This window comes from Mus musculus, chromosome 3 (genome assembly GCF_000001635.26).
Source record: "Mus musculus strain C57BL/6J chromosome 3, GRCm38.p6 C57BL/6J".
NCBI classification, from domain to species: Eukaryota; Metazoa; Chordata; class Mammalia; order Rodentia; family Muridae; genus Mus; species Mus musculus.
The window spans coordinates 66,567,769-66,639,857 of NC_000069.6; positions in this window are offsets into that span (position 1 = coordinate 66,567,769).

Sequence of the window (72,089 nt, forward strand, 5' to 3'; positions counted from 1 at the left end):
TAATGTTGGTGCCACTTCTTCATGACTCCCAATCTATGATGAATGATATTTAGTAGTAATTGCCAGTACCAGGTATCAAGGTGGCATGCATGAGATGCAGGCATTTGTTGTATTTGGAGACACCAAGGACAGCCCAAGACAATTCATCCATAGGCTGAGTCAAGTCTAGACTAAAAACACTAGTTTCCAGATTATTTATACTCCTTGTTCTATATCACAGTACTTCCTTTATGTCAGTATACAATAGAAATTGAAATTCAAAGACATACATGGATTGAGCAACAATACAATTGAGTAAAGCAGGAGAACTACCATATAATGGGGAATTGTGGGTCTGTGGAAAATGAAAAGCAAACTGTTGATCTGATATAAGTAGTCCTATGCAGTTGTCATACAGACCCAGCTCAGAGTAAGTCCTCCAGTTATTTGAGACTCAGAAAGTCTATCATCCTTGAGAAATAGCCCCACTTATAAACATCAGAAACCAATGCACTTATTTCTATTTTCATTCTGACTAAACAAAAGTGTCTTTGGACAAACTGTGTCCTTGGGCCAACAGTTTCTAAAATGTGAGTCATAGTATTTAAGAAACAGAAAGCTGACTAGTATTCACTAGAGGGTATATTAATGCCTCAGAGTACTATAAATTAGCCATCACCTTCTGCAGGCTCTTGTTGCCTATGTAGTTGCTGCTGTTAATCCCTAGTTCCTGCCCAGGAAGATTTATGAATCTGAAATTAATTTCAAAAAATTGGAATCTAGTTTTATCAGTTTTTGTTTAAAGATTCATTTATTTATTGGTCATGTGACTATTTCTCTGCATATATCATTGCATTGATCATCACTTGTGTGCTTAGTGCCTACAGAGGCCAAAGCACATGTCTGATTCTACAGAAATGAGGTTATTAATGGTTACTAGCTGTCATTTGGTGCTGGGAATCAAACCTTGATCCTTTATGAGAGGGAAAGAACTCTCCATAAGAGCCATCTGGCTCTATTTGACAGAACGCATAATGGAGGACACTAGAGTTAACATTTATTGAATATTGCTTAAAATATGTTATGTGTGATTGACAGAATCATAACAATAGTCATGGTCAAAACTTTCATGTGATGCCAGACCCTGACTACAGGCTTTATACATACCACTTACATGATCCTCAGAACAAAGATGTCCATCCTCTCCACACTGAAGTGAGGAAATCAAGGCACAAAATAGTGAAGAGTCTCACCAGGACTCGGCACTTGGAAGGCCAATGTGGCCTGGATTCAAACCTGGTCAGATTGACTCTGGGGAACAGTTCTCACCATTGTGCCATGCTGTTATTCACCAAGGAAACCTGATTACCAACCCCCAACCCCCACTCCACAAAATACTGACAGCTAAGACCCTGGTGCCTACATTCTGGTCCTCAATTTTCTAATAGGTATATAAATGGATTAAAACCTAAATGTGCATTATGAAGAGAGAAAACCAACTCACTATCAGCTGATGGCATGAGGAGGAGGCTTTCTGTGTAAGTGGCTCACTATATTATATATCACTATACCATGACCAAAGCATGACACCGTGGACTATCTTCCCATTCTCTGCCTGGGGGAACAAAGGCCACCCTGTGGAGATATGTCTGATCAAGAAATTCCATTAAACAAACCACAAAAGAAACCCTGAATTATTTGACTGGGAGCATAGCACTTGTATTTGGAAGGCGCAACCTTTTCTGACCTTGTCAGTCTATGGCATTAAACACACTGATGCTCCTCGGGGAAGGATTGGGATGAAAGCTCAGAAAAGTTTATCAGAATCACCAGGGGCATAGCCAAAATATACTTGACCCCACTTGTCTTGGGAGGCAGATCATCACAGAAGGAAGAATAATATGATTCTTCTCTCCTCTCCCCAGACAGACAACATTCAAAGACAGCACAAATCGAGTAAAGATACTTCCTGTTCCTGTTATGCTGAGTTTTGAAAGTTCAAATCCAAGAACGTCTCCATTTTATTAGTTATAAGAATGCAGACTAAAGCAGCAATTTGGACTCCTGGGACTTGTCATCTATCTCAGTGACATTCTAACTCTAACCCCAATGTAGCCTCCCCCCACACACAAACTTAAAATACTCATCCTCCCAAGATATTTACACATTTCAAATATTTGTAGTCCATTAAAAAGATATCAAGCACATGGAGGAATACATGTCCACATTTGGAAAGCATAAATTTGAGGCACTGGGGATTACAGGCTCTCTTTATACATTTCTTTTTTAAAGATGAGAAATGTTTCCTTTGATACTGAACAGAACTCTAACCCTAGCAAGCTGCACATTCTTTTTAGGGTATCCCTCCCTTAGAGATTTCCCAGTTCTCAGGGAAGTTTTGGATCGAGTCCTGTGTCTTCTCATCTCCCTACATTGACTTTCATAAAGCGGCACCGGTTCTCTCTGTTGCACTAAGTGGTCAGAGCATCTTCTAAGCCCAGGAGGAACACGTAGTCCTGAAGCTCTCCTGTGTTTTCTCATCTTTTCCTCTAAAGAGGCTCCTATAAACACCTACCTCAAGGTGTAAGTACATCAAAAATAAAAAAGAAATACCATCTAGTCTTCCATGACCCAGACCCAGACATTCTCTTTAGGAACCCTATGTGTGGGGGGGAGCTGAGAAACCATCCCCCCCCCCAGCCCCCGCCCCAAAGTTTCAGCAATACACTATTCTGTCCTCCAGATGGCGCTGCCTCCCGGCCATCTACTATGCCCCTCCTCTCCTCATTCCTGCCCTGCAATGCCGTGTTCCACCTGCAGGGAAAAAGCTACACTCTCTCCTTCCCAGGGAAGGTGGGGGTGGGGGTTGTCCCACTGTGGTACTACTCTTTCAGGGCTGATTGTCTTAAGACAATGGTCTTGACTTGATCTAGTTGTGATCTTGGAAGGAGACATTATTGAATGGAATGGGGAGGTTTTGTAGGGTGCACGTGCCTGTTAACTTGTGAAGTTAGTTTCTGATAAAATGAGATGGTCTTTTGTACCCTACGTGAACACTACCAATCCCCAAAGGGGCGGGGAGGGGGAAGTAAAGATCTCTCATTCCAATCCATCTCTTTTGTCATAGTTTCTGTGCACCACCTTGCCCAAAATATAGTCACATGGGAAAGGGGAACCACAACTGAAGAACGTCTCCATCATTTCTACCACCATCATGACCACCATCACCAGAATCCTTTCCCAGTGCCACCAGAAGCAATGGTACCTTTTGATCCTACTATGGAACGTTTCCCATTCATCTGTCAGAGCAGCATTCTCTCCTTCAACCAGTCGGCACCTATTTCCGACTATTCCAAAGTATGAAGTGCTCCACTCTAATTCTATTTCTCCACCGCTAAAACATTTGTTCCACAAGTGCTTTTATTTATTTATTTTTTATTTTTATGTATTTATTTTTGTTTTTGTTTTTGTTTTTTGTTTTTTTGAGACAGGGTTTCTCTGTCCTGGAACTCACTTTGTATACCAGGCTGGCCTCAAACTAAGAGATCTGCCTGCCTCTGCCTCCCAAGTGCTGGGATTAAAGGCGTGCGCCACCACACCCGGCACACCACGAGTGCTTTTAAAAGCAAGCAACAAGCCCACGTCATCTAGCTGAGAGAAGACTCCGACCTTCCACTGGTGCCTTTGCAATGATATCTCTGACTTCAGATCTTTCCCTTCAGTTTTGCTCCTCAGTCTGTAAGCTCTCCCTGACAGCACAGGAGGGGTCATGAAAACAGTCAATCTCATCGTCCCAAAAATCTCAAACAACCTTTGACTTACATCAGTTTACTATTGTTGATACAGATTTTTTGTGCCAGAAATCATACAAACTTATTACCTTACAGCTCCACGAATCTGCCATGAGTATCTCTCGGTTAAGGTCAAGATGCCAACAGGTAGGTGGTTTTAAGTCCTCTATCAGTTGAAATGCGTTGCTCTACCTTGAATAGGTGGTAGATTCCCAGGTGTCCTGAAAACTCTGACTGAGTCATCACCTCCTCTGTGGCCTTGGCTTGGAGTCTCCTGGTCAGAGCTAGAGCCCTGTCCTCTGGGCTCTTGTCCCAAAGCACAGAAGGTAGGGGCCTGACAGGAAGGTCCTTAAGGAGAAAGACTCGGTTTGTCACAATCACATCCCTACCACCTAGCAGGATATTCAACCCATAGAAGCTTTTGTTAACTGTCTTTTGCATAAATGAGTACAGGCTCCAAACCTTAAGGAATAAGGTACTTCTTAACAAATGCAGTTTAACAGTCTGACAGACCTTTGATGGAAAGGTACAATTAGCAGAGCTCCTGGCAACTCAAATTCTTCATGCCATCCTCAGTGAAGAACATAGACTCTGTGGCCACACAGGCTGACTATTTCTTATGTTTTAGTCCATTTTCTGTTGCTGAAACTAAATTACCCAGGCCGGATAATTTACAAAAAAATAGATTTGTTTGGCTTTTAAATCTGGAGGCTAAAAGCCCATGTGTTCATCCCAGCATCTGTCCAGACTCTGAGGAAGGCCTTGTGCTACATCTTGACATAGGAGGGCATCGCTTGAGTAGAGAGAGCAAGCCTGCCAACTCAGGTCTCTTTCTCTTTTTAGATTTTATAATTAACTTTCCTAGGAAGAACTTACAAAAAAAAAAAAAAAAAACCAGAAACAAAAACCAACAACAAAACCATCCCACAGCGAAATTAGTCAGACCAGAGTGTAGAGTGTATAAATCTCTATGAACTTTAGCATGGATTTTACACATTCATTGCCTCTTCCTATAAAGTCATTAATCCTGTGTTGGGGAGGGTCTACCCTCATGACTTTATCTAATCCTAAGTACTTCACAAAGCCCCCATCTCCAACTACCATTTCTGTATGAATTTGTAAATTTACATCCCAACATATAAATTTCTAGAAGACCACTCAAATCATCCTGACCTATTAGCTTGACTCTTGGCAAGACGCTATACGCCGTCAGCTTTAGTTTCATCAGGAGGGCAATAACATGAAGACCAACTTCATCAGATTCTTTCAAGAAGTAAATGCAAAGTGGACGGTCCAACAATAAGTACATGTAAGAGTTTGTAATTGAGAAGAAACCAAGAGAGGATCAACACGCTTACAAACCACAAATGGGACTCTGGAGACAGCCCAATCAGTAAAGTGCTTGTTCCATAGGCATCGGGACCTGAATCTGACCCCTAGCGCTCATGCAAAAAGCTAGGTATGAAGAGCATATGCAGTTCCAACACTGGGGAGATGAGACAGATGGATCTCTGGGGCTCTCTGGGTAGACGGCCTAGCCTACTGAGTGAGCTCCAAGCTCCTTTCCAATACCATCTAACTCTAATTAATAGGAACTCAGGCTATGAAACCAATTCTATCAGATTCCAGATTTTATTTGCAAAGCACTTGAAGTAACCGGGTTATAAAAGTTATATGGACGCATTTTTATGCTACTATTACTCTCTGGAATTAGTTTCCAACCATATAGAAAAATATGTGAGCATGAATGAGCTTTCCCCTGCCTGTTGATTGCTTTAGCTGAACCTGGAGCTGGGCAGCCCGCTTCCCGGGCTCCATAAGTCCCATTTTGTGGTTTCAGCTTGTCAAGAGGTCACTCACTGATGACTTAGACACGCTGGCCTGAAGGTATTTATGTGATCTTCCGAGTCGGCAGAAAACCTGCCCTTAGAATGAAGCAAATATATCCCCGCTCTTGATGGCTTCAAGCTCTGCAGTGGGGGGCTGACCTGACAGCCGCTCCTCCTGAGGGAAAAATAAAGGAAGCTGGAGAAACGCGTGCTATTTCCATGCGTTCCCAGTGATCTGCCGTTAGAAAATTCAGCGGAGACCCCGACAATAAAGGTTAGGCTTGTAGTGTCACAGCAGAAAGGCAAGCAACTTGAACTTGCCTTCAGCATACCAAACAGACTGCATTTCACAAGATCTGTAGCTCGCCGAGCCATCTGAAGACTCACAGCAGATGAGCTCTTAAGGGGTGACGGTCTGGACTCGTATTTGCAGAGTCTCTGTGAGTCTGTTTTCATTTAGATGGCAATTCAGATACCACTTTGCGTAACATTCTGTTTTTTTTTTTTCTTTTCTTTTCTTCATCTTTTTTTTTAAGCTGTCCTTATCAATTGTCTTTACCAAATATCGAATTTTCAGATGTTTACTGATGCTCTAGAATCGTTCAAATCATTTGAAAGAATAGAATCCAAGTGGGGGGAAAACCCCAATGGGATGCTTATGAAAATTCTTGTGTTTTATGAAGAGAAATGCTTTAAAATGGAAAAGAAATTGTTTTGCCCACATTTACTGTGAAGGGAGAAGTTATCTGTAGTTTGGAATGAATTATATCACTGCCCTTCTCCTCTTGTTCCTCATTTAGGCCAGAGGCCCATATCAAATGCATTAGATCAGAGCTTAATCATCTTTATAACTAGGTATAGTTATTTTTTTAAAGCTCTAAAGAATTTCCTAACGCAATGACACCAGCCCCTCCGTGAATCAACTGTCATTCCAGGGATTTATGGTAATTCCTCTTCTTGAGCAAAAAGGAAGCTAATTGAAACAAACTCGGCACTCTGTACTAATGCCATTTGAATACAGTGTGCGCTGCCAGTCACAAAGTGACGTGGAAAATGAGAACGTTCTCAACAACGCCACGGCCTCTCGGTTTTATGTATTTTTTAATTTCCTCTATGGAAAATCTGGTCTTCATAAAAGAACCGCTAGAGAAAAATGTGGAAAAAGTTGATTCATCCCATATTTACATTCTTTCTGGTACCTGGAAGTGAACCAAAGGCCAAAGTATGCCAAAAAAGAAGTTAGTTAAGTCATTTAGAAAACTCATCTTCCCCCAGGCAAAAGGACAAAGTGCCCTGGTAAAGGTCTGCCTTGAGACTTTAAAGCACCTACTCCCTAATGAGACCTGGCTCCCTAACCTCTTCCTCCAGCTTCAGGAAGGCAGGCCTTAAGAAATGGCTGATTCTCCTGCATGCCTAGTCTAACCCCTCAAACTTCCCCCAGCCTGGCAGTTAGTGTCATCCAAATCCCCAAATTCCTCTTCTGATATATGAACAGATCAAGGCACTTAGCCCAAATGAGTCCAACTGCAAGGAAACACCACGTTTCAGGACAGAGTCTCCGGAAGGCCTCGGGCCTGATCTGTTAATGCTATTGCCATTTTGCTTTGAAGAGCTGAGCAAAATGAAAGCAAGGTGTCTCACTCACGAGCAGAGGGCGGCCAGTACCTTGCAAAGCAGCCAGATGCCTTTCCCATCCCGCTTGTCATTAACTGCTTCATTTCATTTCATCTGGGATGAGAGAGAGAGAGAGAGAGAGAGAGAGAGAGAGAGAGAGCCTGGAAATGGCATTACTGGTTTTCAGTTATCCAGAAACGTTGCAGCAGTGAGAAAGCTATCACACAAATATATCTTGAAAACACCAGGGTTTCCCGAGGGTCCCAGTGCAGTACAGGTCATGGCTTGTGACTGGCACTGGTAACAAAGTTTCATCCAGAAGGAGACAGTCTTTACTAATGCTCACATGGAGACAAAATGACCTCTCATCTCAGAAAAGGGAAAGAAATATTGACTCCAAGTTGGTGGCTAGGACAGCTCTCAGAAATGTATGGGTGAAGACTGATAAGGTGGCTCAATGGGCAAAGCTGCTTACAGCAAAAAAACCCAGAGACCTGAGTTCTATCCTCGGAGCCTACATAAAGATGAAAACATAAAACAAACTTCACAAGTTCCCCTGACCTCCACGTGGGCACTGGCATTCCCTAGTTGCACTATACTTTCCTAGTTCTGAGAGTTCAAATCTAATGCTTTCTCTGTGGCAAGTGCCTCCCATTCTATCTCATCCATTCCCAGCCCTTCACCAAACTTCTTGGTGGAGTTCCAAACTCGTTGCAGAAACCATACACCATCAGATGAGTCCCCAGTTGTCAGTTCAGTGTGTGCTCCTTCAGCTCTGTGTAAGGTCCCATGTGCTCACCCATCCCATTAAAGAAATCTCTTTACTCTTCATTGCTGCACCATCCTGTAAGATCTCTAAGGATGGAGATTACATTTTATTCTTTTAAATACACCATTGGCAGTGTTGGGCATCTAGATGCTGCTCGATAAATTGATCTCATAGCTCAAGGGAATTCCATCCAAGAGTTTGCAATTTGTGCTTCATTCACATTGTGCATTTTCTAAAGGTTCTCTGTGATCTTCAAAGGCTTGGACAACCCATGTACAAATGTTTGGGTGAAACTATTAAAAGCTAATGATGCATTAAGCAACAGCATTATAATATTAGAAGACTATCATTGTAACTATTTTTTAAAAAATAGCAGTCATAATACTATAAGCTGTTTTTGGAAAGAAGTAGGATATGAATAGTTAAAATTAAAAAGTGTCTACCATCTTAACAAATCTGTTAAGCTCTAGGCTTCCCTTTTCCACTTTTATTTTTTCAGAAACATAATTTTTACCGTCGTAATCGTAAACTATGCTAGGCCAGCATTCTTGTCATCTTATCACGTTTCTACTCAGTCTTAGTAAGTGTAATGGTAAGGTCTCAAAAATCTACAGCTCTCTAGATGCCAACCTACATCTTCACTCATTCTCCTCATACGCTCCCTTCAGCCGCCTCTTGGACTGCATGCCCGAGAGCCTCGTGGGAATCACAAGTTCAAGGCATATTACAAATGACTAATAGGCGTTACTGAACCTGATCACCCTCCTAGCACCCCGATGGCAAGGAATCTCACCCCATCACCTTCAAACTCCCCTCAGCTCCCCATCTTTCCTGTTGCCCCACTTTGAAATCCAAGTCACTACTGCATTTGAAATGTTCTTGAGTCTCTTTCCTTTCCCTACCCTCTCTGCTGTTATGTCTGTCCCCAGTCCTTAGCTGAGGATTGGCACAGTGTCCTGACTGTCCCCTCTACCTCATTCATTTCCCATCAGACCTCCAAGGTCATCTTTCAAAAATGGATATTGATTTTTGCCACGCCACTACTTAATGTTATCCAGTTGCCCTCCACTGCTGTGGACAGACTCTAATGCCTACACTGAACAAGCAGAGGTTTCAGCAATCTGGTCCTTTGCTCCCAGTCCAAAGGATAAGGTCTGGGTCAGGAGAATGTGGCTTGCCTACAAACTATTGCAAAAGAAAGCCCAGTTGGTGGCAGGCTGATTTTTGAAACACATGGGATAAAATCCTACAAACATCCCTCTATCTGTGGTCTTCAAGACAAGAAAGAGGGAAGGAGCTTATCTGAAGGAAAAGGAACAAAATTCAGGGACTGCACAGAGAAAAGAAGGCAAGATAAAATTAAAGCAGAAGCTAAAAGGGAAAAAAAAATATCTCTGGACTGAAAAGCAACTGTCTGTCACTCTGATATATGTGGAACTAAAGATTCAAAGTGAGATTTTTCCATCTTGGGGCTCTGATGAGCCCTAAGGCAACACTTAGGGTGCCCCACCTCTGTATAAATAGTGTACCGTCCCTTCTGCCAGAGTGTCCTCTGACCACTTATCTGTCTGACTAAGCCGCTCTTCAAGTATCACCTCTTCTATGAAATCATCTCTGAATCCTAAGCAACACTGAGTCTAAGTGGCATTCTAGGGCCAGCAGAATGTAAAGTACTTGATGCATTGGCAGACAGCACTCAGCTCGTCAAGACCCACAGGAAAAACACCAGAAACACATGTGAAAGGAGGAAGCCCTTTCTCATCGTACCCACAGATGGAATTCGCATTTTTTTCTGTGATTTAAATATGGTATGTTCACAAATGTTATAGAGAAACTTGAAAGGGCCAGAGCAAGGTGAGATGCCCCACCACCACCATTGACAGTTTTCTCATATGAATCAAAGGCCACCAATAGGCCAGTGAATTCTACAGAATGACTACAGTTGTCCTAAGTTTTTTAATTTCTTTAAAATAAATAGAGTCCTTAGTAATAGAATTAGTAAACCTGTACTTTATCTGATCATCTTATGAAAGGAAAGACTGAAAGACTCAGATCTGTAGTTTATCCAAAAGGAAGTCTATTTAGAGTTTGGGGGTGGTGGTGGTGGTGCAGAGCTCAGGGTGAGGAGGCAGATGGACACTCAGGAAAGCAGCTCAGTTGCCATAAACTATTGCTTTTGTAAATTAAATAGAGATTTTAGTGTCCACTTTCTTAACTATTTCTAAGTAATTCAGTTAGTTAAGTGGCTCCTCACTAATACCCTTACAGCTAAGGGTCTCCCTGACAAGGGCTTTCTTCCATCTATAGGAAATTTGAAGGGGTGCCAGTGAGCCGACTACACACACTGTCAGCATTAGTAAACCACTTTAGGAAAGGAATCGTGCTTATGTGATTCCTCTCTCCTAAGGCAAGCTAAGCCAGTCCTGGGACCTGCACAGGTGTCCATGTTTATATTATCAAAGTAAAGAGACTTGATCAATTTTGTAGTATCCAAATTTTTCTTCTCATAGAGACAAGTGGGGAGGTATGCATTGATGAATACTAGACAGTTGAATACCACTATTGAAGTCCCCCTTAGAATCTCCCATGGGTTACTATGAAACAATTCTAAGATGTAGTTACAGACTAATTTGATGCATTGCGCTCGTCTCTACATCCAGAGACTAGTTCAGACATTCTACATATGAATCTTCAATGAATTCTGCTAATCAATGTTTCAAATAGTTATGGCCCCCAGAGTAGGGTCTAAATTTTAGAACTGGATACAACCAGCCAGGGTATCCACTCCTCCCAGCCAAGAAGTGTCATTTTTGACTACATAAAAGTTACAGTGAATGGGCAAATAATATTAGGGGCAAAGGGCTTGGTCATGAAGGACCTGTTATTGGGATATCCAGCATTCTAATAAACGAGTCATTTCAAAAGTCTACAAGATGATTCTTAGGTTAGAGTGCTATACTTCAGTCATGTTTTGGGAGAGAGCACTGAGCTTGTCTCTGAGTATCATAACATCAGAAGAAAGGGCAATATTGGCTTCATAAGTGCTACTCTTGTGTACTTCCTGCGCCTGCTAATTCTGCTAACCCTCTTGGAGATGCATTGGCTCAACATGCTAAGCAAGATAGGATGCTGCCAACTGCAAAAGCCCTCTGGTCCCTTTACTCTGGAAAGGAAAAATGTGAGCAGAAGCCAGCCATAATGCTGACAGTCTGCACCACAGGAAAATGGATTGCAGGCACATCAGCAACCCTGGGAATGTCCACCACCACCACCAGCACCACCACCACCACCACCACCAAACCACCATCCATTCACCAACACCAAAAATATCAATACCACTCCATGTAGGTAAAGTACAAGAGAAGAGGAAGAAGAGGGAGAGAGTGAAGGGGATGGAAAAGGTCTATGTTTATTGTTCTTTTTATGTTTATGTTTATTGTAAAAATAAGTTTAATAGAACCACTATCTAGTTCAAGTCAACTACTTACCTAAAATGTGAACATCAGGGTCAACAGGTCACTCAGATACAATGGAAATTTTATTTCTCACAGTAATAACTCTCACAAAAATAACTGCTAAACTGTTTCAAATGAGTTGAGCAGATGTCTTGGCTATAGAACACCTGGCCACCATGCACAAAGTTCAATGCTCAGCATTTCCTAAACCAGGTGTATGTAGTAGCACACTCCTTTTAGTCCTAGCACTGGAGAGGTGAAGCAGGAACATAAGAAATCCAATGTCATCCTCTGCTACATTGAGAGTTCAAAGCCAGTCTGGGCTACATGAGAGATAGTCTCAAACAAAAACAAACCGAATAGTTAGGACTAAGTCTATGACCACATCTTTGTCAGTCAACTCTAAGAGTCTACCTGGGACTTATAAGTGATTTCGGAAAAAAAGTCACACTCCAAGTATTAGGGAACCACTTAGTGCTTAGCTGTTTGAATACAGCATGTGCTCCTCACTGAGTATTAATTTCCTGTGGTTGATGGAACAAAATACCACAAAGTTATTGGCTTAATGCAACATAAATGGGTTTTCTCTCAATTCTGGAGGCCTAAGTCCAAAATGAAGGCATCAGCAGGGTTGTAGGCGCTGGGGAGAATTGATTCCTTCCCTCTTTCAGCTTCTGAAGGCTTCAGGGTTCCTTGATTTGTGACTGTAGCACTTCACTCCCTGCTTACAAGGTCACTGTATGATTTTTTTTCAAATGTCAGTTGTTTCTTTCCCCTTTTCTCAAGAGGACGTATGATGTTATCTCCAGGCATTCTTTTATTGTACAGGATTGTTTCAGCTATCCTGGGTTGTTTTTTTTTTTTTTTTTGTTTTTTTGTTTTTTTTGTTTTTTGTTTTCATATGAAGTTGAGCATTGTTCTTTCAAGGTCTGCAAAGAATTGTGTAGGAGTTTTGATGGGAATTGTGTTGAAACTGTAGATTCACCACACATCATCCAGGATAATATCTCAAAATTATAAAATTAATCCCACCTGTAAAGACCTTTATCCAAACAAGAGAAAAGAATTTTTCAATAAAATACTCACAAACTGAATCCAAGGGCACATCAAAAATATCATCCAATATGATCAAGTCGGCTTCATCCAGAGGTGGTTCAACATATGAAAATCTGTCAATGTAATCCACTATATAAACAAATTGAAAGAAAAAAAACATATAGTCATCTCATTAGATGCTGAAAAATCTTTTACAAAGTCCAACATCCCTTTATGATAAAAGTCTTGGAGCGATCAGAGATACAAGGTGCATACGTAAACACAATAAAGGCAATATACAACAAGCCAATAGATAATATGGCGAGAAACACAAGACAATTCTACTAAAATAAGGAACAAGAAGAGGAGGCTTTCTACTCTTTCCATATCTATTCCATATACTATTTGAAGTTGTAGCTACAGCAATAGAAAAACTAAAGGAGATCAAAGGGATACATATTGGAAAGGAAGAAGTCCAAGTGTTTGTATTTGCAGATGATATGATATGTGGACATATAATTGACCCCCAAAATCCTTCCAGGGAACTCCTACAGCTGATAAACACATTCAATGAGGTGGCTGAATAAAGATTAACTCAAAACAATCACCAGCCCTTCTATACACAAACAATAAATGTACTGAGAAAGAAATTAGGGAAACAGCACTGTTCACCATAGCCACAAATAATGTAAAATATCTTGGTGTAACTAACCAAGCAAGAGAAAGACCTGTATGACAAGAACTTAAAGTCTTTAAAGAAAGAAATTGGAGACGATATCAGAAGATGGAAAGATCTCCCATGCTCATGGATAGATAGTATTAACATGGTAAAAAATATACACCTTACCAAAATCTACAGATTCGGTTCAATTCCCATCAAAACTCTAACACAATATTTTACAGATCTTGAAAGAATAATATTCAACTTTATATGAAAAGAAACATTAACAACAACAACAAAAAACCTACAGAATACTAAAATAATCCTGTACAATTCAAGAAATTCTGGAGGTATCATCTTCCCTGATTTCAAGCTGTACTGCAAAGCAATAGTAATTAAAACTGCATGGTATTGGCATAAAAACAGACATGTTGACCTGTGAAATCAAACTGACCACTCAGGAATAAATCCACACACTGATGGACACCTAAATTTTGATAAAGAAGTCAGAATATACAATGTAAAAAAGAAAGCATATTCAACAAATGGTGCTGGTCTAACTGGATGTCTGCATGTAGAATAATACAAATAGATTCATATCTATTGCCCTGCATAAAACTCAAGTCCAAGTGAATCAAATACCTCAACATAAAAACAGATACACTAAATCTAATAGAAGAGAAAGTGGGGGGATAGCCTTGAACTCATTGGTATAGGAGACATAGGAGACAACTTCCTGAGCAGAACACCAACCATATCGGCAAAAAGTAATCAACAATTAAGAAATGGTTCCCAGTGAAACAAAAATCTTCTGTAAGGCAAAGGATACCTTCAATAGGACAGAAGGGGGAAAGATGTTCACCAATTCCACATTGGACAGAGGGCTAATATCCAAAATACATAGAACTCAAAAAACTACACATCAGCAAACCAAATAATCCCATTAAAAATGGGGTACAGAACTAAGCAGAGGATTCTCAACAGGAGTCTGGAATGGCCAAGAAGCATTTAAGGAAATATCAAAATCCTTAGCCATCAGAGAAACACAAGTCAAAATGACTCTGAGATTTCATCTTCCACCCATCAGAATGACTAAGATCAAAACACAAGAGACAGCTCATGCTGGTGGGGAACACTCCTCCATTGCTGGGGGGAGTGTAAACTTATACAACCAGTATGGAAATCAATATGGCAGTTCCTTAGAAACTGAGACTTGATCTACCTCAAGACCCAGCTATACCACTCCTGGGTATATACCCAAAGTATGTTCCACAATACCACAGGGACAATTGCCCAGCTATGTTCATAGCAGCTTTATTAGTAATAGCCAGAAACTTGAAACAACTTAGGTGTCCCTCAAATAAAGAATGGATTAAAAATGTGATACATTTATACAATGTCTTACTCAGCTGTTAGAAATAATGACATTATGGTATTTGCAGGCAAATGACTGGAACTGGAAAAGATTATCCTGAGTAAAGTAACCCAGACACAGGACAAACATAGTAGGTACTCATTTATAAGTGGATATTAGCCATAAAGGATAACCATGCTATAATCCACAGACCCAGAAATGCCAAGTAACAACGAGGACTGAAGTGGGGATACATGAATACTGTGAAGGAGAAATAGAATAAACATTGTAGGTGGATGGGTCTGGGTTGGGATGGGAGCAAGAGAAATCTGGTAAGGGAGGATGGAGGGAGAGAGTACTGGGAGCAACAACTGGAATGGGGTGGATAACATCTCTGGGACTAGCTAAAAACCTAGTACAATGTAACTCCCGGGAATCTATGAGGATGACACTAGGTAAGGCTCTTAGCAATAAGGAATGTGGAGCCTGAAGTGGCCATCTCCTGTAACCCAGCAAGACTTCCAGTGGAGAAACTGAGACTCCAACCCAGTCACAAAACCTTCGACCTACCATTTGTCCTTCCTACAAAATGTGCTGGAGTAAGAGTGGCACAGAAATTGTGGGAGTGACCAACCAATGACTGGGTTAGCTTGAGACCCATGCCAAGGAAGGGAGTCCAAGACACTGCGTAGAAGACTAGGACTCAGAAGACAGTTAGCCCAGAGACTTAAGATAGCACCAAACACAACTAATGGTGAGGATAGGAAAGAAAAAAGGGAATGAAATGATTCCAATCATATTCTGCTACACCTATCTGGCCCAATCCCAATTGCCAACAGAGAAGCTTCACCTAGCAACTGATGTTAACAGATGTGGAGATCCAAAGGAAAACATTAGGCAGAGTGTGAGGAAGCCTGCTGAAGCAGGGGGAGAAGGATTCTAGGAGCCAGAGAAGTCAAGGACAGCACACACACACACACACACACACACACACACACACACACAGACACACAGACACACACACAAACCCTCACAGAATCAACTAACCTGGGCTCATAAGGGCTCACAGATACTGAACTGCCAACAAGGGAGCCTGCATGGGACAGACCTAGGCCCTGGGTGTATATGTAACAGTTGTATAGCTTAGCTTTCTTGTGGGACTAACAGTTGGAGTAGGCTCCATCTCTGACTCTGTTGCCTGCATTGGAACCCTTACCCCTTACTGGGTTGCCTTGTCTATCCTTAATAGAAGAGTAGGTGTCCAGCCTCACTGCAACTTGATAGGGTATGTGTGGTTGATATCCATTAAGGCCAGCCCTTGTTTGAAGAGAAAAGGAGAGGAGAGGGCTATTAGGAAATAAGGGAGGGAAAACTGAAGTCAGAATATGGGAGACACACACACACACACACACACAAACAGAGAGAGAGAGAGAGAGACAGACAGAGACAGAGACAGACAGAGACAGAGACAGAGAGAGACAGAGAGAAGAGACAGAGAGAAAAGTGTGGTAATACACACTTTACTTTCAGCATTTGGGAGGCAGAGGCAGGTAGATTTCTCTGCTTGCAAGGCCAGCCTGATCTACATAGTGAGTTCCTGGCCAGCCTGATCTACACAGTGAGTTCCTGGACAGCCAGAGCTACATAGTGAGACCCTGTCTTGAAACAACAAGATTATAATGTTAAAAATCACCAAAAAAAAACCAAAAAATACATGCTTTAAAAGAAAAAAAGAGGGGAGAAAATTAATTCTGGAGATCAGGACATAGATACATCTGTGGGGAGAGAGGCTTGTTAACCCACCGCACAAGTAGATGGTCATTGGAGGATCAAACAATGACAGTTTGCTTTTCAGGGGTTGATGTATCTTCCACAGTACCTTTTAAAACAGCTGAAATTTAAACTGGCAGGCACAAATTATTGGGTATTCAATATAGAGAAAACAGCAGGTGCAAAGACCATCATGCTCCCAGCAAATGAGGTGTGAGGCCGTATGCGGAGCCCACGGGGAGTGATTATCACCGCTCATTGGTCCTGACTAGAGGACATGTAGTAATGAGCAGGGTTAATCAGGCTGGGCAGTTAGGATGGAGCCAGACTACACAATCTCTAGAAATGCACGCAAAGAAGCCCAAGCTTAATATCACCAGGCAATGGGGAATCCTGGTGGCTTTAAATGGTGAAGCACCTAATGGCTAATTTCCCAGGACCCTAAAACAGCTGCTGCAGCTCTCCAGCCTATACTTTCTTACTTAACCCGTCTCATTAACAAACTCTAAACCACTGCATGATTTTCTTTTCTTGGGAACATTAACAAGATCTTAGTGTAATTGCCACAATGAAATTATTTTTTCTATTGGACCTAGTCATTTCTGTTAGAAGAAAAAAGTTAAGCAAAATAAATTACACATATGCACACACATAGATCTGTTGCCTCGAAGAAAAGGTCGCCTCCGCTAGTAAGTATACATATGGCTTATCATAAAATCTTGCCATGGAAATGTACTGAGCTGACTCAAAGATAAAATTCTGATTATAACAATATGGATGCTTTACCATATTCCCTTAAGAAGAAAGGAAATGCTAGGCTGTAGCCCAAGCAGGAAAAACCTATTTTGATCCATAAACTATGCAACTTTGTGTTTATTCAATTAAGTTAATGCTAAATGAATCCTTCTGTAAGAACACTGTGTAAACATTGCACCGTTCACCAGGCAGGCAGCACTGAGCGATGCCCGTGAGGCTGGCCGATTGGATATGCCCACCACATAAGGGCTGGCCGATTGGATATGCTCATTCGCTCAGGTATTTCCAAAGTGTGAGATCAGATGTAATAAAAACTCCATCTGGCTCCAGGGCCGTGCAAATCCAGGTGAGGCCTCCCAAGTCCTTAAAGTTTGATTGTTTGGGGCCGCAATGGCACCGTGATCTGATGGAGGTTTTATTAAATCTGTGAAAGCCTTAAGATGATATATTTAACAACCAATATGAAGTATGGAGAGGTCTTTCCTTGTGGCCACATGTTGAAATTGCCATAGACGTGTGGGGATTTGTTGGGCTGTTGTCTCTAGTCTATCCCATATCGAGCATGCATTCAACAGTATTTGTGAGTGTTCAATTTTTGCATTGATGATGAAGGAGTGACTTAGCTTGGCTAATCAACAACGCAGGGAACTTCCAAAAGGACTTTTACCCCACTGCAGTTGGCTAGTGGCAGCATTCTTCTTCAGGCCTCGATGGCAATCACTTTGAAGAGCAGACTTTGGTTTCTAATTGATATGGGGACTCTGTGACATAAACTACGTGTATTCTAGCAACATAGTCAGCACTGATTTGACTGTTCAGTTAAACTGAGGAGGTAGCAACAGGACAGCTGGAACATATTATCTCCCCAGACAACAACGCTGGTGGGCAGTTAACATTGCGGGGTTTCAAGATAACAATACATGAAAATGCTTTGTGATGTCCCTCCCAGCCCCAAAGTGTGGGCTATGTTGAAATTCCACGAAACTAACATTTTAAATTCGATGCCTTTGGAAACCAAAAAGAAACATTTTCAAATGGCATTTATTGTAGTAATTTAACCTCCGTAAGCCATCTGGAAGACACAACAATTTGGAAATCACCAGTGGTAAACACAGTATCTTGTTTTCCTTTCTGCCATGACCATTTAAGCATGGAAGGCTCTCAAGGCCCCGTGGAGCTGCCGTATTTCTATTGGAAACATTTTTAAGAGGAGATGAAGAATAAACAATGCTGATCTTACAGAGCGACAGATGCAGAGTTGGGGGGCGACTCACCAGAATTCCAAACTCCATCAAGCTGTGGTCAGTCTGGAAGTGTTCATCCAGAAACTTACTGAGTTGATGAAACTAAAGAAGTTTGGGGGAGTTACTTTGAACATGATGGTGTGCAATTGTAGACCTTAACTAGTTTGTGGATCTCAGAAATAAATAAATAAAAATAACCACGTATTCCATATCAGAGGCCCACAATCAATCCAATATCTTGCTACTCTGGGTCTACTTAACTGTACAGCACAGACCAAGTGAATCATATCTCAGGATTTGTGAAGTGAGTTTTCACATGTACAGAAGTATCGGAGCTTTAGGAACAATTTGCATTCCTTTACAGTAGCATGAGAGGAACATGTCACAGGAGCTCTAAGCAACATGGCTCATGCCCAAACTGTCAACTACAGTTATTTTAAGGCAGCACCACTTGAAAAATTAGGTATCCAATTTCCGAGACATTCAGAAAATAAATCTTTCAAAACTATTATGACTTCAGTCACACATGGACACTAAAACCTTTTAGACACAAGAATATTTCTAAAAGATGTCAACAATTTCCCACCTTAAAAAAAAAAAAAAACTTCCTTTACACACTTTGTTTTTTCTCAGGGTACTGGTGTGTGTGTGTGTGTGTGTGTGTGTGTGTGTGTGTGTGTGTGTGTTTGAAGGAGTCTATGCAAATATGGTGAGCTGGCCTATGTGTCTTTCTCTGATCTGAGTTTTCCCAACCAGGAGATGAAAAGAAGGCAGATACTGGAAACCCAAGAGGATCAGTTCTTTGTTTAAAAGCCATGGCCACAGAAGCCACAAATCTTCACTCAGGGTCTATATTTGATTCAGGGCCCAGAAAGCCAGAATCTTTTCAGCTAGGAAGCAAATAGACACTCCATCCCAGGAATGCTTGTGATATAAAACAGGAGAACACCATGGAGATCATTCAGTAGTATTCTTAGTGCTGTTCCATGCCTGCGAGAGCCACAATGGACATCTACCTGACTGAGATCTCTTGTTCTTCCTCTCTAAGCTATGTCCTGGTTACAGCCAGCTTTCCCATGCAGAATTTTTAGAGTAGAGACCCAGTCCATCCACAAATATCTGTCTTGCTCTCACAAATGTTCTTGTTACAGAACTGTACATGAGCAGGAAAAGTTGCTGATGGCACTTCATTTCGTTTTTAAAGATTATTATATGTGTACAAGGGTTTGTGTGTGTGTGTGTGCATTGTTTGGATACCTGGTGCCTGCAGATACCAGGAGAGGGTACCAGATCTCTACGGACTGCAGTTAGCAGACAGTTGTAAACCACCCTGTCAGTACTAGGATCTTAATCTAGGCCCTCTGCAAGAGCAGCAAGTGCCCCAGCAACAGCATGCTACACCTTTATGAAACAAATACTGGTCTCCCATTTCTGGTGTTCTAAAGAGGATGGAAACAAAAGCATGGGAAACAACATCATTCTACCAGCTATACATCAGTAAGCAAATCCCTTAAGTTGCCTCTGCCATATTGTTAGTGACTTTAGCATCATTTATTATATTTGAGTCTCTGTTGCTTATATATGCTCTCTCTCTCTCTCTCTCTCTCTCTCTCTCTCTGTGTGTGTGTGTGTGTGTGTGTGTGTAGGCCAGAGGTTAACATATAAGGTCTTCCCCTATTGCGCTCCTTCTTTTGAGACAATGCATCAATGTTATGGTTTGAATAGGCCCAGGGAGTGGCACTATTTGGAAGTGTGGCCTTGTTGGAGTAGGTGTGGCCTTGTTGGAGTGGGTGTGGCCTTGTTGGAGTGGGTGTGTTGGTGTGGTTGTAGGCTATAAGACCCTCATCCTAGCTGCCTGGAAGTCAGTATTCTGCTCGCAGCGTTCAGATGAAGATGTAGAACCCTCAGCTCCTCCTGCTCCATGCCTGCCTGGATGCTGCCATGATCCCACCTTGATGATAATGGACTGAACCCCTGAACCTGTAAGTCAGCCCCAATTAAATGTTGTCCTTATAAGAGTTGCCTTGATCATGGAGTCTGTTCACAGCAGTAAAACCCTAACTAAGACACTCATTGAACCTGAACGTCAACAATTAATTAGATTAGCTGCCTGGACCACCCCAGGTGCTATCTCCATCCTCTCTCTCCCAAGGCTGGGGATACAAACTCAGGTCCTCTCTCTCTCAAGAGGCAATCGTTTCACTCACAGAGCCCTTTCCCAAGCCTTAGCACCAATGAACTTTTAGGAGAGAACTTACAATGTTTTGGCCTTCTGGTAAACATGGCCTAAGTTGTAAACAACTCTGCTTACACAATATCCAGCAGGATGAAGGTCCGCTCTGCACATGTCGATCATTTCAATCGTGGTCAGTTTTGATCATTTCTGTTGTTTGTTTGAGGCAGGACCTTGCTGTGTTCTAGAGACTAGTTTCAAACTCTAGGCTTTGGGCATTAGGATTTCAGGTTTCTCTAGTGATCAGCTGGCCATTCATTTAGTGAGCACTGTGCTCTGGCTGTGTTTTCCATATCGTGTGTGTGGATAGGAACGGTTAGCTCCTCTGTAATGTATATGCTCTGAGTGGTAGTGACCTCTTTGACTCGTGTATCACTTTGCTATGCTATCAGGTTCAGTGACATTAGCCCTATCCCTGAAGATCTCCTTTTAACTCTGCTGCTCTCTAGGTTTCTCTGGCCTTCTGGGGCTGCTTATCTGCATATAATAAAATTCAATTCATTTTCATACTATATTCTGCGGGATCATTTTCCCATATCATTTTGTCTGCTATTCCATTTCCATTTTTTATCCTCAAGCAGTTTAAATAATTGCATGTAATGTCCATGAGAGCATTTATTTCTGTATTTAATTTGCAACATCAACTCATTCTGAGGGTTAATCCAGTAGCCTTTGAAAGATGTCACTCACCCGTTTTACAATGATTTACATGGTTGGCTTTAGTTGCCTTTTTTTTTTTTTACTTCTGAGTTTGAGTTTGGATTAAAAATTAAATATGCTTGAACTCTTCTCATTACACCATTTTGCATACGTCCAATTAAATTTTACTAATTAGCTTTCTACCATCATTAATGTTTAAGTGTTTCGTGTTCAGGCAAAGCCATTGTTAACTTCCAACTATTCATATTGCCAATTATCTTATAATCAGGTTTTAAAATTTTTACTATGGAGCTCTTTGGAGTGTGTGTTTGTGTGTGTGTGTGTGTGTGTGTGTGTGTGTGTGTGTGTGTTTCTCATCCATATATACATTTATGTTTTAGCTGCTATTTTTTTTCTAATTAAAGTACAGCTTGAGATTAAATGTATTTTTTATAATGTTTACTACTCGATTAGAAGTGCTAGAAGGATCACAACAATGTTTAGTACCATTTAAATGATGAAAAATTGGTCAATATTTACTATTTAACAAAATCATAAATGTTCATTCAAATGCTTTCCCAGGTCCACAAATAGCATTTTAATCTCAAAATAAATAAATAAATAAATAAATAAATAAATAAATAAGATCCCACTTCCTTTCTCTGTGTAGAAATGCCGTGTATTGCCCGGATGCTGTTTGTATTTTGATGATAATTCCACTTCCCTAAGAGGGGGGTGCCTGGGATAATGAGTTAATCACGTGCTCAGGTGACATCATGTGAGTGGATCACGTGCTCAGGTGACATCATGTGAACCTTCTCCCCATTTTAACTTGTAAAATTAAGGCTAGATGAGCAGGTGATTGAGCAGTGGAAGAGAGGTGGAGCTTAAAAAAGGTTTTGGGGAGAGGAGAAGAGAAAGAGAGTGAGATGAGGAGTGGAGAAAGGAGAGGACTAAAGAAGAGGAGTGGGAGGAAAAAAGAGCAGAAGCATGTGGCCTGGAGAAACCACAAGTAATAGGGGATCCCATAGCTGGGGAATATAGCAGTGTAGTGGTAGATCTGCCCAATCTAGGCACGCAGCTTGTACTCAGATTGAGTCGTGTTTTCATTGCATGGGCTTATTTGGGTTGGAAATTTACTGCAACATAGAAACTTACCAAAATCCACTTAAAATTTAGTTCCTTCTATGTGTGAAAAACATCCAGAGAGCAGAATTTTCTCCTTGCTATGCTAGGCTATGCTAGGCTATGCTAGGCTAGGCTAGGCTAGGCTAGGCTAGGCTATGCTATGCTATGACATGGCTTTCCCCACATTCCAGTTAACTCTTTCACTGAAGCAATGGAATATGAGCATGAAAATATAAGCAATGAATATGGAATATAAGCAATGAAATACGCTGGGAACTCTTCAAAAATAATCAAAATGATGAAAAATAAATGGCTTGTATGTTTTTAAGTGGGATGTAAGAGAATATTTAGTTGGTATTGATATGTCTTTTACGATAGGAAAAACGCAAAGGCAGTTTTAGTCAATAACTACATTAATGATAACTATACCCTGCTCCTTGAGCAACTGATTGATGTATAGCAAGTTCCTCTGAACTGAAACATTTCCTCTAGGAGCCTCACGAGACCGAGAGAGTAAACAAACTCCACTTGCCCGAGAAAGCTAACACTTACAAGACCCACAAGGGCCACTCTGTAAAGTTATAGCAACTGTAAAGAACTGCAGGATAAGACGGACCTGCCGAGCCCGGATTCGTGGACGATGAGCTGCCTGCCAGAGAGCTCCAGAGATGCAGTGTTAGAGTGAGCTTTTCTATAACGGAGCTGCACTTGAGTAGCCCCTGTTCTTATACATAACCTTGCCCCGATACTCCTGTAAATAATTCCGATAGAATCTCATTAGTTCTCCAATTTGGAGTTTGGTAGAATCATTACTTTGGTCTGTTGTGGAAATGAAACAATCTGGTAGAGGCTGGAGAGATGGCTTCGCAGTTTTGAGCATTGGCTGCCCTTCTAGAGATCCAGGTCGGATTCTCAGCGTGCAGAGGCAAACACTTATACCGGGGAATCTGACGCCCTCTTCTGGCCTCCGCAGCACTGCATGCAAGCAGTACACAGATGCACATTTACAGCCACACATATAAAAGTAGTTAATGCAATTTGTAGAAACTAAAGAAGTAGTAAAATATTTTGAGTGCATACACATTACAAGGTTTTGTCTATTTGAAACTCTGCCTCTAAAATTGCCTTTGGTTTTCTAGCTATGTGAAGTAAAATTAGAAATAAGTATGCTGCCTTCTTCCTGGCAAGAGCTTAAAGCGGAATTATGTGGGGAATATTATTTACTATGGAATGACTACGCTACATGCACATCCAGTTTCCTGTCTCAGTATTTCATGGGACATCCAATACTGTCTCCTCCTCCTCCTCCTCCTCCTCCTCCTCCTCCTCCTCCTCCTCCTCCTCCTCCTCCTCCTCTTTCTCCTCCTCCACAGTCCTCCGCAGCATTTTCCTTTCTTTATAACATTTTGTCTGGATTATATCATGTCCCATTTGTACCTACCATTAATTTCAGCTTATCAAGAACGCATTTACTGTTTTTCAGCCCTGAACCCTGGTATTTCATGGGCTGCAAGCGCCAAGTATGTCTCTGAATTTTTTTTTTTTTTTTTTTTTTTTTTTGTCTCAGGCTCAAATTGATAAGATTAGAGCGATGCTATTTTGGACCCAGAACTCAAGCAAATGGTTACTGTTTAGGGATACTTTGAAGTGTTGTATTTGCTATGAAGGTTATCGGGCCAGTATGTCTATTTAGAATTTGTGGTTATTTCAATTTTTCTCCCTCTCTCATCACCAAGTGTGTTGATACATGTGCCTACACTCCCCGCTTTATCATTATGTTCGCACTGTCTATTAACAGGCCATGGAGAAAAGTATCCATCTAGGTAGAAATGACAGCATCCATTTGGTTGGTAAGCTTGGTGGCTCAGTGTCATGGTGGAGCAACTGGTGCTGTCACACACAGAAAGAAAAAAGCTGTCTTTTAGGTATTAACCAAGTTTTCCATATCAAGCCTAGTAAAATCATAGGCACATTTTATTCATCAGTTCTCACGGTTTTTGAAGTGACATTGATTTAAAGCCATCTATACACAACTTGTAGCAGCATCTTTGTTCAGCTCATTAAGTATCTTTTCCTTGGTTGCAGTCAGGCGTATTCCAGTTCACTCAGTTCTTGTAATCATGCTTGTTATTTATTGTGCAGAAGTTAAGACTTCCCGGGAAGTTTTATGAACACACACAGGAAGTTGGTAACCTGATACAAGATTATTAAAACATTTTTAAACTAATTATCCTAATAGCCACATGGTTTCGTGGTGTAGTCAGAAGCTAATGTGGAGAAGTGTTTAAGTGCTCTTGGAAATGAGTCTGAAGACGTTTGCTGTAGGACAATTAGTTCTGGAGACAGAAGCATGTGTCAGCTGAAGTACACGTGTGAATCAACCTCTGCTTCTGCAGAACAGAAGGTTATCTCTGAGCTGTCTCAGCTGAACATGAAATGGGCTGTCCATGGTAATTCGAGGCCAACGGTCCATGTGATTCTATAATTACCTTTGCCACTTTGCCTTTGTGGAGTCATTCATTACGTGACTAGTCTTATCTTGTCATACCTCTGTGTCATTAGCAATGCTTTACAGCAGAAGTGACCAAACACAGGCGTAATGGTCAGTGATTAGAAGGAGCAGATGCCAGTAGAGTGAGGAGGGTCTCCTTTGTACTGTTCGGTGGATTTCTGTTACATTGTATACATTATAGATCCTGGAACCCCACAGAAGGAATTTTTCTCTGAAGAGGAAGGAGCAGTAAATAAAAGCATTTGTACCGAAAAATAAAGGCTACTGGGTGCTTTTAAAAGTGTGAATTAGTGCTATTTCCCAAGTTAAATTGAAACTTAATTCTAACTTTAAAAACCGAAAACTAATACATCTTGTTTAGATAAAGAAGCAAAAAAAAAAAAAAAAAACCTGAAATAAATCTCTAGGATGCGATGATGTGATGTGGAACTCCCTCCGTTCTGAGCTGGACCACTTTGGAGTTTTGATGTATTTTACCCAGTGAACACTGTGGCTTGCTTCCTTCCACTGCAGTCCCAGGCACTCTTCACTGCGCACTGATTTCTCAGTTCTTCTCACTTTTCTGGTAAAGAATAAAGGGGAAGTGGTCTGCTGGGCTTGAATTAAATGTTTCTCTCTTCCTAAAAGAAGAGACAGTTTGTTTTTTTTAAAATATAAATTTTTTCAATCCTATGTAGAGTAATCAATTTATTTTGTACTTGTTGACTTTAATTCAACTTCAATTAAGCATTTTCAAACTGACGTATTTTAGTTTTTAGCGCTATAAATCATTTCTCCATCGTGGACTAGACCGAGAAACGCATAACTGAGTAGTTTTGCGATAGGGCATAAGACTTTTTAGAAGACTTACGAAGGTGAGGCTTTTAAATTTCAAAAGTAAATATAGAAAAAAATAACTGAAATTTAAAGCTCATAATATGCTAAGAAGATAAACAAAATCATCCTATTGTGACATTAATAAGATGTTGAAATTGCATAAGCATGATCTTCTGAGTGTTAAAACGTGGGCATGTGTCAACCAGCTGAGAAGTTACCCACAGCAATGCAAACCCACTCTTTGGTACTTTGAGTTTTTGTCTACATTGACATCTATGAAATCAAATGTTTTCAGGTCAGTGGTAAAAAATGGAAGCATTAAATTGGGGGTAAAGAATTGAGTTAGCTCAAATTGAGTCTTGATTAACTTAAAAAGATATGTTAACCCTTATAATCTATCCCCAGCTGAGGACTGCATGTCTTGTGGCATGACAGGGGAATTAGAAAACATTTGCAATTGATGAAGGCATTCCATTCCATTTAGAAGTGTATATCTGACCTCCCAAAAGTTGGTTTAGAATTAGATTTTATAATTTTTTTCTTGGAAGGAGAAATAAAAACACTTATCTCTTATACAAAAGAGACTAATCAAATAAGAAAAATGTATCTAAGCCTTTTGCCTACAAACAAATGATTAGATTTGTTCTTTTTCTCATGTCTCACAAATGCCCATGAGGCTTACATAAGAATTTTGACCTGAATATAATCTAAAAGGGAAAAAATGGATTCAAATTAGTCTCTTGTTGAAAGCAAATTGCCCTAGATAGAGGCCAAAATCTTGGAGAATTTTATGTATGTAAAAATCTCTTAAAGGTAAATTCATGTGTGGTATTAAATTAAACATTCCATTTTGATCATTTGTTATACTGATTAATTTACCGAGAAGTTTATCATTAAGTGTAGTAAGTGTAATAAACATTACTTCATTTTTTCATAGAAGACATGATCAGAGAAAATTGAGTCCAAATAATTTGATAACAAATCAACATGGACAAAGAACACCAAATAAATCATATATGTATATGTACGTATGATGTAGATCAAGACAAAATATGTAAGAGAAAAAATTTTTAGAGCACAATTGGATAACATAAATCATTTTTAAAGAATCAAATTCAGCTGGCTGTCTGGAATTGGTCCATACTTGATTATCTGAGAATGTTCCTTTCTGCTTTCATCAAATTTTGCAAATGGATTACAACATTTCATCTGTCTGGCTTAATGCTGATGGGTCATCTAAGCCTTGAAATCACCCATATTCTCTTTTATAAGTAGTGTTACTTGAGTGGGTCAAAGTCTTTGCCAAAACCAGAAACCACGTGCACAAGGAGAGAACAGCAGTTAATAACCAGCGATGGCTCCAAGGAGGGGTGCAGACACTGAGGGAGGTGGCTTCAGGCAGGGACGAAGCTCTGTGTAACTTTGTGTTTTGATGTCACCTGCTAATTTGTGCATTCAAGTTTAATCGGTGAATTTTAAACTGTTTGGAGTTGTCTCGCTAGGAAGTGCACATACAGTTGAAGACTGCACAGGTCCTCCTTTAGACAAGGGACAACCGTGATTTCATCGGATACTACTGTTCTTCCCTTAAGGCCAGGAAGCCAGGTATGAATTTGTCTTTATACATGTGACTTTCATAATAGTTTGGGCATAATCCAAAACAAGTACAAACACATAGCTACCTGAACCAATTAAACTAGCCAAATCAAACACACACACACACACACACACACACACACACACACACAAACACAAACACACAAAACAGTAACACTCAAGATCAATGACAAACTGCAAAGACAAATTTGATAGATGAAGTAAGTGAAAAAACTTGAAGATAAAAGGATTATTTAAAATTCCAATAAAATAAGCAAAAATAATCTTAAATGTAATTTTGATAAAAGTGAATTTTTTTGTTTTTTTTTTCATTCAAAATACCACCACAAAATAACCACACATATATTCCAAGAAGATAGAGCAGAGAATAAACAGATATAAACTACCTATTTACCATGCCAAATTGCCCTGAAAGTTGTGAACGATGGAACAAATGTATTCAAACATGTGTTTGGAAGGTTGGAAGCGTCAGTGGCAGTTTGTACTTTACACACAAAAAAATCCTGGGCTCATTCCCCAGCATCCCCAAACTGTGAAATGACAATAGTCTTGAGTTTATAATATATTCTCAATATTGAACAGTTAAAACAAATCAAACCAAATTTTAACAAGCATGGTCTTTCCTATGTTCTAACATTAAATGCACACAAAGAGGGGGCGAAAGGGTTTTGCATCATAGGGAAGTTATATAACTCTAGTTCATACTGCCAAAAAAATCAAACACCATTTTGCTATGAAAAACAGGCCAATCTGCTAGCAATTCTCAAATTTTAACATGTTATAGAATCACTTGGGGAGCTCATTTGGTACACAGGAATTTATTCTGGAATGTCTAGTTCAAAAGGTCTAGGGTGGTGCTCAAATTTGTATTTTAACGGGCTCTATCAAGCTTTTAGCATGGCGCTCCTGCTAATCTGGAGACAGACCACTGATTTAATCCAACCACCACCAATAATAACAACGAATGTGTGGTTTGTAGCTGTAGTTCATTTAGAAAATGGATCATACATATGAAGTGGTTGGTTCATCATGCACAACTCAAATCAAGCAAAGTCCTGCAAGGACAGAAGAGGTGGCCATAGCATCTCACCCTTATCTGTTCTTCTTATGGGAATTATTAGCTACATGTAGAGGGAGGTTCAGTTTTCTCTAAGAGTATAGTCCCTGCTATGTCCATCACAGTGCAATGAAAGGCCACACATTCAAGAATATCTGAGTGGCACAAACTGGCCTTAATGGGTGAAAAAATAAAAGAATATGGTGTTGTTAGAGAAAGCAGGAGTTAATCTGAAAAGAAGAACGGAGGCAGGGTGAATACGTGAATATTATTAAAATACATTATATGAAACTGTCATAGACCTAAAAAAACTAAAAATAAGTGAATATATCAGACCAAAATGAAAAAAAATGACATTATTGTTTAAACTTGTCTTTTATTAATGTTTAAAAACCTGACATAAGAGGGCTCAGATTTAAGTCTTTCAATTGATATGATGATATATTACTATCAGCTTTAGCCTGTGGAAGTGCTGTGTGTTTCCTAACACATAAGCTAACAATTTTCTGGGGGGGGGGGGTGTCCACTAAATATTTTTAAATATCAAACATTTTGTAATAATTCAAGGAGTACTTATACTTCCTGTATGTCTTTAGAGATCTGTATCTGTATCTAGATATATGTATACTAGAGATCTAGTATCTGTCCAGCGTCACTCAGCTCATTCAATTGTCACTAAAATCCTGAGGTGAGAGTGATGAAGTCGTGGTGAGAGGTCCAGTCTAGGGTTCTTACCAAAACCTAGGGCTGTCTGTCTCTCCTGCCTCTGTCCTTTACTGTGTTAAAGGTAATGGTTGTGCTCTGTGCTGAACAGAAGCCATCTCTGCTGGAGTAGAGACTTCCTCTGCAGCACATGAGCCAGGGGCAGACACAGGGATGTTTATTTTAACAAAAATATTGAAGTCAAACTGCACAAATTAATCTAAACTACCAGTAGGCATATTTGTTCTCCTGGAGTTTCCAAGACATGCTGTTGGTCACATGACAGAAGTGGGCATTACACTGTAGAAGAGATGGAAGGCTAGGGAGATACTAACCCCCACACTGGTCTTAAGATGTGTTGCTACTTAATGTGCCAAATATATTTGCGGACATTTTAACGTTTATCATAACATATCTTAGAAATCTGCTTGTGGGACAGGAAGATCATTGACAAAATTCTTATACAGAAATTGGCTTGAAGCTATTACTAACAGAACAAGCCACTCACCAGAGGATGGCAGAGCTGACCCCTGCCTCCCTGCCAGCTGGACTCTTCTTCAGTGGTTCCACGGGGTCGAGTCAATGTTTGATCCAATCATGCTTTGACAAGTTCAGCCCCCAATACTCAGAATTATCAGGAAGACTATTTGTCATGTGGATTTACATCCAGTATTTAAAGTCATGACCCTTGTCCTTAGTTGATATTGTGTCTTAAGATATTAGGCCTTGACAACAAAACATCCTCTACATTCTACAAACAATGTGTACACGGGTATATACATATATATATATATATATGTATACGGGTATATACATATATATATATATATACATACATATATATATATATATATATATATATATATATATATATATATATATATATAGTGATTGCCTACCTTCTTCTTTTCTTCCTTGGAAGCAGTATGTAACTAAAATTTTCTAGAGACCATTTATCACACTAATGACGTTTGCTGCTAATGAGGAAAGATTTTCAAATATTGGAAATGTGTGGCTCTCTGCTGCCCTTGCCATCTAATGGGCAAATCTAGAGATTTGGGCCCAACTAAAAGAACTCTCAGGCTGCTTCTTTAGTTGTACACCTCCCCTCCTGTGAAATGGAAATATGTCTGGGTCTCTGTGAAGACTGAATATGTTAGCAGCTTGGATAGCGGTTAGCATGGTACATCTGCATGATAAAGGTACAAAAAAAGAAAAAAAAGGAAGAAGAACGTTTAGCTTATCTGCCCTTTTGTTGTATCACTAGCAGAAGAGCCAGTTCTGTGATTCAAGCAAGAATTTGGGACACAAGTTACTAATTTCCATAAGCCAGTATTCTTGGGATCACAGAGCCTCTGGAAATGAACCCTTCCGTGAATAACAGTGCTCCGGGTTATTTTAACCGTATAATTTGTTGTCACTCTTTAATTCACTTGTTTTTATTTATAAAACAAACTCTCAGGATACCCAACACATCCTAAGATGAGTACGTAAGGGAAAGATAGAATATGGAGAATTCATTTAAAATTACACTACACCTTTTGAAAGAAATTGTTTCTAGGGGCTTAGGAAGATCTGAAGGATTATGATTAAATTTCAAAATGGCTAGTACATTCCTATTATGGGAAGGCCTTTTGACACAAATCTAATAGCTGCCCTTCTTTCAATCAATTTTAAATTCACATAATCTGAAAAAGATCAGGCTCTTGCAAGGCAGAAGAGTTCAGCACGTTACTGTCACATTTGCAGTAAAGCCTGGGCAGAGGATTCGCCACCATCAGTACCACTGAAGGCTGTGCTCTCCCACTCCCCATCCCCCCACCCCCACCCCTATGTGGACCTCCATGTGGGTGTTAGCTCCTTCTCCAGCACTGAGCCAAATTTTGCCACAGTATTTGGACTCTTTATATTCCAAGGTTTGAATATTCTTATTCCTCATTTGGTCTAGTTTTCTAACCCAGGAAACCTATACTTGGCTTATTTAATCTAAAAGTGCAATGTTCACACATGTCATATATGTTCTGATGTATCCCTTTGGCTCCAGATATAACAAACATAAAAACCATTGACAAGATAATTTTGGCGTGAGCCACTGTTTGCATTAAAGGAGACTTTCCAAGCATTCTGCAGTGGCTTAGATGCAGCATTTGCAACTCTACTACAGAACTGCTTTCTAAGTTTCCCAAATACCCATGACTTCTTATATATCCAGGCATCAAACATCAGTATCTAAGACCTTTGTAGGTTTTTTTTTTGGGGGGGGGATGGGGTTGGAATGAGGTGGAGGTAGTGTTAGGACCAGGAAATCATTGTGAATAATAAGATAAATAACCTGTGGGCTGAACTCTGTGTAAGTGTGCATACTTTAAGTAGGGTTTTTAAAAAAACCTCCTTACTGTTGATATTTCTTTAGCTTGGCAGTAAAACAAAATCAATGCTAATTTAATAGGAACTCACAAACCAAGTTTTGCTTTCATTGCCCTTTCTAAAAGAGTAAGTGCTGCACTTATAAACAGAATTCATAATTGTTCGGTTGACATGCCTGTTGAATACCAGACAATTTTTATTTGGTCTATTCCTTTTAAATCCATTACCTTAATTTTTGCCATATTACTCGATAACAAGAGTGTTGATCAAAATGGTTGCATTAAATCTGTTTATAATTTTCTAAAGTGATTTTTAATTCCCTTTAAACACCCTTCCTCTAGGCAGAGGGGAAAAAAATGCTCATGGGTTGTTCAAAATTGGCCTTGTTTTTCTTAGATGATCTTTAATTACACTTTAAAGCAAGATTTCTTAATGGGGAATTGGAATTCTGCTCGTTAGAAAATTACAGAGGGTATTGGGAATCTGCTGTTAGCTGCAGGAACAAATAGAGAGATTAAGGAGACAAATGATCAGTAGCCTAAAAAATTACCTATGGGAGATAATTATTAGCCCAGGGAAGACCTGGCTGTGCTCGGAAAGGCGGCCTAAATTATGAGCTTATCAAACCCGTTTTAGGAGCTGCTTAGGAGAAAAAAAGGAGGTTTATATTAGTCACCAGGAATCAGTGGAAGGGTCGTGTTGGAGATTAATGAATCCACCATGGCTTCTTCTTGTGTCTCAACATAACGGCATGACCTCTGCAGATGCTACAGATAAGGAAACAGTGCTGGGCATGCAGAACCAAGGGAGGGCCATCCACTGATGAGTTTCTGTGCTCACGTGCTGCAGTGAGCAGAAAGCATGCAGAAGACTTGCAGGGAAGCAAACATATTGCTGTCTCTCTGGTTAAGAATAAAAGTGTTTCCAACTGGGGTGGCATCACGTAGTAGTAATATCTGTGATTCTTCTGAGAGGATAAGAGCAACAGAGCTGGTGTGCCTCACAAGTGTCACAGAAGCTTCATAGTAACCAGAGGATTATTTAAGCTGCTTTGGGTTTGGAGCCATTTTGGAGCACTATACATATGTCTTATTCTTAATTGGTTTAGCAGATTGCCAGGTGTGGAACTTTTTCTTGAAATTGAGAGTAACTTTTTGGTCTTGACTGATAATCTTCACGCTAGAAGTATGGTGTGGTTGGGGGACACGGACATTGCCTGTTTTTCTCATACAAAAATTTATATATATATTTATTATAGTTATGGAATGAAAACAGATGAAGGCTATTTTGTGGAAAGGAAGGAACCAGTGGAAGGAAGAAAACGTGGTCAAGAGACAGTGTTAGGGAGTTGACATGAACAAAATTACCTGTATGAAAATGTCATAATGTAACTCATTTTGTATGTAGTGGTGAAAATTAGAGCACAAGTAATATTCTTAGCAGGCAGCATAATGAAACAGCATTAAACTGTAGGTAGGCAGGGCAACCGCTATTCTAAGAACTTCGGTCAGGGTTGTAGTTGCACAGGGCTCCTTCCTTGTTGTGAAACAGCAACAGAAGCAGCTGCTGCTGGAAGCACTGACTCCCACTTGGGCACAGAAGGAAACTAAAGGCAGGATGGGAGCCTAGCATCTCTTTGAGGTATATCTGTCTATATTTTGCTTTGGCTGAAGGCACAAAGATGGCATTGCCCTTAACCTTTTTCTCTTAAGTCACCTTGAATTACAGAACAGCAAATTGACACAGGTTGGACCACGTCCCAGATGAGGGCAATGATCCCAGTGAGGGGAAAGCTATACACAACTGCACGAGTAGTCATCTCCTAAGACTCCCTCAGACAAGGATCTTCTCAGATGATCTTGCAGAACCAGAGCTGAAATAGTAACCAAGCCAGCCACTAACTGTTTAATTACACCTTGCTCCTGCCCCTTGTCCCAATCTACCTCTAATTAAACCCACAGTTCATGTCTGTCCACCAAAAGTAAACTTGGAGGCTCCTGAAGCCCTTTGTTTTCACTCTTCCCTGTGTGGCTACACTGCATGGCTCTCTCTTTGCCTGTCACCCTTGCTTGTCTCTTTATTTAGGGACAGATGACCTAGTCTAGCTTGCTGAAGCTGTGAGAGCCCAAGCTTCTCTTCTTGTAAACTCTGTCCCCTGAGTTGTGCTACTGCTGCGTAATGAGGAAGCTTGACTTGACGGCCTGGCTCCTCGGGAGCTTCCCCTTCACTAGGAGGCCACAGCTACAAGAGCTTAAACACAACCGGGGAATGAAACCAGGACTTAACTGAGGGTCAGTTGCATCCCTGGGAAGACTTAGTTACAGCAGAAGCAAGAAATTCAGGCAGAAAAGGGATGGCAAAGACCACTCTAGAAAGACAACAGCCAAAGTGTGGATCACAGACCAGGAAAGCTGTCCCCAGACATAGTTCAGAAGTGGCCCGACTGCTTAGGGCACAGCCACAAGCACCGTTGACATTCTCAGTGCTGGTTTCTGCGGCTAAATCTTTTAGCCTTGCCATCACCTATGCAAGAATCCAGCCTCTGCATCCCCATGCTTCCCCATGCTGTCCACTACCACTGAGCCTAAACTTGCCTGGGCGTTCACCTGCCCTTGCTCTCTCAGAGCCACATCTGCAACTGTCCACTCTCACAACTTCCACAAGAGAACATATTCTCTATTTGCCACTAAAACATATAAGGTGAGGAATTATTCCAGTAGAGAGAAGCATCGCTGACTGAGAAATCAAAGACATCGTAAATGGCAAAATAATATGTGACCTCTTCAAGAGGTTTTCACTTTTTCCAGAATTAAGCAACGCAGCAGAGAATCACTCTCTCTCTCTCTCTCTCTCTCTCTCTCTCTCCTCTTCCTCCTCTTCATTCCTTTCTTTGTTTCTTTCATTCTGTCTGTTTATCTGTCTGTCTGTCTTTGTTTTTTTGTTTGTTTGTTTTGTTTTTGGGGGTGGTTGTTTTATGATTCTTCTCCCCCCTTTTTTTTTGTCTGTTTGCTTAACCACAGACAAGACCAAATTCAAACACGCAGGTTCATTTCAGTCTATGCTGATTTTATCAACGTCTCAGGCATCCAAACATTTTATGGAACACTAAAGAAAAGATGCTTACTTCATGTAGGTGCATTGTCTATTATTGGTTCCTGAAACAATGCTTAGAGTATTTTCCTCTATCTAAAGCCTGCCGAGTTTGCATAGGTTTCACATACCCCAAAATATTAATGTATTCTTAACTGTGTTTGAAGTATAAAGTAATCCATACCAATTGCTGCTTTCTAGATATGTATTCTATAATTTCCACCTTCTGTCATAATAGATCTAGGCTTTAGGGAGCATGTACACACACCAGCAGGCCACAAAATTTAAAATATGTCTGTGACCCTGAAATCTTGATTTGCCCATGAAAAAGAAGGGCTCAAAGACATTTCTTACATTTCTTCTGCCTGCCTGTAGTGTTTTCATTATTTCTACATTTTCTGGTCTTATAAACTATAGCTTTTTGGCATGTATTTCGAAAGGAATAGGTAATAAATATGCTTTTTAAAGAACAAATAAACGGCATTATTTCACATCTATGTAGTCACTGTTCAGTAGCCTGGCCTTGTTTTGATAGTCAAACTCAAATCTTCTCTAGTAGTTTAGTATTATCTTTCAAAATGATTTATTTGGGGATTGAAGAGAAGGCTGAGCAGTTAAGAACATGTACTATTTTTACAGAAGACTACAGTTCAGTTCTCAGCACCTAGGTGGGGCAGTTCACACTACCTTTAACTCCAGTTCCAGGGGCATCTGGGAGCCTGTTAGCCTCTGTAGGCACCTACATTCATGTGTGCTCACACACAATTAAAAATATTAAAAGTATATTTATTTTTTAATGGATAAACTTGTTGTCTGTGAAAGAAAAAAAAAATCACGTTTTCCCAAGAACAGCATCCAGTCCAAAACCAGAAAAAAAAAAAAAAAAAAAAAAAAAAAGCCTAGTCTCTTCCAAGAATTCACTCCTACAGAAACTAATTTTCAAATATAAAACCCAAATTAGTTGAGGAAAATAAGACAATAGTGGGTAACTTTTAAAACACAAGTATTTTTAGATGTGAAAGCTCTGGTTTTGAGCAAAATTTAATTGTGAGTATGGCTCTTTTATGATGACTTAGCAGATTCTATGAATTCTGTGAATCTTTTAATGGAAAAGATCAAAGCTTTCAAAAGAATTAATAAGGGAAGGAAGAGAGAGGAAGTAAAAAAAAAAAAAAAAAACAATGCTCTAGAAAATGAAATGAAGTGTTCCAAGGCAAATCCTTTGCCTTCCTAATACACAGTAGCCCAAAGAAAACAGAAAAGTAAAATTTCCAAAGTCAACATTTCATGTAGTCTTACAGTCCATATTTCTTTAGATATGAGAATGGAAACCAACAATATCCTTACCTTAAGAACTTCTTCCAATGGACTAAAGTATTCATCCTTCCATTCCTTGTTACATTTCTTGTTTATATTCTACTGAAGATATGAAGATAGCCTCTTAGTTTTTTGAGCATATATATAATCAATATTTTACATTCTTTGAATGATTTTCCAAATCATTTCCATTGAGCTTTATTACTATGAGATTAGCAAGTTGGAAGAGGTTTGAAGTTGTGGGGAATGTGTGTGTGTGTGTGTGTGTGTGTGTGTGTGTGTGTGTGTCTGTGTGTTGCCTTTGATTCCATGCTGGGACTTGACATGCGAAGTAGTTACTTGGCTGAGCCTTTCTTTCTTTTTTTTTTTTCTCAAATGACCACTCTACTTTCAGTGTAAGTGAGCACAATTGTTCGTGAGAGGTTGCATTCTAACATTGTTGAGACCTTGTTTGCTTTTGTGGGACTGATACTAAGGACTATTCCTAATCTTCTTTTGAGAGTCTGCTAATGTCTTCAGGTGCAGCTCACCTCCCATTCTTGCACTCCTCCCGTGCCTTCTGCTGTGTTTCTCGCCCCACTTTGGATAGACTGGTTAAACAGAGGTCAGAGGCAGGCGATCTAAAGAAATTGCGTAGGTAATCTAAAGATCTATCAGGTCGGGAGGAGCAATTCAAAGTCAGCCCCTGAGGATCCGGCTGGGTAGCCTAACAGTGCATGTCCCAAGATCCAGAAGAATTAGAGGGGCAATAGTGTAAGCGACCTGAGTGACGCCTACCTAGTGCTAGTGGCTCTGAGAGGTGAAATCACAGAGGACACAGATAGTCTACAGCAGGGAACGGGCAGAGCCTGCCTGAGTGGCTGGAGAACGGAGGTCCCGGAGGAACCAAGTGAGGCTGTGTACTGGGAAGGAGTTGCGTCAAAGTCATCTAACTCTTGACCCAGAAGGGCTTGCTTGAAGGATGTGTTTACTTTTGACATTCTACGACTTTTGTGGGTGTAAACCTGAGAAGAAAACATGGCAAATACTAACTGTTCCATGTGGGTGGAGGGAAAAAATGTAGACACAAAGTGGCCAATTGTATGCTCAGGCTTCACAACGGATGTATATGCTAACTCCAGAACACAAAATGGAGCTTTTCTTATTGCTTCCTGCTTTCGAGTTCCCAAATAGAGGAGGCTGGGATAGTCATAAACTACCCACCATCCAGATGCAGGACCACATCTGGCTTTAAGGATAGATTTATAGGGTAAACACCTAGGTGACAGGATTTCCCTCAGATCTTTCGTCTTTCCAAGCCTGAGGACCCAGCAGAATCAGTGAATTTCTGACTCCATCTTTCACCAACTCATACCTTAAATTATGTGCTAGCCTTTTTCAGTTTGCACCAATTAGTTACGACAAATCTCCAAACCTGGAAAACTTTAATGAGATGGAACAAAAAAAATCTGTGCAAACCTTATATTTATGGTTTGCAAGATTTTTTTAAGTCCCCTCTACAAATGTAAAATTACTCATTATCTTATGGAACAGGAAACATATCAATTGTAATTTGATTTGCTCACAAAATCATTAGGTTTCATTAGAGTTCAAATAAACCACTCAGAGTATTAATTGAATTTACATGTAAATGTATTATATTTTCATATAAATGAAATATTATACTGCCAAACTAAATGGTTTAACTGGTTTTAATATTTGAATTTTTGAGAAGCAGGCAAACTCTTGGGAATAAATGAAACAATGTATATTAGTAAAACAGAGCTTATTATATTTGGAGATAGAGTCCTCCAGCATAGGACATAGAAGAGACCATGGCTTCCTCAGAAACATCTCAGAAGATAAACAACCAGAAGGAATGAGGTTCTTTTTAAGAACAGATGAATATAGATAGACTCAGTGACATGTGTTGGTAGGTACTGTCAGCATCCAGCATCCAGAAACTTCTTCACGAAGGCAGGGGTTTTTTTGGTATGAGCAGTGTCCTATGAATACTTTATCAACTTGCCAACAGTAGAATTTTTCCTGATGTGGCAAGTTTCTCCTGCCTAATCTCCAACATGGATAATTCTCCTCCGGGACATGCATGGATGTGCATGACTCAACTTCAGGAAATGTCCACTCCACAGACATCCAGCATGGTGACTCCATTTCACACACATGCACACGCACACGCACACGCACACACACACACACACACCACAAGCTCCAGCTGATTCTCCCTCCTGAAGCCCTGGATGCTAGCATCACGAGGGCTCTTATTTTTACTTAAGCCTTACTTGAAGTTGCCGTTTGACTCTCAACACAGGTGTTTAAAGCAGTTAAGTAACCATGACTGGGAATGAATGATTATGGAGCTACCCCACACCCCTGTAATTTTCTTCATCCACCTAATAGTCTTTTGCTGAGGGGTTGCTCTGATTGAAGGCAAAGAAAATTTTAAGACATGACCCCTGACCTACAGGAACTCTCAGTCTAAGCCAAGAGTTAGACTACACCATATCCAGCCCCACATAGTGAACACAGACCTTGGGACTAACTCTACCAGAGGAATTAATGATACTTCCTACCAGGAGGGACCCTACCACTGGCCTCTGAAAGGTCAGGAATAGACTTTTTATTTGAGAATCAGAGCACAGGCGCCCCTGAGACAATGACATATTTTTAATGCATGGCACTGCTGGCTGTTTTTACATTAGGTGACAATAAAGCTTTGGAAATATAAACACAGTCAACCTCAAAATCTCTGTAAGAAATTATATGTCCTGATACAAAGAAGGGCCACAGATCAACTTTTGACATCCCTTCTACAGTATCGCACTATCCTCTCAGGATCCTCTCTGTACCTCTACAGACTCCTGTCCCAGTAGGTTATCTCTTCTGCAAAGCTTTTAGACCTACATGGTAACATCCATGCTTCATACCTGACAAATGAGCTGGCAATTCATATTCATGGAAATATAGTTACAAAAGTTGCTGCATGATAAATTGAAGTCACCATGTAAATCAAAATAACCTTGCCCATTGGCAGGGCACTTTGAATTTATAAAGGGACATTGTTCTACCACAGTTAACTCTCATTTTTGCCTGAGGAGAACTTTCCATGTAACCTTGGACATACAGCAACAAAAGTTTCTGGCATCTGCTATTCTGTAGTCTTCAGACATAGTTATGGTTGAACCATGAATCCTGGTTTCCCCTTTGAAACGAAACAAGAGCAAATCCTATGCTTCCAACCTCCCCCATCTCTTCCTCAGGTTCCCTGCAAAGTTGCAGCCAGTGATCCCTTAGTCTGCCTTTGATAACTTCCCACTCCATTCTCCAGCCACCAAGCTTCTCTACCTCCAACAAAGTGTTATATCCTTTAGCTGCTCCAGGCTTAGGTCACTGATTCTGCCTCCTAAAGACCTCTGTGTTACTTACGTTTTACCAGTGCTATGACAAGATGTCTGGGAAGAAAAGCAACACTAAGGAAGAATTTGCTTGTTTTTTTGGTTTGGTGGTGGTGGTAGTGGTGGTTTGAGTCATGGTTTAAGAGGTTTAACACAGTCTGGATTATGAACAAAGTAAGGCAGAGAATCATGATAAAGAGGACAGAAAGGAACAACATTGATTCAATCTCATTGAGGCCAGTGAGAAAGAAGAAGGTTGGGGGATGGGGAATGAATATGAATCAGTAACGAGATATTCCCAAGGACCCAAACACAGCAATATACTTTCTCTATGTAGGCATTAGATTTTCCATCTTTTCAACTCTAACGGGTACCAGCACCCCTCCCTCCAGGAGCTTCCAGGCTTGCAGCTGGAGCTGAGCCATAAGTTGTCTTTACTCTGAGGTTTCTGAATTCTTGGATTGAGTACCTCTGGGTTCTCTCTCTGTCCAGTATACAGACAGCCATTTTATAGATAGCCCAGCCTCCAACTGTATAAGTCAATTGAATAAATCTTTTGATAACTGTGTGTCTATTCTCTTTGTCTTGTTCCTTCTAGAGCAGGGCTTCTTAAACTTTACCCCCTATGGCTCCATTATGACTGACAAATTTTTATATGACCCTTAGTATGTAGGTGTGTACAATAAATACACAAATAAAACCTTTACTTCTTACTTTACATATTAAATACAGAATTACCATGTATTAAAGATGAATGCAAATTTACATTTTTATCATATGTATGTCTTTGTTTATTTTTTTACATATAGAATTATATCTGAAGGAATATTTTATATTGTAGAACACAGACTATCTTCAATGTTATCCAGAGTTGATCAGAACCCAACCCATTAAGGGCACCACCATTCCCTAGGGCTATATGATTGTGTAAGTATAGAGAATGAGCCAAGCACCAACGTGTGTGTGTGTGTGTGTGTGTGTGTGTGTGTGTGTGTGTGTGTTCATTTCTCTCTGTTATTGACTGTGGATATGATACAGCCAGCTGTCTAAGCTCCTGCCACTGTGACTTCCCCACAGTGAAGCACTGTAACCTGCAACTGTGAGGTTCCTTCCTTCCCTAAGTTGCCTGTTGCCAGGATATTTTATCACAGATATAATATATCACAAAAATATAGATAGTTATCACAGGAACCACTATATCCAAATAAGTACAGAACTAGGTTCTGAGAACACAATAGGTAGAAGACAATAATCAGTTCATGTGGGACAGGAAGCCCAGGTTGGGGGCTTTGGTTCTAGGACCTACTGTCAGATCTGACCATCATTTCATATTGCACTATGAAGTAGCCTCTGTTAGTGAGAATGTTCTTGGTTGTTGAAAACTGAGGACTCATCTATGTATATCCAGATCAAGCATAATGGAAGTACATGGAGTGATGGGCAGGGAAGCTATTGAAGAAGCAGTTTCTATTCTTTCCCTTTCTTTTTCCTTTCCATTCCCCTTTCTTTCTCCTCTCCCCCTTTCTTCTTTTTTAAAAAAAAATATGTAAGGTCTCAGTGTATAGCCTAGGGTAGCCTTGACACAAGCACCTACCAAGTGCTTCAATTAAAAAAAGTCAGCACTTCTGTTCCTACCACTGTTGCTCCTAATGTCTTACCTGCTTGTTCATTTTTATGAACTCAGCCTCAGTGTCTAGGCTCAGCTAAGTGGCATATTGGATACTTCAGAACAAGACAACTCTGTCCACTTTCTTTTCTCTTTTTATTTCTAATCTTTTTTAAAAATATATTTATTTTTATTAGGTATTTTCTTTATTTACAGTTTAAATGCTATCCCCTTTCCTAGTTTCCTCTCCGAAAGTCCCCAATAACCTGTGCCCCTACTCCACAACCCACCCATTCCTACTTCCTGACCCTGGCATTCCCCTATACTGGGGCATATAATTTTTGCAAGACCAAGGGCCTCTCCTCCCATTGATGACCAACTAGGCCATCCTCTGCTACATATGCAGCTAGAGACACGAGCTCTGAGGGTACTAGCTAGTTCATACTGTTGTTTCTCCTATAAGGTTCCAGACCGCTTTAGCTCCTTGGGTACTTTCTCTAGCCCCTTCGTTAGGGACCCTGTGTTCCATCCAATAGATGACTGTGAGCATCCACTTCTGTATTTGCCAGGCACTGGCATAGCCTCACAAGAGATATTTATATCAGGGTCCTGTCAGCAAAACCTTGCTGGCATATGCAATAGTGTCTGGGTTTAGTGGTTGTTTATGGGCTGGATCCCTGGGTGGGGCAGTTTCTGTTTGGTCCTTTCTTCCATCTCAGCTCTGAACTTTGTCTCTGTAACTCCTTCCATGGATATTTTGTTCCCCATTCTAAGGAGGGATGAAGTATCCACACTTTGGTCTTCCTTCTTCTTGAGTTTCATGTGTTTTGCAAATAGTATCTTGGGTATTCTAAGTTTCTGGGCTAATATCCACTTATCAATGAATGCATATCATGTGTGTTCTTTTGTGATTGAGTTACCTCACTCAGGATGATATCCTCCAGATCCATCCATTTGCCTAAGAATTTCATAAATTTATTGTTTTTAATAGCTGAGTAGTACTCCATTGTGTAAATGTACCACATTTTCTGTAACCATTTCTCTGTTGAGGGACATCTGGATTCTTTCTAGCTTCTGGCTATTATAAATAGGGCTGCTGTGAACATAGTGGAACATGTGTCCTTATTACCAGTTGGAACATCTTCTGGGTATATACCCAGGAGAGGTATTGCTGGATCTTAGTACTATGTCCAATTTTCTGAGGAACCGCCAAACTGATTTCCAGAGTGGTTGTACCAGCTTGCAATCCCTTCAGCAATGGAGGTATGATAAGAACTTCAAGTCTCTGAAGAAAGAAACTGAAGATCTCAGAAGATGGAAAGCTCTCCCATGCTCATGGATTGGCAGGATTAATATAGTAAAAATGGCTATCTTGCCGAAAGCAATCTACAGATTCAATGTAATCCCTATCAAAATTCCAACTCAATTCTTCACCAAGTTAGAAAGGGCAATTTGCAAATTCATCTGGAATAACAAAAATCCTACGATAGCAAAAACTATTCTCAACAATAAAAGAACCTCTGGTGGAATCGCCATGCCTGACCTCAACCTGTACTACAGAGCAATTGTGATAAAAACTGCATGGTACTGGTACAGTGACATATAGGTAGATCAATAGAATATAACTGAAGACCCAGAAATGAACCCACACACCTATTGTCACTTGATCTTTAACTCTATCCACTTTCATTTGATACAGTGCTCTAAACTTTTGCTGAAGCAGTAAGAAAAGAGGCATAAATAAAAATGAGAAAATAGGAAAGGGAACACTCAAGTTATCCTGATTGGCAGAAATTATCCTATGCTTACAAGATCCTAAAGATGCCTCCAGAAAACCTCCAAACACAATAAGCACTTTCAGTAAAATAGCAGGATACAAAAATCAACATGCAAAAATTCAGTAGATTTTTCTAAATATCAAAAGTTAGCCTTCCAATAAAGAAAACTGGAGGTGGGGATATTCCATTCACAATTACTTGAAAAATATTTAGGAATATACCTATCCAGGGAGGTAAAAGATCCCAGCAAGGAAAACCTCAAGACATCAAAGAAACTAAAGAAGACTCTAGAAAATCAAGAGACCCTTGTGCATGTGGGTCTACAGAAGTGATAATGTAGAAATGGCTATAATATCTTAGTGATATATAGATCTGATGAATATCCATAAAAAGGCCAATGTCATTTTTCACAGAGTTATAAAAACTCTAGAATTCACCATCCCACTTGAGTCCACCTGAGATGCATCCTGCAGAGTAGGGTCCACCCAGGACACAGCCTGCAGAGTGGGGTCTGGCTGAGGCATAACCCCCAGAGTAGCATAACCTGATCTCAATTGCCTGGTCCATAGCCCCACCCCCCACCCCACTGCTTCTAGGGAAGTCCTTCTGCCATCAGGATGATCCTGCCAACACCAGGAAAAACCTAAAATCTTTGGATGCCTAAAGAACAGTGCAAGAATAAAATCAATAAGACCCAGGGCAATATGGCACCACCAGAGCCCAGTTATCCTGCTACAACAAAACCTGTATATCTTAAAGAAACTGAAGCATAATAAGGATCTTAAATCCAATCTTATAAAGACAATAGAGGCCTTTAAAGAGGACATGAACAAATCCCTTAAGGAAATACAGAAAAATGCATTCAAAGAGGTAGGAGACACTAAAAAAGAAAGCAAATAAATATAAAGAAATAAAGGAAAATACAATCAAACAGGTGAAGATATAAAGAAATTTGTCCAAATATGAAAAGGAAAAATAGAAGCAGTAAAGGAAACACAAATGGAGGAAATCCTGGAGTTAGAAAACCTAGGAAAGAGAACAAGAACTATAGAACCAACAGAAGATGGAAGGAGATGGAAGAGAAAATCTCAGGTGTAGAAGATACGATAGAAGAAATCAATAAATCAGTCAAAGAAAATGCAAAAATCTAAAACGTTCATGACACAAAACATCCAGGAAATTTGGGACATGATGAAAGGACCAAACCTAAGAATAATAGAAATAGAAGAAAAAAATTTCCAGCTTGAAGTCCCAGAAAACATCTTCAACAAACTTATAGGAGAAAATTTCCCTACCTAAAGAAAGACATGCCTATAAAGATATAAGAAGTTTACAAAAAAACACTAAACAGATTAGACCACAAAATAAAATCCACCCACCACATAATAATCAAAACACTAAATATACAGAACAAAGAAAGAATTTTAAAATCAGCAAAAGAAAGGTGCCAAGTAACATATAAAGCCAGATTTTTTTTTAATTACAACTGATTTCTAGAAGGGCTTGATCAGAGGTCTTGCAGACCCCAAGAGACTACAGATGTCAGCCCAAATTACTATGCCCATCAAAATTTTCAATCACCATGGATGGTAATACCAAGATAGTCCATGACAAAACCAAATGTAAACAATACCTTTCCACTAACCCAGTCTAACAGAAGATGCTAGAAAGAAAACTCCAACCCAATGAGGCTAATTAGACTCAAGAAAATCATCAGAAGAGAAACACACACACACACACACACACACACACACACACACACACTCAACCACCACCAACATCAAAATAACAGGAAGTAACAATCATTGGTCATTAAAATCTCTCAGTTCTCCAGTTTAAAAAAAAAAAGACACAAGCTAGCAGAAAAGATGTGTAAATAGAATCCATCATTCTGCTGTATACAAGAAACACATTTCAGCATAAAAATAGTATAACGGGGTGTAAAGAACACAAAAGTATTTATTTTCTTCTCAGCACCTCACAGAACTTTCTCCAAAATTGACCATATAATCGATCACAAAGAAAGCCTCAGCAGATTCATAGTTTCAAGTAACCTCATGTATCTGATCAGATTACCATGGGTTAAAGCTGGACTTTAACAATAACAGAAACAACAGAAAGCCTACACATTCATGGAAACTGAACAACTCTCTACTCAATGATCTCTGGGCCAGGGAAGAAAAAAAAAAGACTTTCTAGAATTCAGTGAAAACAAGGGCATGACATACCCATAGTGTTGTAAGACACTATGAAAGCATGCTAAGAGGAAAGTTCATATACTGATTGCCCTCATACGGAAATCAGAGAATTCTTATACCAATGAATTAAAAGTATGTCTGAAGGCTCTAGGGGGGAAGAAGAAACAAACACTTGAAGGAGGAGTAGATAGTAGGAAATAATCAAACTTGGGCTGAAATCAATCAATTAGAAACAAAGAGAACAGCACAAAGAATCAATAAAACCTAGAGCTGATTCTTGGAGAAAATCAACAAGATAGACAAATTCTTAACCAGACTATCTAAAATGCAGAGAAACAGTACCCACATTCACAAAATCAGAAATTAAAATGGAGGCATAACAAAGGACAATGAGGAAATTAAAACAAAAATTGGATCTTATTTCAAAAGCCTGAACCTCTAGAAAACTGAAATATCTAAATGAAATGGGTGAGGGTTTTTTTGTTTTGTTTTGTTTGTTTGTTTGTTTGTTTGTTTGTTTTAGATAGATACCAGTTACCAAAGCTAAATCAAGATCAGATAAAGTCCTTTAACCACTAAGGGAATAGAAGCAGTCCTTAAAATATCTCAATCAGAAAGAGCCGTGGGCCAGATGATTTTAGTGCAGAATTCTACCAGGCTTTCAAAGAACAGGTAATGCCAATACTTCTCAAATTATTCTACAAAAAAAGAAGCAGAAGAAATATTGCCAAACTCATTTTGTGAGGCCCCAGTCATCCTGATACCTCTACCACACAAAGAATCAACAAAGAAAAAGAATTTCAGACCAATTTCCTTTATGAACATTGATGCAAAAATACTCAATAAAAAAAACTCAAAAAGTGAATCCAAGAACATGTTATGGACCTCATCTACCATGATCAAGTATGCCTTTTCACAAGGATGCAGGGGTGGTTCAATATACAAAAATATATAGAAACTTGAAATGACCTAGATGTTCCTCAACTGAAGAATAGATAAAGAAAATGTGATTCATGTGCACAACAGAATACAACTCAGTCACTAAAAACAAGGACATATCTGGGAGCTCTGAGGGTACTGGCTGGTTCACATTGTTGTTCCTCCTATATCACCAACCAAAGAGTACACATGGGGGAACTCATGGCTCCAGCTGCATATGTAGCAGAGAATGGCCTTGTTGGGCATCAATGGGAGGAGAGGCCCTTGGTCTTGAGAAGGCTCGATGCCCCAGTGTAGGGGAATGCCAGAACAGAGGAGTGAGAGTGGGTGGGTTGGGGAGCAGGAGGAGGAGGGATGGGGTGTGGGGGGGGGTTGGAGGGGAAATCAGGAAGGGGGATAACATTTGAAATGTAAATAAAGAAAATATCTAATAAAAAAGATAAAAAATGAATCAGAATGTAAAAAACAAAAACAAAACAATAAGAAAAACAAAACAAAACAAACAAACAAACAAAAAAACAGCAGCAACAACAACAAAACAAAAAAAACAAGGACAATATGAATTTACCAGGCAAATGGATGGAACTAGAAAATATCATCTTGAGTGAGGCAAACCAGACTCAAAAAGACATGCATGATATATATAATCATGTATAAGTGGATATTAGCCATAAAATATAGGATAATCATGCTATAATCCATAGACCGAAAGAAGCCAAATAAAAAAGAGGGTTAAGTGGAGGATGGTTGAATTTTTCTCAGAAGGAGAAACAAAATAGATATTAGAGGTCAATGGAAGGAGGGAACTGAGTTGAAGAGGGGTTGGGGAGGGCAGCAGGACAGGGGCTGGGAGATTATATATAGGGAGAGCAGGGGAGAGAGAACGGAAATGAGGGAAGTGCCAGAGACCCAGATTGTGGGGAGCCCTTAGGGGGTGTGTGAGGGTGCCTTTAGCTGAGACTCTTAGCAGTGTAGTATATGGACCTGGAAATGGTCACTTTGTGTAACCAGGCAGGACTCCCAGGGGAGGGATAAGGGTACCAAACCACTCACAAACACTTCAACCCAAAATGTGCACTGCATTCAAGATGTGCAGGGACAAAGAAAGAGCAGAGATGGAATGAATGATCAACCAATGACTGTCCCAAACTAAGACCCATCCCATAGGCAAGAACCAATCTCTTGACACTATTAATGACACTCTGCTATGCTTGGAGACCGGAACCTAGCAGAATTGACCTCTGAAAGGCTCCATCCAGCAGCCAATGGAAAGAGATACAGAGACACACCCAACCACCAGATGGAGCTAGGGGAGTCTTAGGGAAGAGTTGGGAGAAGGTTTGAGGAACTTGAAGAGGACAAGGCATCTACAGGAAGACCAACAGAGTAACTAAACTGGACCCTTGGAATTCCCAAAGACTAAATCACCAGTCAAAGAGCAATGGACTGGACTTAGGCCCACTGTACATGTGCAGTAGATGGGCACCTTGGTCTTCATGCAGGTCTCCCCAAAACTGGGGCTGTCCTAGAACCTGTTGCCTGTCTGCCTGTGGATTTCACACCCCTAAATGGACTGCTCTGTTTGGCCTCAGTAGGAAAGGATATGCCTTGTGCTGCAGAGACTTGATGTGTATGGGGGCGGGGGCGGGGGGAGTGAGGGAGGTGACATACATGGTGGTGGGGCTAACACTTCTCAAAAGAGAAGGGGAAGGTGGAATGAGGGGAGGCCTTTGGTAAGGGGGTAATAGAAGGAGAGAAGGGGCTGATACTGGGTTGTAAAGTGAATAAATAGGTAATTTTTTAAAAACTCTAAGCTTCGTGAAAAAGCACAAAAGATCCCAAACAACCAAAGCAACTCTAAGCACGTCAGGCAATCCCAAATACACCAAAATTTCTAATCTTACAGTACCTTCTAGAGCCATCATCATAAACAGCACAGTGCTGACAAAAAACAAACATGCAAAGCAATGGAATTGAAAAGATGACACAGAATGAAGCCAATACAACTCTAGCCACCTAATATTAGACAAAGGTCTTCAAAGCAGACACCTCTTTAAAGCCTATGCAGCCAATGAACTAGGGAAAGTGGATATGCATATGTACAAGGATGAAATTAAAACCACATCTCTGGCCCAAAATGGATCAAAGAACTTACTGTAAAACCTGAGACTCTGAACCTACCAGAGGAAAACACAGGCAAAACACTTCCAGATACAGACAGCCAGACTTTCTAAAGAGGATTCCAGTGGTACAGGAAGCATTCCAAATAGACAAATGTGTTACATGAAACTAAAAAACTTCTGCATTGCAAAGGAAACAATCACCAGAGTGGAGATACAGCTTACAGAAAAGGGGAAAATAGTTGCCAACTATATATCAGACTAAGAATTAATATCTAGAATCCATAAAAACTAAAGAAATAAAACACCACAAAAAGTCATCCAATCAATAAAATAGGCAAATGAATTAAACCAAGAGTTCTCAAAGGAAGAAATGACTAATAAATACTTGGAAAAGTATTCAACATCCTAAGTCACTGGGGAAATAATAAATCAAAACTAAATTGAGTGGCCAGAGAGTGGGCTCAGAGATTTAGAGTACTTGCTATTCTTCCAGGGGACTTCATTAGGAGTCTAGCACACACTCTGGACAGCTCACGACTGCAACTGCAAGTTCCAAGAGATCTGGAGTCCTCTTCTGGACTACACACACACACACACACACACACACACACACACACACACACACACACACACACTTTAAAAACTATAGCGAGACACTAACTCAGCTCAGTCACAGCAGCTATCATCAAGAGAACAAAAAAAAACTGTAGGCAAGTATACTGGCTGGTTTAATGTGTCAACTTGACACAGGCTGGAGTTATCACAGAGAAAGGAGCTTCAGTTGGGGAAATGCCTCCATGGGATCCAGCTGTGGAACATTTTCTCAGTTGGTGATCAAGAAGGGAGGGTCCCTTGTGGGCGGTGCCATCTCTGGGCTGGTAGTCTTGGGGTTCTATAAGAAAGCAAGCTGAGCAAGCCAGGGAAAGCAAGCCAGTAAGAAAAATCCCTCCATGGCTTCTGCATCAGCTCCTGCTTCTTGACCTGCTTGAGTTCCAGTCCTGACTTCCTTTGGTGATGAACAGCAGCGTGGAAGTGTAAGCTGAATAAACCCTTTCCTCCCCAGCTTGCTTCTTGGTCCTGATGTTTGTGCAGGAATAGAAGCCCCGACTAAGACAGCAAGGATATGAAGAAAGGGAGTACCACTGGTGAGATGTAAACTGGCATAGCCCCATGGAAGTCAATATGGAGGTCCCTCAGAAACCTAACAATAAGTCCACTGGATGATCCAATTATAACACAGCACAGCACAGAGAGACTCGCACAGCCATGTTCATTTCTGCAGTGCTCAAAAAAGCTAAGATGTTGAACCAGTCTGAAAGTCCATCAACAGACAACCATTTTTTTTTTAAATAGTGGTATATATGCATAATGGAATCCTATTCTCTAGAGGTGGTGCTGATGTTAAGGTCCTGTTCTTCAATTGGTTCTTGATCTGTCAGTAAAGAAAGTCATGGGCCAATTGCTGGGCAGGTCCCTGTAAGAAAAGTGGACTCAAGAAGGAGAGAAAAGTTTTGCCATGCTTTGGAGGAACCCAGCAGCCATGTGAGGTCTTGGGAGGAGCTGGGGCCTGTGGCAACTGCTACAGGTGGGTGGTCAGGGATGTTTGGAAAAGGCTAGATGGGACTAGCCATTGAAGTTTAGGGGAAGTGGGAGATACAGAGCTAAGAATATTGCTAAGAATCTGGGCACTTTTTCCAGATAGGAGATAGCAGTGCCTAACAATTGTGCCAAGAAGGCAAGTTGATAAGGAACAACTGTGTGTATATATTTTATTCATAGATTCAAGGGAAGCTGGGAGGGGGCTGGTGGTGTGGTCCCAGAACAAATGCAGGTAGCATTAAACTACACAAAATACTATCCAAAAGAAAATTGAAATTATAATATCAGCATGAAAGTTTATGAATGAATGAATTAATGAAAATTCTGCTCATTATGATTATGATTTTCCCAGTCAACAGTCTAGTGAACATTTAAAAGCTGAAAATGGATTCTTCTCTGATACAATACACCTGAGCACAGTCGCTCACTCCTCCCAGCCACCCTTTCTCCCTGTCCCCTGCCCTGCTCTAGATCTTCACTCCCCTGCATCTCCTGTCAGAAAAAAAAAGCAGGGTTCCAAACGACAACAGCCAAACACGGTAAAACTAGATACAATAAGACAAAGCAAAGGTTCTCCCACCAAAGCTGGACATAGTAGTCCAACAAGAAGAAAAGGGTCTCATGAGCAAGCAAAAGAGTCAGACCATGCCTGCTCCCACAGCTAGGAGTCCCACAAAAACACCGAGCTAACAGCTACAATAAGCACAGAGGACATGGTGAAGGTCCATGCAGGCCCTACACTTGCCTCTTCAGACTCGGTGAGCCCATATGTACTCTGCTTAGTTGATTCAGTGAGCCATGCTCTCCTGGTATTCCCCCATCCCCTTTGACTCCTACAGTCCTTCCTCTCCTCTTCTATGGGGGTTCCCTGAGCTCTGAGGGGAAAGGCCTTCCTGATGGAGACTTCCAATGTACACTCTCCTTGTATAATGTCTGAGTGTAGGTCTTTGCATCTCTCCCATCTGCTGCCAGAGGAAGCCTCACTGATGATGGCTGCATAAGGCGCCAATCTATGCATTCAGAAGAATATCATTAGGAATCGTTTCATTGTTCTTTGTTTTTCTTAAGCCCAGTTATCTTTCATTTTACTCGACTATCTAGTCTCCAATTCTTAGCTATCCAAGCAGTGTTAGGCATGGGCTCCCTTTTATGGAATAGGCCTCAACTTAAATCAGGCATTGGTTGGCCTCTCTCATCAGTTCTGTGCCACCATTGACCTCCACCATCGTGGAGACAGGATAGTTCATAAGTCAAAGGTTTTATGGCTATGTTGGTATCATATTTTGCTTTCAGTGGCCTCTAGAGTACCTGCTAGCACCAAAGAGACAAGAACAAAGGGGTGCAGGCTTCCTTTAGGCAGCAGCTCTTCCTCTCCAAATTCAGTAGCTGTGTGGATATTGTTCTTGGATATGGGGCTCTGCTGTCAGTTTGCTGAGAGAAACCCTCTGTCCTAGCATCAGACTGGATTGTTTGGGAATCTCCACTAGAACCTCTTGACCAACAACTCAACTGAATGCAACTCACTCCCAACACTGGGAGCCTTGTCTAACTATAAGAGATGGCCAACTCTGTGGTCTGCATTACTAGACGTCCTCACTAGGGTCACCCTCATAGGTTTCAGGGAGTTTCCACCGCACTATGTTTTCATACTGCTTCCCAAATGGCCCCTAATTCCAACGATCTCTTCCCACATTCTCTCCCACCTTCCCATCTCACCCCTAGCCTGATCCCTCCTGCTCCTGTCCTCACCTTCCCCAAGTCCACAAACAAAACATATTCAATCCTCCCTTCCCAGGGAAATATAAGTGTTCCCCAATCAGAGCCCTCCTCGTTACTTAACCTCTCTGAGTCTATGATTGTGGTTTTGTTATTATTTACTTAACAGCTGATATCTACTTACAAGTGAATACATACCGTAGTTGCCTGTTATTTCACTCAAGATGACTTTTTTTTCTAGTTCCATCCATTTGCCTGCAAACTACATGATGTCATTTTTTAACATCTGAGTAATACTCCATTGTGTAAGTGTACCACACTGTCTTTATCTATTCTTTGGTGGAGGGATATCTAGTTTTTTTTTTTCCAGTTTTGAGCTATTATGATAAAGGCTATAATGAACCTAGTTGAGCAAGTGTCCTTGTGGTAAGATAGAGAGTCCTTTGGGTATATGACTACGAGTGGTATATATGGATCTTGAGGTAGACCGATTTCCAATGTTATGAAGAGTTGCCATATTGATTTCCACAGTGTCTATACAAGCTAGCACGCCTACCAGCAACAGAGGAGTGCTCCCCTTCATCCACATCCTCACCAGTGTGAACTGTCTCCTGTGTTTTTTATCTTAGTCACTCTGACAGGTTAAGATGGAATCTCAGAGTAGTTTTGATTTGCATTTATCTGGTGGTTAAGGATTTTGATCATTTCTTTAAATGTATCTCAGTCATTTGAGATTTCTCTGTTGAGAATTTTCTTTAGATCTGTATCCCATTTTGTAATTGGATTATTCAGTTTGTTGATGTCTAGTTTCTTGGGCTCTTTATATGTTTTCAATATTAGTCTTCTGTCAGATGAGGAGATGGTGAAGTGCTTGGCAGATGTGGAGTCTATAGGCTGCCACTTTATCATATTAAAGGTGTCCTTTGCCTTACAGAAGCTTTTTAGTGTTATGGTCCCTTTTACTAATTGTCAATCTTAGTGCATAAACCATTGATGTTCTGTTCAGGAAGTTGTCTACTATGTCAATGCATTCAAGGCTACTCCCCACTTTCTCTTCTATCAGGTTCAGTATATATAATCTTATGTTGAAGTCTTTGATCCAACTGGACTTGAGTTTTGTGCAAGATGATAGATATGGATCTACTTGCATTCTTCTACATGCTGGCTACATCCAGTTATAATCAGCACCATTTGTGGAAGACGCTTTTTCCCCATTTGTATGATTCTGGCATATATATATATATATATATATATATATATATATATATATATATATATATATTTAATCAGGTATCCTCAGTGTGTATGTTCATCTGGGTCTTCAATTCCATTGATCAACTTGTCTATTTTTTATGAACAATATCATGTGATTCTTATTACTATAGCTTTGTAGAAAGCTGGAAATCAGGAAAGGTGGTACCTCCAGAAGTTCTTTTATTATACAAGGTTATTTTAGCTATCCTGTGCTTTCTATTTTTCCATATGATGTTGAGTACTATTCATTCAAGGTCTGTAAAGAATGGTGTTGGAATTTGGATTAGGACTGTGTTGAATCTATAGATTGCTTTTAGTAAAAGAGCCATTTTTACTATGTTAATCTTTCTGATCCATGAGCATGGGAGATCTTTCCATCTTCTGATATCTTTCCCAATTTCTTTCTTCAAAGACTTGAAGTTATTGTCATATAAGCCTTTCATTTATTTGGTTGGAGTTACCCCATGATATTTTACATTTTTTGAGGATATTGTGAAGGGTGTTGTCTCCCTGATTTTTTTCAGCCCATTTGTCATTTGAATATAGGAGGGCTACTGAATTGTTTCAGTTAATCTTATATCCAGCCACTGTGCTGAAGGTGTTTATCGGCCTTAGGAGATCCCTTGTAGAATTCTGGGGGTTTCTTATATATACTATCATATCAACTGCAAATTAATGATACTTTCACTTCTTCCTTTCCAATTTTTATTGTCTTTATCCCCTTTAGTTGTCTTATTGCTCTAATTGAAACTTAAGTACTATACAGAATAGATATGGAAAGAATGGACAGCCAGTTCTTGCTCCTGACTTTAGTAGAATTCCTTTGACTTTCTCTCTATTTAATTTGAAGTTGCCTATTAGCTTGCTGTAAATTACCTTTATTGTGTTTAGCTATGCCCCTTGTATCCCTGAGCTCCCTAAAGCCTGTATCATGACGGGGGTGTTGGATTTTGTCAACAGCTTTTCAGCCTCTAATGAAAAGATCATGTGGGATTTTTTTCTTTCAGTTTGTTTATTTGGTGTATTATATTTACTGATTTTTATGTTCAACTATTCTTGCCCCTCTGGAATGAATATTGCTTGATCATGGTGGATGGTACTTTTGATCGGTTCTTCGAGTAGGTTTGTGAGTATTTTATTGAGTATTTTGGCATCAATGTTCATGAAGGAAATTGGTATGAAATTCTCTTTCTTTGTTGAACCTTTGTGTGGTTTGAGTATCAGGGGACTGTGACCTCATAAAATGAATTTGGCAATGTTCCTTATGTTTCTACTTTGTAGAATAATTTGAGAAATGTTACTATTCACTTTTCATTGAAAGTCTGGTAGAATTCTGCCCTGAAATCATCTGGCCCTGGGCTCTCTCTCTCTCTCTCTCTCTCTCTCTCTCTCTCTCTCTCTCTTTGGTTGGGAGAGACTTTTAATTGTATAACCCTTATTTCCTTAGAGGTTATAAGTCTAAGTCTATTTAAATTATTTATCTTATCTTGATTTAACTTTGATATGTGGTGTCTAACAAGTATATTGTCCATTTCAATTAGATTTTCCAGTTGAGTACCAGTTTTTGAAATAAGACTTAATAATTCTTTGAATATCCTTGGTGTCTGTTGTTACGTTCCCCTTTCTGTTTCTGATTTTACTAATTTGGATATTTTCTCTCTGATTTTTAATTAGTTTGAATAAGGGTTTGCCTATCTTGCTGATTTTTTTCAAAGAACTCTTTCATTCTTTGTACTGTTGTCTTTGCTTCTATTTTATTGATTTTAATCCTGAGTTTGATTATTTCCTGCTGTTTACTCCTCTTGTGTGTGTTTGCTTCTTTTTCTTCTAGGGCTTTCAGGTGTGCTGTTACATGGCTAATATGAGTTTTTAGGCTTTTCTTTTGTTTCTGCTGTTGTTGAAACCCAGCACTAATTCTTTGTGATCAGATAAGATTCGGGGGATTGTTTCTATCTCCTTATATTTATTAAGGCTTTGTTTGTTTCTGATCATCCAGTAAATTTTGGGGAAAAAAATTTGTGAGATCCTAAGAAGAAGATATATTCTTTTCTGTTTCAGTGAAACATGCTGGAAATATCTGCTAGGTATATTTGAGTTATGTTAGCTCTGTTATTTCTGTTTAGTTTTTGTCTGGATGACCTGTCCATTGGTGAGCATGGGGTATTGATGTCTCCCACTATTAGTGTATAGGGTTCAATAAGTGCTTAAGCTTTAGTAATGTTTCTTTTATGAATATGGATGCTCTTACATTTTAAGCATAGATGCTCAGAACTGAAACTCAAATCTTGGCGGAGTTTTCCTTTGATAAGTATAAAGTGTCTTTCCCTATCTCTTTTTGATTAATTTTGGTTGGAAGTATATTTTGTTAGCATTAGAATGACTACACCAGCTTTTTTTTGGGGGGGGGTGTCCATTTCCTTAGAAAAATCTTTTTCCAACCCTTGACTCTGAAGTAAAGTCTACCTTTGTTGTTGAGGTGTGTATTTTTATATATAGCAGAAGGATAGATCCTGTTTTCACACCCATTCTGTTAGCCTGTGTCTTTTTATTGGGAAATTGAATCTGTTGATGTTGAGCAATATTAATAATCAATGATTATTATTTCCTGTTATTTTGTTAATGTTTTTTGTGGTAGTAGTAATGTGTGTATGTTTCCACTCTTTTGGTTTTGCTTTGTGAAATTATTAATTTTCTGTGTTTTCATGTGTGTAGTTAGCCTTCTTGGGATGGAGTTTTCCTTCTAGTACCTTCTATAGGGCTGGATTTGCAGATAGATGTTGTTTAAATTTGATTTTGTCATGGAATATCTTGTTTTCTACTTCTATAGTTATTGAAAATGGTGTGCCAGTCTTGGCTGGCATCTGTGGTATCTTAGGGGTTGTTTGTTTGTTTGTTTGTTTTGGTGAATTAATGAGTTTTATTGAGGTTGTTTAAGAAGTCTGAATGAGGGGTTACATACACATGCAGAAATGACTCAAAAAAAGCTCACCCCAGAATGGGTGACAGCTCACAAATCTGAGAATGAATTATACTGCACAGCCTAAACAGGTTAGAAAGTGTCCTTTCTAAGTGACTGATCCCTTAGTTTTTAAGATATGTCCTGCCCGTTCTGGTTTTTAGAATCTCTCTTGATGAGTCAGGTGTAATTCTAGTAGGCCTGCCTTTATGTTTTACTTGGTCTTTTAATATTCCCTCAGAGCTTGGAACTTTTAATAGTCTTTTTTTTTTTTATTCTGTAGGGTTAGTATTTTAACTACTCTGTGACAGTGAGACTCTTTTCTGGTCCAAACTATTTTGTATCTTTTATAAGCTTCTGGTACCTTTATTGGTATGTCTTTCTTACCAAGTTAGGAAATTCTTTTTCTGTAATTTTGTTAAAAATATTTTCTGGGTCTTTGAGCTAGGGTTCTCCTCCTTCTTCTATTCCTATTTTCCTTAGGGTTTCTTTTCACAGTGTCCCAGATTTCCTAGACATTTGCGTCCATTTTTTGTTTTGTATTGTTTTTTAGATTTAATGTTTTCTTTAAAGGATGTAACCATTTCTTCTGTCATGTCTTCAATCCCTGAGAGCCTCTTTTCCATCTCTTATATTCTATTGATGAATCTTGCCTCTGCTTTCTGTTCAAATTCCTAGATTTTTTCATCTCTGAATTCCTTCGGTTTTTTCTTTATTATTTTTATCTAAAATTTCAATTCCTGACCATTTTTACTCTTTTTTTTTCAACTACTTTTTCCCTCATTTTCTTTAACAGATTCATTCATTTCCTCTTTAAGAACTTCTACCATCTTTATAAAGTTGGTTTTAAGTTCTTTTTCTTGTGTTTCAGCTATGTTGAAGTATTCTAGGCCTGCTGTGGTAGGAAAGCTGGGCTTAAGTGGAGATATATTGTCCTGGGTGTTATTGATTGTGTTCTTAAGCTGGCATCTAGGCGTCTGGGTTTTGGGGTATTATAGGGCTAGGTGCTTATTTCTGGGTTTGTCTTTGTTGGGTGGGTATATTGTTCCTTGGCTTTTGTTTCTTCTGGATTTTCAGAGAGTGTGATAGATGTCTGTGTTGACTGTTTTGCTTGAATGTTCACAGGGAATGCCTATTAGTGTTGGAGGCTGGGATGTAGGGATGAGTTAGGGGAAGGAGGTTAGGAGGAGATGGTCTTTGGTATCCACAGAAAGCAAAGAAAATGGGGAAAGTAGTAGTGTTCTGTTGCAGCACTGGAAAAGAATATTAGTGTTTTGTTCTGCTGGAGAAACAGAGAGAATGAAGTAGGTCCATGGGCAGGCTACCTGGCCTTCTTTCTACTTCTTCTCTATTCTCAATGAGAAGTAAACACTTAATCTACAGTTAAAATTATTCATAGCTCCTTTCTCTATTGCATCTCAGCTACTTAATATGATCAGCTTTGCCACACTTACACAACACTCAGTAGTTTTCACAATGTTCTCTCAAAGCTCCTTTCTATTATCTCCTTTGGCCTGCCCCAAGACTGATAGGGCAAACATCATTTCTCTTTTGGAAAGCAAAACCAAAATTCTGAGTAGCAAATTTCTCCAAAACTTGTTCTACACCTTTTTTCCCTCACCATTACATCTTATTTTTCTGCAAATCCCCATTACTCACTGAAGTGCAGCATCTGTGGTTTCATTTGTGAGACACACAGGCTGCTCGGATGTGAGCTTCTGATGATGGGGGAATGTTTCCTAGTGCTGCATCAGGCATTGAAAAGACACAGAATTAAAACCTTTGGAATAAAGGTGCATGGCACATAGTTGCCCTTAGTGAGTCAGAACCTTGACCTCTTAAAATTCATCACAACTACCCTTCTGATGAGTCGCCTGTAATCTGAACTCATAACTGCACAAACAAGGCTCCCCTGCCTTTACAGACCTCTTCCCTTCCCCTTGCTTTCTCGTTCCAGCTGTCATAGTTAGGATTTCTACTGCTGCAATGAAACATCATGATCAAAAAGCAAGCTGGGCAAGGGAAGGATTTATTTGACTTACACATCACTGGAGGAAGTCAAGTACTCATGCAGAGCTGGAACCTGGAGGCAGAGCTGCTGCAGAGGCCACGGACAGGAGCGGCTCACTGGCTTGCTTCACACATGTTGCTCTGCCTGCATTTATTTTATAGAGTCGAAGACTGCCATCTCAGGGATAACACCACCCACAGTGAGCTGGGCTCTCCATCCTTGATCACTAATTGAGAAAACACCCTACAACTGCATCTCCTGAAGGCCTTTTCTCAACTGAGGCTCCTTCCTCTCTGATGACTCTAGCTTGTATCAGCTACATGACCTTCTTATTAGAGCCAGGTTTCTTCAGCTTATTCCTGCCTTGGACCTTTTTATCTAATGCTTTTTTTAAAGGATTAGCTGGGATATTTGTCTGTTCCTTCACATGGTAAGCTCATTGCCACAATTTGTGTCTCAGCACACAATGTTACCAGCTAAGGAAACCTTCTCCAACCACATAAAACTATTCTCCCTTCATCTTCTCATGTGCTTTCTTCCTGGAATGTAACATAATGTCACCTTAATTACTGTTTTGTATGTGTGTATGGACCTGTTTTCTAAACTGCAGTTTCCCTTAGTGGGATCATAGGCACTGCATGAATAGATTAAAGCAATTTAAATGAATGAATGGGTGAATGAATGATTAACAAGCCTCAGTTTCCTGATCTTTAAAATCAGGGAACTGGCATACATGGGGTCTAAGGTCCTTCCTAACCTAGGATTCTCAATGAAGCAAGGCCCTTGACTTTTTGCAGTGTTCGCTGGGGTCCTTCACGAGGTTTCCTTCATTAAGTCATATTTTCTTCTATTCTTGGCTTTAGTTCTCACACCAAGGAGATCCCTAGGAGTAGAGAAATAATATTGAGGAGAGGGGAAGGTCAAGCAATATTTTTCAGGTAAAGAACAGCTTGTATATATTGCAGGGCAACTGCCTTTGCCACCAGCACCTCCCGTAGCCTACAAATCTTCCAAGTCACAACGCCATCACCTTGGGTTCACAACAGGCCTCCTGGCTCCCCTTTACCTAAATAAAGTCAGTCTAAAGATGATCATGTTTCTGAGTTTTCTGCAAGTTGTATAATATATTGATTTTTTAAAACTAGTGGTTTTTTGGTTTTGTTTTGTTTTTATGAGCAACAATGACACACACACAAAATCAGAGCTGTGGCTCTGTTAATTTCTGTGACAATAACATTTGTAGTAGTGCATTTTCTTATCATTCTCTTGGTGTTGGGCATCAAATTACTGATGTGTTATAATTATTCACAGGAAGAATTTATCGTGTGGTTACTTTCAAGTGAACAATAGAGGGGCCATTGTAATGAAGATGAAAACTGGTCACTCTAAGTGTCTCAGCCAGCATGAGCCTGCAGCTGTAACTCATGGCCATATCAAATGACTGGTGATAGGTGACCTTTCCCTGGGCTTGCTGTGAAACCTGCAATGTAGCTTTAGGTGCTTATTTGTCAAGAATCTCCGGAAGATACACTTTCAATTTGCTCAAGAGATACTTGATATTTACCCATCATTTAGTCATTTCAGACTTTCAATATTTTTGACATTAATTGTATCTTATATAATAAAGACAAATTGATCACCTTCCCTCCCTAGAAAAAATAACCTGACTAGGTTCAATGTCTTTATTGTTCCCAATTTGGAAAGGTCAGGAGATCGAGAAAATCTACTTAATGGTTTTGTCTCTTTCAGTTCTCAAAGCCTTTGCAAAAGACTCCAGCATCTCGTGCTTCACTTTTAGTTAATTGTATCAACTTCTGGTCTGTGTGTTTAGCTTGGTTTGGTCTAGTTTGGCTTGGGTTTTTTGTTTGTTTGTTTTGTTTTGTTTTGTTTGCTACAAAGATGCCTCTTAGAATCAGCTTTCACCTCTACATAGCTATATGAATATCACAGGTTATTATAGTTAGTATTTCAACAACAACAAAATAAAATAAAAAATGAAGAAGGCTGGATGCCCCAGTGTAGGGGAATGCCAGGGTGGAGAGACGGAGCACCCTCATAGAAGCAGAGAAGGGGAGGATGGGATATGGGGTTTTCCAAGGGGAAACCAGAAAAGGGGATAGCATTTGAAATATAAATAAATAAAATATCCAACAATTTAAAAAAGTAGAAAACACACACACAAAGAGTTTATTGTGGCTACTTCAAGCACAGGGTTTAGCTGTCCTTTGCATCAGAGCACCAGAAGAAACAGGGAGGCTGGTACACTGAGGAGTGTGGTCACAGATAAAGGGTTCTCTGGGAAGCCCTGCTTTGGCATCCACTTAAGTCTCGGTCATTTGATTACAAGGATGAGAGAAATGAATCCCATGCCCCGAGAATGGCATCAACTAAACTAATAACCTAGACTTTCAAAAGCAAAACATTCTGATGTCAAATATTCAGGATAATGGAATCTTTACAGAAAACCTGTGAAAGTCTGTCTTGAAGGGTGAACTTTATAACAGAGAGCTACCTCAGTTGTGCAGAATGATCCGATGACCACAGCTGCTATAATAAAGCACGCTGCTGTTAAATCTTTTCTCTCTTTAAAGGGCTGGATAGAAATAATAATAATAATAATAATAATAATAATCTGTCAAGTCACCTTTAAAGCTAAAATGTAAATATTGTAATTAGTTTGGCTCTGGGCCATTTTATTTTGCATGCAAGCTTCTCTTCTGATAGACAAGTAATTTATGAAAATAAGGAGTATTTTTATAGCTTAACTCTTAGATATTATTGATCACTTAATATATAGCACAAACCATTGCTGCTCACTGTTAGGGATATTTTAAGATATGTTTTACAACATTTTTTATTTTAATCTTAGTTCATATTATCTAAATATATAATAAAAGGCTTAGCTTATTTTCACTATTTTAGGGGGAGAGTAATATTCTTTTTTTTTTTTTTTTTTTTTTTTTTTTTTTTTTCTTTCCATTTTTTATTAGGTATTTAGCTCATTTACATTTCCAATGCTATACCAAAAGTCCCCCCCATACCCACCCACCCCCACTCCCCTACCCGCCCACTCCCCCTTTTTGGCCCTGGCGTTCCCCTGTTCTGGGGCATATAAAGTTTGTGTGTCCAATGGGCCTCTCTTTCCAGTGATGGCCGACTAGGTCATCTTTTGATACATATGCAGCTAGAGTCAAGAGCTCCGGGGTACTGGTTAGTTCATAATGTTGATCCACCTATAGGGTTGCAGATCCCTTTAGCTCCTTGGGTACTTTCTCTAGCTCCTCCATTGGGAGCCCTGTGATCCGTCCATTAGCTGACTGTGGGCATCCACTTCTGTGTTTGCTAGGCCCCGGCATAGTCTCACAAGAGACAGCTACATCTGGGTCCTTTCGATAAAATCTTGCTAGTGTATGCAATGGTGTCAGCGTTTGGATGCTGATTATGGGGTGGATCCCTGGATAAGGCAGTCTCTACATGGTCCACCCTTTAATCTCAGCTCCAAACTTTGTCTCTGTAACTCCTTCCAAGGGTGTTTTGTTCCCACTTCTAAGGAGGGGCATAGTGTCTACACTTCAGTCTTCATTTTTCTTGAGTTTCATGTGTTTAGGAAATTGTATCTTATATCTTGGGTATCCTAGGTTTTGGGCTAATATCCACTTATCAGTGAGTACATATTGTGTGAGTTCCTTTGTGAATGTGTTACCTCACTCAGGATGATGCCCTCCAGGTCCATCCATTTGGCTAGGAATTTCATAAATTCATTCTTTTTAATAGCTGAGTAGTACTCCATTGTGTAGATGTACCACATTTTCTGTATCCATTCCTCTGTTGAGGGGCATCTGGGTTCTTTCCAGCTTCTGGCTATTATAAATAATGCTGCTATGAACATAGTGGAGCATGTGTCCTTCTTACCAGTTGGGGCATCTTCTGGATATATGCCCAAGAGAGGTATTGCTGGATCCTCCGGTAGTACTATGTCCAATTTTCTGAGGAACCGCCAGACGGATTTCCAGAGTGGTTGTACAAGCCTGCAATCCCACCAACAATGGAGGAGTGTTCCTCTTTCTCCACATCCACGCCAGCATCTGCTGTCACCTGAATTTTTGATCTTAGACATTCTGACTGGTGTGAGGTGGAATCTTAGGGTTGTTTTGATTTGCATTTCCCTGATGATTAAGGATGTTGAACATTTTTTCAGGTGCTTCTCTGCCATTCTGTATTCCTCAGGTGAGAATTCTTTGTTCAGTTCTGAGCCCCATTTTTTAATGGGGTTGTTTGATTTTCTGAAGTCCACCTTCTTGAGTTCTTTATATATGTTGGATATTAGTCCCCTATCTGATTTAGGATAGGTAAAGATCCTTTCCCAATCTGTTGGTGGTCTCTTTGTCTTATTGACGGTGTCTTTTGCCTTGCAGAAACTTTGGAGTTTCATTAGGTCCCATTTGTCAATTCTCGATCTTACAGCACAAGCCATTGCTGTTCTGTTCAGGAATTTTTCCCCTGTGCCCATATCTTCAAGGCTTTTCCCCACTTTCTCCTCTATAAGTTTCAGTGTCTCTGGTTTTATGTGAAGTTCTTTGATCCATTTAGATTTGACCTTAGTACAAGGAGATAAGTATGGATCGATTCGCATTCTTCTACATGATAACAACCAGTTGTGCCAGCACCATTTGTTGAAAATGCTGTCTTTCTTCCACTGGATGGTTTTAGCTCCCTTGTCGAAGATCAAGTGACCATAGGTGTGTGGGTTCATTTCTGGGTCTTCAATTCTATTCCATTGGTCTACTTGTCTGTCTCTATACCAGTACCATGCAGTTTTTACCACAATTGCTCTGTAGTAAAGCTTTAGGTCCGGCATGGTGATTCCACCAGAGGTTCTTTTATCCTTGAGAAGAGTTTTTGCTATCCTAGGTTTTTTGTTATTCCAGATGAATTTGCAAATTGCTCCTTCTAATTCATTGAAGAATTGAGTTGGAATTTTGATGGGGATTGCATTGAATCTGTAGATTGCTTTTGGCAAGATAGCCATTTTTACAATATTGATCCTGCCAATCCATGAGCATGGGAGATCTTTCCATCTTCTGAGATCTTCTTTAATTTCTTTCTTCAGAGACTTGAAGTTTTTATCATACAGATCTTTCACTTCCTTAGTTAGAGTCACGCCGAGATATTTTATATTATTTGTGACTATTGAGAAGGGTGTTGTTTCCCTAATTTCTTTCTCAGCCTGTTTATTCTTTGTGTAGAGAAAGGCCATTGACTTGTTTGAGTTAATTTTATATCCAGCTACTTCACCGAAGCTGTTTATCAGGTTTAGGAGTTCTCTGGTGGAATTTTTAGGGTCACTTATATATACTATCATATCATCTGCAAAAAGTGATATTTTGACTTCCTCTTTTCCAATTTGTATCCCCTTGATCTCCTTTTGTTGTCGAATTGCTCTGGCTAATACTTCAAGTACTATGTTGAAAAGGTAGGGAGAAAGTGGGCAGCCTTGTCTAGTCCCTGATTTTAGTGGGATTGCTTCCAGCTTCTCTCCATTTACTTTGATGTTGGCTACTGGTTTGCTGTAGATTGCTTTTATCATGTTTAGGTATGGGCCTTGAATTCCTGATCTTTCCAGAACTTTTATCATGAATGGGTGTTGGATCTTGTCAAATGCTTTTTCTGCATCCAACGAGATGATCATGTGGTTTTTGTCTTTGAGTTTGTTTATATAGTGGATTACATTGATGGATTTTCGTATATTAAACCATCCCTGCATTCCTGGAATAAAACCTACTTGGTCAGGATGGATGATTGCTTTAATGTGATCTTGGATTCGGTTAGCGAGAATTTTATTGAGGATTTTTGCATCGATATTCATAAGAGAAATTGGTCTGAAGTTCTCTATCTTTGTTGGATCTTTCTGTGGTTTAGGTATCAGAGTAATAGTGGCTTCATAAAATGAGTTGGGTAGAGTACTTTCTACTTCTATCTTGTGAAAAAGTTTGTGCAGAACTGGAATTAGATCTTCTTTGAAGGTCTGATAGAACTCTGCACTAAACCCGTCTGGTCCTGGGCTTTTTTTGGCTGGGAGACTATTTATAACTGCTTCTATTTCTTTAGGGGATATGGGACTGTTTAGAAGGTCAACTTGATCCTGATTCAACTTTGGTACCTGGTATCTGTCCAGAAATTTGTCCATTTCGTCCAGGTTTTCCAGTTTTGTTGAGTATAGCCTTTTGTAGAAGGATCTGATGGTGTTTTGGATTTCTTCAGGATCTGTTGTTATGTCTCCCTTTTCAGTTCTGATTTTGTTAATTAGGATTTTGTCTCTGTGCCCTCTAGTGAGTCTAGCTAAGGGTTTATCTATCTTGTTGATTTTCTCAAAGAACCAACTCCTCGTTTGGTTAATTCTTTGAATAGTTCTTCTTGTTTCCACTTGGTTGATTTCACCCCTGAGTTTGATTATTTCCTGCCGTCTACTCCTCTTGGGTGAATTTGCTTCCTTTTTTTCTAGAGCTTTTAGATGTGTTGTCAAGCTGCTAGTATGTGCTCTCTCCCGTTTCTTCATGGAGGCACTCAGAGCTATGAGTTTCCCTCTTAGAAATGCTTTCATTGTGTCCCAAAGGTTTGGGTACGTTGTGGCTTCATTTTCATTAAACTCTAAAAAGTCTTTAATTTCTTTCTTTATTCCTTCCTTGACCAAGGTATCATTGAGAAGAGTGTTGTTCAGTTTCCACGTGAGTGTTGGCTTTCTGTTATTTTTTTTGTTATTGAAGATCAGCCTTAGTGCATGGTGATCTGATAGGATACATGGGACAATTTCAATATTTTTGAATCTGTTGAGGCCTGTTTTGTGGCCTATTATGTGGTCAATTTTGGAGAAGGTACCATGAGGTGCTGAGAAGAAGGTATATCCTTTTGTTTTAGGATAAAATGTTCTGTAGATATCTGTCAGATCCATTTGTTTCATCACTTCTGTTAGTTTCAGTGTGTCCCTGTTTAGTTTCTGTTTCCATGATCTGTCCATTGGTGAAAGTGGTGTGTTGAAGTCTCCCACTATTATTGTGTGAGGTGCAATGTGTGCTTTGAGCTTTACTAAAGTTTCTTTAATGAATGTGGCTGCCCTTGTATTTGGCGCATAGATATTCAGAATTGAGAGTTCCTCTTGGAGGATTTTACCTTTGATGAGAACAAAGTGCCCCTCCTTGTCTTTTTTGATGACTTTGGGTTGGAAGTCAATCTTATCAGATATTAGGATGGCTACTCCAGCTTGTTTCTTCATACCATTTGCTTGGAAAATTGTTTTCCAGCCTTTTATTCTGAGGTAGTGTCTATCTTTTTCTCTGAGATGTGTCTCCTGTAAACAGCAAAATGTTGGGTCTTGTTTGTGTAGCCAGTTTGTTAGTCTATGTCTTTTTATTGGGGAGTTGAGACCATTGATGTTAAGAGATATTAAGGAAAAGTAATTGTTGCTTCCTGTTATTTTTGTTGTTAAAGTTGGCATTCTGTTCTTGTGGCTGTCTTCTTTTAGGTTTGTTGAGGGATTACCTTCTTGTTTTTTCTAGGGCATTGTTCCCGTTCTTGTATTGGTTTTTTTCTGTTATTACCCTTTGAAGGGCTGGATTCGTGGAGAGATAATGTGAGAATTTGGTTTTGTCGTGGAATACTTTGGTTTCTCCATCTATGGTAATTGAGAGTTTGGCAGGGTATAGTAGCCTGGGCTGGAATTTGTGTTCTTTTAGTGTCTGTATAACATCTGTCCAGGCTCTTCTGGCTTTCATAGTCTCTGGTGAAAAATCTGGTGTAATTCTGATAGGCTTGCCTTTGTATGTTACTTGACCTTTTTCCCTTACCGCTTTTAGTATTCTATCTTTATTTAGTGCATTTGTTGTTCTGATTATTATGTGTCGGGAGGAATTTCTTTTCTGGTCCAGTCTATTTGGAGTTCTGTAGGCTTCTTGTATGTTCATAGGTATCTCTTTCTTTATATTTGGGAAGTTTTCTTCAATAATTTTGTTGAAGATGTTTGCTGGCCCTTTAAGTTGAAAATCTTCATTCTCATCCACTCCTATTATCCGTAGGTTTGGTCTTCTCATTGTGTCCTGGATTTCCTGGATATTTTGAGTTAGGATCTTTTTGCATTTTCCATTTTCTTTGATTGTTGTGCCGATGTTCTCTATGGAATCTTCTGCACCTGAGATTCTCTCTTCCATCTCTTGTATTCTGTTGCTGATGCTCAAATCTATGGTTCCAGATTTCTTTCCTAGGGTTTCTATCTCCAGTGTTGCCTCACTTTGAGTTTTCTTTATTGTTTCTACTTCCCTTTTTAGGTCTAGTATGGTTTTGTTCATTTCCATCACCTGTTTGTATGTTTTTTCCTCTTTTTCTGTAAGGACTTCTACCTGTTTGATTGTGTTTTCCTGTTTTTCTTTAAGGACTTGTAACTCTTTAGCAGTGTTCTCCTGTATTTCTTTAAGTGATTTATTAAAGTCCTTCTTGATGTCCTCTACCATCATCATGAGATATGCTTTTAAATCTAGGTCTAGGTTTTCGGGTGTGTTGGGGTGCCCTGGACTGGGCGAAGTGGGAGTACTGGGTTCTGATGATGGTGAGTGGTCTTGGTTCCTGTTAGTAGGATTCCTCCGTTTACCTTTCGCCATCTGGTAATCTCTGGAGTTAGTAGTTATAGTTGACTCTGTTTAGAGATTGTTCTTCTGGTGATTCTGTTACCGTCTCTCAGCAGACCTGGGAGACAGATTCTCTCCTCTGAGTTTCAGTGCTCAGAGCACTCTCTGCTGGCAAGCTCTCTTACAGGGAAGGTGTGCAGATATCTTGTTTTTGGACCTCCTCCTGGTCGAAGAAGAAGGCCCAAAACAGGGCCTCTCTCAGAAGCTGTGTTGCTTTGGCAGTTCCCAGAAGCTGTCAGCTTCTGTGGTGCAGACTCTCACCTGTGCAGACTAAAATCCTAAGTTCCAGGGAGTCCTGGAACCAAGATGGTGACCGCTGCTCCTGAGGCCGAGGCCGTCTCCCGAGCCAGGCGGACACCTGTCCTCTGGTCCGGATGGTGGCCGGTTATCTGCGGCCCGCCCAGGCTGCTGCCTCAGCGGCTCTGTGCTTCCGCCCGTCCCAGAAGCTGTCCGGTTCTCTGGTGCACCCTCTAACCTGTTCAGACTAATTTCCTAGGTCCCGCGGAGTCCCGGAACCCAGATGGCGACCGCTGCTGCTGAGGCTGAGGTCGCCTCCCAAGCCAGGCGGACACCTGTCCTCTGGTCCGGATGGTGGCCGGTTATCTGCGGCCCGCCCAGGCTGCTGCCTCAGCGGCTCTGTGCTTCCGCCCGTCCCAGAAGCTGTCCGGTTCTCTGGTGCACCCTCTAACCTGTTCAGACTAATTTCCTAGGTCCCGCGGAGTCCCGGAACCCAGATGGCGACCGCTGCTGCTGAGGCTGAGGTCGCCTCCCAAGCCAGGCGGACACCTGTCCTCTGGTCCGGATGGTGGCCGGTTGTCTGCGGCCCGCCCAGGCTGCTGCCTCAGCGGCTCTGTGCTTCTGCCCGTCCCAGAAGCTGTCAGGTTCTCTGGCGCACCCTCTAACCTGTTCAGACTAATTTCCTAAGTTCTGCTGAGTCCCGGAACCAAGATGGCGACTGCTGCTGCTGAGGCTGAGGCCGCCTCCCAAGCCAGGCGGACACCTGTCCTCTGGTCCGGATGGTGGCCGGTTGTCTGCGGCCCGCCCAGGCTGCTGCCTCAGCGGCTCTGTGCTTCCGCCCGTCCCAGAAGCTGTCCGGTTCTCTGGTGCACCCTCTAACCTGTTCAGACTAATTTCCTAGGTCCCGCGGAGTCCCGGAACCCAGATGGCGACCGCTGCTGCTGAGGCTGAGGTCGCCTCCCAAGCCAGGCGGACACCTGTCCTCTGGTCCGGATGGTGGCCGGTTATCTGCGGCCCGCCCAGGCTGCTGCCTCAGCGGCTCTGTGCTTCCGCCCGTCCCAGAAGCTGTCCGGTTCTCTGGTGCACCCTCTAACCTGTTCAGACTAATTTCCTAGGTCCCGCGGAGTCCCGGAACCCAGATGGCGACCGCTGCTGCTGAGGCTGAGGTCGCCTCCCAAGCCAGGCGGACACCTGTCCTCTGGTCCGGATGGTGGCCGGTTGTCTGCGGCCCGCCCAGGCTGCTGCCTCAGCGGCTCTGTGCTTCTGCCCGTCCCAGAAGCTGTCAGGTTCTCTGGCGCACCCTCTAACCTGTTCAGACTAATTTCCTAAGTTCTGCTGAGTCCCGGAACCAAGATGGCGACTGCTGCTGCTGAGGCTGAGGCCGCCTCCCAAGCCAGGCGGACACCTGTCCTCTGGTCCGGATGGTGGCCGGTTGTCTGCTGCCCGCCCAGGCTGCTGCCTCAGCGGCTCTGTGCTTCCGCCCGTCCCAGAAGCTGTCTGGTTCTCTGGCGCACCCTCTAACCTGTTCAGACTAATTTCCTAGGTCCCGCGGAGTCCCGGAACCCAGATGGCGACCGCTGCTGCTGAGGCTGAGGTCGCCTCCCAAGCCAGGCGGACACCTGTCCTCTGGTCCGGATGGTGGCCGGTTATCTGCGGCCCGCCCAGGCTGCTGCCTCAGCGGCTCTGTGCTTCCGCCCGTCCCAGAAGCTGTCCGGTTCTCTGGTGCACCCTCTAACCTGTTCAGACTAATTTCCTAGGTCCCGCGGAGTCCCGGAACCCAGATGGCGACCGCTGCTGCTGAGGCTGAGGTCGCCTCCCAAGCCAGGCGGACACCTGTCCTCTGGTCCGGATGGTGGCCGGTTGTCTGCGGCCCGCCCAGGCTGCTGCCTCAGCGGCTCTGTGCTTCTGCCCGTCCCAGAAGCTGTCAGGTTCTCTGGCGCACCCTCTAACCTGTTCAGACTAATTTCCTAAGTTCTGCTGAGTCCCGGAACCAAGATGGCGACTGCTGCTGCTGAGGCTGAGGCCGCCTCCCAAGCCAGGCGGACACCTGTCCTCTGGTCCGGATGGTGGCCAGTTGTCTGCGGCCCGCCCAGGCTGCTGCCTCAGCGGCTCTGTGCTTCCGCCCGTCCCAGAAGCTGTCTGGTTCTCTGGCGCACCCTCTAACCTGTTCAGACTAATTTCCTAAGTTCTGCTGAGTCCCGGAACCAAGATCGAGAGTAATATTCTTGATGGCTATATTCACTGTGTTTATTCTACTTGTTTAAAACTACAACTAGAGGGTGTAACTATAATGCAGTCATCCAAATGCTTGCTGGTTACTTCTAAACATCAACTTGCCACAACTTGGAATCACCTGGCAAGGCAGTCTCAATTGAGGTATTGTATAGAACAGCTTAACCCCTGAGCAAGTCTGACGGCTGGTCTTGATTGTCATTTGTAAAGACCAGCCTTGCATGTAGGCAGTACCATTTTATAGGCTAGCTGCCGAACTGTGTATGAGTGAAGAAAGTTAGCTGAGCAGCCACAAGCAAAGGTGAGTTTATTCTCTGCATGCTCTTGACTATGGATCGGATGGGACTAGCTGCTTAAATCTGTGCTTTGACTCCCCTTCCCATAGTCATAAACAGGTATAAGCCAGATAAATATCCTTCTTATAAGTTGTTTTTTTACATGAGATTTGTCACAGCAACAGAAAAGAAGCTCAGATACAGCAAGCAAGTGTACCCAAATTTGCCTTCCTGTTTCAGTCTGCGCCCTGGAGCTGACCTTGTGCCACAGCTCTCCATACCCAAAGCCTACCAGGAGAGACCTAGTCTCCCAAGAGTGCTGACACACCTGAGAACACAGGTGAAACACCACTTCTGCTCAAATTCCTGGCCCAAGAGGGACTCACCGAGAGCTATCAGGAGACAGTAACCAAGGAGCAGCCCAGGGACAGGATCCTTCCAGTTTCTGTCTGCATCCAGGACCTGACCCTTTGCCACAGCTCTCCATAGCCAAATTCCCTTCGGAGAGACCTAGTCTCCTAGGAGTGATGACACACAGGCTTACAGGAGGGACAAGTCACAGTCAGAGACAGCAAGACCAGCTAACACCAGAGATAACCAGATGGTGAGAGGCAAGGGCAAGAACATAAGCAAAAGAAACCAAGGCTACTTGGCATCATCAGAACCCAGTTCTCACACCACAGTGAACCCTGGTTATCCTAACACACTAGAAAACAAGACTCTGATTTAAAATCACATCTCATGATGATGATAGAAGAATTTTAGAAGGACATAAATAACTCCCTTAAAGAAATACAAGAGAATACAGGTAAACAGGTAGAATATCTTAAAGAGGAAACACAAAATCCCTCAAAGAATTACAGGAAAACACAACCAAACAGGTGAAGGAACTGAACAAAACCATCCAGGATCTAAAAATGTAACTAGAAACAATAAAGAAATCACAAAGGAAGCCAATCCTGGAGATTGAAAACCTAGGAACGAGATCAGGAGTCAAAGATTCAAGCATAACCAACAGAATACAACAGGGCCCCTAAAAAAGGAGCTAGACAAAGTACCCAAGGAGCTAAAGGGGTCTGCAACCCTATAGGAGGATCAACAATATGATCTAACCAGTACCCCTCAGAACTGTGTCTCTAGTTGCATATGTAGCAGAGGATGGCCTAGTCGGCCATCAATGGGAGGAGAGGCCCTTTGTCTTGGGAAGATCATATTCAGGGGAATGCCAGGGCCAGGAAGCTGGAGTGGGTGGGTTAGGGAGCAGGGCGGGGGATTGGTATAGCGAACTATCAGGATAGCATTTGAAATGTAAATGAAGAAAATGTCTAATAAAAAATTATTTTAAAAAAAGAAAAAGAAAAGAAAAGAAATGGAAGAGAGAATCTCAGGAGCAGAAGATTCTGTAGAAAACATTGATACAACAGTCAAAGAAACTGCAAAATGCAAAAATCTCCTAACCCAAACCATCCAGGAAATCCAGGACACAATGAGAAGACCAAACCTAAGGATAGTAGGTATAAAAGAGAGCAAAGATTCCCAACTTAAAGGGCCAGTAAATATCTTCAACAAAATTATAGAAGAAAACTTCCCTAACCTAAAGAGATTCCCATGAACATACAAGAAAACCTACAGAACTCCAAATAGCTTGGACGAGAAAAGAAATTCCTCCTGTCACATAATAATCAAAACACAAAATGTACAAAACAAATAAAGAATATTAAAAGCAGTAAGGGAAAAAGGTCAAGTAACATATAAAGGCAGACCTATCCGAATTATACCAGATTTCTCACCAGAGATTATCAAAGCCAGAAGATCCTGGGCAGATGTCATAGAGACCCTAAGAGAACATAAATACCAGCCCAGGCATACCTAGCAAAACTCTCAATTACTATAAATAAAGAAACCAAGATATTCCATGACAAAACCACATTTACACAATATCTCTCCACAAATCCAGCCCTACAAAGGATAATAAAATAGCCAGAAGCTGGAAATAACTCAGATGTCCCTCAACAGAGGAATGGATATAGAAAATATAGTACATTTACACAATGGAGTACTACTCAGTTAATTAAAAACAATGACTTCACAAAATTCACAGGCAAATGGATGGATCTAGAAAATATCATTCTGAGTGAGGTAACTCAGTCACAAAAGAACACACATGGTATGTATTCACTGATAAGTGGATATTAGGCAAAGAGTGTGGAATACCCATGATACAACTCATGGACCACAGGAAGCTCAAGAGGATGGAAGACCAAAAAGTGAATGCTTCAGTCCTACTAAGAAGGGGGAACAATATAATCAAGAGAAGTAGAGAGTTGGAGGGACATGGGATGAAGAAAGGAGGAAAAAGAGGGGCAGAATCAGGTATGGGAGGAGATGGAGATATATAGAGGGTCAGGAAATTAAACAGAACTGTGTAGCAATGGGGGATTGGGAACTGGGGGTAGCAACCAGAAAGTTCCAGATCCCAGGAAGGTGAGACTTCCCAGGACCCCACAGGGATGACATTAGCTGAAATCCCCCACAAAGAGGAGGCGGAGCCTGTTGAGACCATACCCAGAGGTTAGGCATGGCCTACCAGTTGAGGGATGGGGCCACCCACCCATATCCAAAATTTTAACCCAGAATTGCTCCTGTCTAAAGGAAATACAAGGACAAGAGTGGAACAGAGACTGAAGGAAAGGACATCCAGAGACCACCTAGGGATCTATCCCCCATGCAGATACCAAACAGAGACACTATTGCTGATGCAAAGAAGTGCTTGCTGAGGAGTCTGATTCAGCTGTCTCCTGAGAGGCTCTGCCAGATCCTGGCCAATACAGATGCATATGCTTGAAGCCAACCATAGGAATGAGCACAGGAATCCCAATAGAGGAGTTAGGAGAAGGACTGAAGGAGCTAAAGGGACCTTATCTAGCATTAATGGGAGTGGAGGCCCATGGTCCTTGATGCCCCAGTGTAGAGGAATGCTAGGGCGGTGAGGCAGGAGTGGGTGGGTGGGGGAGCACTCATAGAATTAGGGTAAGGGGGAGGGAAGGCATAGGGGGTTAGCAGAGGGGAAACCAGGAAAGTGGATAACATTTGAAATATAAACAAATAAAATTTCCAATTAAAAAGATTCAATAATAATAATAATAATAAACATTTGACATCAGGGGTTGGGGAGATGGCTCAGCAGTTGACAAAAGAAAAAAAGAGTACCCATGTTCAAGTCCCAGATCCCCTTGGAAAAGCAGTGCCTGTGGTATAGTCCCAGCATTGTAGGTCCCTTAGGTTTGCTGAAGAGCCAGCTGAGCCTATTGGTATGCTCCAGGTTCAGTGAGAGACTCCGTCTCAAGAAAACAGTCACCCTTT